At 40.3% G+C, this 72089-nt stretch overlaps 1 protein-coding gene across 1 annotated transcript; it reads left to right on the plus strand.

The window, feature by feature from the left end:
• The first annotated feature begins 4806 nt into the window (after nt 1-4806).
• On the plus strand, nt 4807-50589 carry TMPRSS12 (transmembrane serine protease 12). The gene is made up of 5 exons (XM_023211136.2): nt 4807-5034; nt 5700-5895; nt 20800-21068; nt 47964-48106; nt 49971-50589. Exons 1-5 carry the CDS (start codon nt 4848-4850, stop codon nt 50220-50222), a joined length of 1047 nt encoding a protein of 348 aa, XP_023066904.1. The 5' UTR covers nt 4807-4847; the 3' UTR covers nt 50223-50589.
• The last annotated feature ends 21500 nt before the right edge of the window (nt 50590-72089 follow it).

A 72089-nucleotide genomic window follows, 5' to 3' on the forward strand; every position in this document is an offset into this window, starting at 1 on the left:
TGCACTCCAGCCTGGGTGACAGAGTGAGACTCCGTCACACACACACGAAGAAAAAGCACCAGTGAAGACATGAGCAATGGGACCATTTATATGTTGCTAGTTGAAGAGTATGTATATGTGTATATATATGTGTGTATATGTATATATGGGTATGTGTATATGTATTTGTATATGTATAATAATTATTATTTTTAGGGACAGGGTCTCACTCTATCACCTAGGCTGGAGTACAGTGGCATAATCATGGTTCACTGCAGCCTTGAGCTCCTCCTAGGCTCAAGTGATCCTCCCACCTCAGCTTCCCAAGTAGCTGTGGTTACAGGTATGTGTCACCATGCCCAGCTAATTTTTAAAATTTTTTGTAGAGGTGAGGTCTTGCTATGTTGCCCAGGTTGGTCTTGAACTCCTGGCTTCATGCAATCCTCCCACCTCAGCCTCCCAAAGTGCTGGGATTGCAGGTGTGAGCCACCATGACTGGCTTGAAGAGAATATTGGTGAAACATTCTTGAAAACAATTTGGCATTATTTGGAAAAGATGATGGTATTCTTTATGATGCAGTAATCCTACCACTAGTATGTAGTCCAGAGAGACTCATGCTCATATGCATAATAGTATTAGTTGTAATAGAAAAAACCTGGAAACAATGCAAATGTCCATCAATAATAGATTCCAAAGTAGATAAATACATTGTGGCATATGCACATGATGGCGGGTGAAAGTAAATGAATTGCAGTTAGATAACCACAGAAATGAATGTAAAGAACTTAATGTGGAATAAAAAAAACAAAAACTAGCTGCAAAAGAAAATTTATCATATGATTCCATTTATATAAAGCTCATGTAATGATTAATCTTATGTGTCAACCTGATGGGGCTAAGGGATGTCCAGACGGCTGGTAATCACAACTTCTGGGAATATCTGTGAGGGTGTTTCCATAAGAGACGTGCATTGGAATCAGGAGAATGAGCAAAGAAGATTGTTCTCGCCACTGTAGGTGGGCATCATCGAATCTGTTGATGTCTCCAATAGAACAAAAAGGTGAAAGAAGGACAAATTCTTTCTCTTCTTGAGCTGGGACATCTTCTCTTGTCCTCAGACATCGACACTCCTGGGTCTCAGGCCTTCAGACTCAGACTGAATCACACTACCAGCTTTTCCTGTTTCTCCAGCTTGCAGATGGCAGACTGTGGGATTTCTCAGCCTCCGTAATTATGTGAGCCAATTCCCAAAATCTCTTTCTCTTTTTTTTTTTCCCCTCACTCTCCTGTTGGTTCTGTTTCTCTGGAGAACCCTGACTAATACAGTTCAAAAACATATAAAACTAAAAACTATATTGTTTAAAGCAGTGCTGTATAGTAGAACTCTTCACAACGGTGGAAATATTCTACAACTATGCTGTCCAGTACGGTAACAAGTGACATGTGGCTATTGAGCACTTAAAGTATGGCTAATGTGATTGAGGGGCTGAATTTTTATTTAATTTACATTTGAACTTAAATTGTCACATGTGGTGAGTGGCTACCATACTGTATGGCAAGGTTTATAATGAGAATAAGTGAAATAAATACAAAATCCAGAATATTGGTTACTTCTGAGAGAAAAATAAAGACAGAATGAGGGAGAGATACACAGGGGATTTCAAAAGCAAAAATAATCTTCTTTTTCTTAAATGGGTATTCTTCTACTGTTATTGTTTGAGCATATATTTTATAAATATCCTTTTATATGTATTACATATTTAATAAAACAAATGTAGTGAATGGGGTGGTGTATACATGGATGTTTGTACTGTTATTACTTAAATTCTGTGTAATAAAATAGTTTTATTTTAAAAATTGCTGGTACTCAGACATGCCCCAAGTGGGAGGATAAAGCCTCCGCAAAGCCCAGGCCCCAGGCCCTGGTACTAATGCCCTCATCCTCCATAACCATGGCTCTTAAGGTTTCACTTGGAAAGGAGAGGTAGGATGTTTTGTTTTGAGGCTCACTTAATTTTCTCTAAAAAATTTTAATGGGGTCAAGCCTCAGTGACTCATGCCTGCAATCCCCACACTTTGGGAGGCTGAGGTAGGTTGATCGCTTGACTCAGGAGTTCGAGACCTGCCTGGGCAACACAGTGAAACCCTATCTCTACAAAAAAATACACACACACACACAAAGCACACACCTGTAGTCCCAGCTACTTGGGATACTGAGGCAGGAGAATCACTTGAGCCTGGGAGGCAGAGGTTACAGTGAGCTGAGATCATGCCACTGCACTCTACTCCAGCCTCAGTGACACAGTGAGACTCAAAACAAACAAACAAAAAATTTAATGGGATGAAGCTGGTTAAGCTAAGAGAGCTTCTGTGGACAAGGTCTCTTTTTCTGAGAGGAGAAATAAAGTTCTGCTTCTATTCTTAAAAATTCACAAAAACCAACAAAATTTTTAAAACACAAAGACAGGAATAAAAACTGAAGAAGTGGGCCACGTGCAGTGGCTCACACCTGTAATCCCAACACTTTGGGAGGCTGAGTTGGATGAATTGCTTCAGGCCAGGAGTTTGAAACCAGCCTGGGCAATGTAGACCTTGTCTCTACTAAAAGAATTAAAAAAAAAAAGTTGAAGAAGTGGAAAGTAGAAACTGTAATTGTAAACAACTTCTTGGGTGAACTTTTGCTATAGAGGAAAGCAGCGGATATAAAGGCAATTGAAGATTTTTCAAAGGTAGGAGAAACCAGATACATTATCTGTTGCTGCATAACAAATTATCCCAAAATGGAGTGGCTTAAAACAACAACAATTTATCTTGTACTTTCTGTGGGTTAGAACTTTTGAGTGTAGTTTAGTTGGGTGTCTCTGACTTAAGGTCTCTCATGAGGTTGCAGTGAGGGTGTCAGCCAGCACTGTGGTCTCATCTGAAGGTATGATCAGGGGAAGATCTGCCTCTAAGCAGATCATGCGGTATTGCATGATTCAGCTGTTCGCGGCTGTTCAACTGAGGATTCAGTTCCTCAGGGCTCTTGCTGGCAGCCTCTCTACAGGTCCACAGGGCAGCTTACAACATGGCAGCAGCTTTACCTCAGAGCAACAGGGCTGGAGAGAGTGCTCAGGACAGAAGTCACAATCTTTTTATAACCTAATCTTGAAAGTGGTAGCCCATCACCTCTATAACTTTCTATTTACTAGAAGTGAATCACGAAATCCAGCCGACACTAAAGGAGAGGGAACTCACTAAGGATGTGAATACCAGGAGACAGGGTTCATTGGCGGGCATGTTGTAGGCTACCTAGCACACCAAAGGATATTTGTCTGTGGATAGGAGTGATCCCACCAAAGAGGGGAAATGACAGTGCAGGAGAGGAGAAAAGGCAGAGGAAATCCAGGAAGAAGACCTCTGCAGTTATTGATCCATGGCCTTTTTCATTTTATTTAGAGAGATGGGGTCTTGCTATGTTGCCCAGGCTGGAGTGCTGTGGCTATTCACAGGCACGATCTCACTACCAATCAACACAGGAATTTTGATCAACTGTATTTCCAGTCTGGGCCAGTCACCCCTCCTTAGGCAACCTGGTAGTTCCCCACTACCCGAAGGTCACCATATTGATGCCAAACTTAGTGCATTAACCAGTTGACATAGCATACTACAGCCCAGAACTCCTGGGCTCAAGCAATCCTCCTGCCTCAGCCTCCTGAGTAAATGGGACTACAGGCATGTGCCACTGTGCTCAGCCCACTGCCTGTGTCACTGCTATTTGATGACTTGGCTGCATATACTTGCTTTATAAGTCTGTTGAACCTCTATTATCTGTCATAGCAAGACCCATCATCCCTGTCATGTTGGCTATGGGTTTAAAAAAAGAAAAAAAAGTCATCTTGCCCTGTTTACAAAGGCATACACAATCTGACCACATCTCACACACACAAATACACACACCCCAACTGTGTTTCTCCCCCTTTCTAATATCACCTTCTACTAAAATACCTGGGGAACAAGGACTTCGTTTCTTTTCAGCCCACAGAGATCAGCTCATGCTGCAATTTGTTTCTCCAATATCACCTCCTCCACCCCGATTTCAGCACAGCTCTGAGCCTCTGCTCCCTTCCCCACATGTTACCATGTGTAAGCCCCAAACTAATATGCTCCTTCTATCTAATGCTGCCAACCACACCAGCCTCGGAAGGATGGTATGAGCAAGGCAATTGTGCTTTTATTGACCTCTAACTCTCCACCACCTCACCAGCTTCCCACAGCCCACACGGTCTTCTTATTACTGAAGGTGTTGGGTTAACAAAGGCAAAGTTCAGTATAGGTCAAGATAAGAAAGAGAACAAGTTACAACTGAACATTAGACGTCATTCTTAAAAACTTTGGGTTATGTTAAAGAAAAATTATTCAGTGATACTCATTAAAGTACAGGAAGGCAGACTTTATTCAGGACCATCCAGATAGGGATACGGACCATGGCAATGGGATTTTGTAGTGGGTAGAGGGACTGGGCTAAAATCCAAACAGAGCAGGAGCAAGAGAGAATTTACAGCCAATGAGCAGGCTAGAGGGGCCAGTGGATGGAAAATTACTAAGAGGGAGCATCAGGAGTAATGGGATTCCGGCTACCCGACCTAACAGGATTCTTGCTGGACAGGCCAGGGTGATCAGACATCACCAAGGGGATAGCGGTGGATGAGGAAGCCGATCAGACCTTGAGAGTGAGGGGTTCTTTCTTAACTGACCTACGCCTCGCCTTCCCACACCCCCCGGCCGCACTCGCGCCTCCCGGCCAGGCCGTGCTCCCGGCCGTGCGCCCCGCGTGCCCAGGGCGGGTGGGAAGAACCTGCCGCCATCTTGCTCACCAACCTCCAAAATGCAGCTGCGGCTCCTGAGCGTGGCGCTGTTGTTTGTGGGGAGCTCTCACTTACACTCAGACCACGACTCGCCCTCCAGAAGGCACAGCCTTGCACCCCCACTGGAACGGGCCGCTGGTTCCCGGCAGACGGAGGCCGCCCGCAAGAGGCTCGGGCGGCGGAGACAGGGAGGGGCGCATGCAAAGGGCAGTACCTGTTCGTGTTTGTCTCTGGGGGGCCTCTCGTACCTTTTCCCCACCGGTATAGTCTTTGAATTCGAGCTTCTCCTTTTCTGGTGTTCCAATGGCCTTTAACCAAAATTTTACATACCCAAGCAGTTTCTCAACAGGTTATAATAACAGTAGTTGTTATAGTAAAATGACACTTTGTATTGTGAATCTGTATTTTCTCCTCAAAACATTCTGGGTTTTATCATCCTCATTTTATATATGAATAAGTCAGGGGATAAAGAGTTAAAAGGGAATGCTATTAGGTGAGAAAAATTAGCCCAACAAGTGAAATGGTGAGCATGAGAATTTGCAGCTCTCGACTCACCGTGTCCAGGCTCTTTAACTGCTATTTCACACAGGGAAGAAGGTGATACGTGGCCCAAAAATTTTATTTTTGTATTTTTGGGGAATGGAGTTTTAAAATTAATGAATTGTGTTGACTTCATGTCTATTTGTAAGTAATCGATTATGGCATATTTGTCTTAACTGTCCAAGTTTCTTTCAAAATATGGGCATGTGTCAGGTATGTTAGCTTGCTTTATGTTTAACGTAGGAATTTAAAGGATTTCATTAATACGTTCAGCTTAGGAAGTAACACATAGTAGATGCTCAGTCCAAATAATATATCATTTTTATTTCTAGATTGTGGAACAGCACCGCTTAAGGATGTGTTGCAAGGGTCTCGGATTATAGGGGGCACAGAAGCTCAAGCTGGTGCGTGGCCATGGGTGGTGAGCCTGCAGATTAAATATGATCATACTCTTGCTCATGTATGTGGGGGAACCCTAGTGAGAGAGAGGTGGGTCCTCACAGCTGCCCACTGCACTAAAGACGCTAGGTATGTATTCAGAACACAACTATTTTATGTTCTTAGGGGATATTTTGAAGTGATAGAGGACCATTTAACTTCACCCATTTTCAGTTAAGCTAAGTTTACAAATAGCCATAATGCCTTATACATAGTACAGTGTATTTGTTGAAAGGACTCCTTTATTATTATTTTTATTATTATTATACTTCAAGTTCTGGGGTACATGTGCAGAATGTGCAGGTTTGTTACATAGAAGTATACATGTGCCATGGTGGTTTGCTGCACCCATCAACCCATCATCTACCTACATTAGATATTTCTCTTAATGCTATCCCTCCCCTAGCCCTGCACCCAGGAATCCTTTATTATTTATTTATTTATTTATTTATTTATTTTGAGATGGCGTGTCGCTCTGTCACCCAGGCTGGAGTACAGTGGTGCAATCTTGGCTCACTGCAACCTCCGCCTCCTGGGTTCATGCGATTCTTCTGCCTCAGCCTCCCGAGTAGCTGGAATTACAGGTGGCTGCCACCATGTCCGGGTAATTTTTGTATTTTTAGTAGAGATAGGGGTTTCACCATGTTGGCCAGGCTGGTCTTGAACTCTTAACCTCACGTGATCTGCCCGCCTCAGCCTCCCAAAGTTCTGGGATTACAGGTGTAAGCCACCATGCCTGATCATGGATCCTTTAAATTAGAGGCTGGTAAACTTTCCATAAAGGTAGTCAATATTTTACACTTTGAAGTTCATATGGTCTCTCTCACAATTGCATGAAAACCAGCACTGACAATAAGTAATTGAATGAGCATTGCTATAATCCAGTAAAACTTTCTGAACACTGAAATCTGAATTTCATATAAGTTTAACCTGTCATGAAATATTTTGGTTGATTCAGCCATTTAAAACTGTAGAGTAGGGCACGGTGGCTCACATCTGTTATCCCAATGCTTTGGGAAACCAAGACGGGAGAATCACTTGAGGCCAGGAGTTTGAGACCAGCCCAGGCAATATAGCGAGACCCTGTCCCTATATTTAAAAATTTTTTTAATGTAAAAAACATGCTTTATGGACTGTATGAAAATAAGAGACATGCCATATTTGGCCTTCACTATTAGACTCTTTGAAAAAGAGACTCTCTTTTGCTTCGCCTCCATTGACCCATAAAATTCATTTGCAGTCTGATTTTTGTGGCCAAATGCCATTAAAGATCCACCTCCATGCCAAATCCAGTGACTTCATCTCAGTTCCCATCCTTTTTGACCTCTACAGCCTTTGGCAATGTTGACCACATCCTCTTCTTGAAATTATCTCTTTTCTTGATTTCTAAGACACCACTCTACTTTTTTCTCCTGCTTCTTTGATGAGTCTTTGTCATCCTTTACATTGCAGTGTTTTCTAGAGTTTGCCCTCTGCCCTCTATCATTCTGTACTCTTTCCTAGAGATGTCTAATCTACCTGTTTCAGCAATCACCATATGCTGTCAACTCCTAGGTCTCTCCTGATGAGTCATATTTCCAGCTCCCTAGCATGCATATATATTGGAGTCACATTCTAAATAAGTCCAAAACAGAATTTACTTTCCTCTGATACTATTTCTTCTCTATTTTCTCAGTCAATAGCATCATCAACAGCTCCATTACCCAGAGAGTTATCTAATTTCTCCCACTTCACCTATCCAAGTAGTCCCCAAGGCCTATGAAGGCTCTCTGTGCAGTATCTTAAATTTGCTTCTTCTGTCCCTCAACCCTCCCTACTGATTAAAAGTAGATCCAGAATATCAGTCTCCATATTCCTAGCTTATGACTTATCATATTTATATTTACACTACTACTATGATAACTATCCTAATTAATATGAAATGGTCACTCATTGTGGCTTTTATTTCCATTTCCCAAATTACTAGTGATGTTAAGCATCTTTCTATGTGCTTATTGGCCATTTGTGTACCTTCTTTGGAGAAATGTCTATTCAAGTCCTTTGTCCATTTTTGAACTGGGCTTTTTGCTTTTTTTGTTGTTGAGTTGTAGGAGTTCTTTATGTATTCTGGATATTAATCTGTTGTCAGACACATTACTTGCAAATATTTTCTCCCATTCTGTGGGTCATCTTTTCACTCTCTTGATAGTGTCCTTTGATACACAAAAGCTTTTCATTTTGATGAAGTCAGATTTATCTATTTTTTCCTCTTTTGTTGCCTGTGTTTCTGGTGTAATATGTAAGAAATCATCATATCAAATCCAGTGTCACGAAGTTTTTCCCCTATGTTTTCTTCTAAGAGTTTTATAGCTTTAGCTCTTATATTTAGGTCTTTGATCCATTTTGAATCACTTTTTGCATAAGGTATCAGGTAAGGGTACAATTTCATTGTTTTACATGTGGCTATCAAGTTTTCCCAGCACTATCTGTCGAAAAGTTTGTCCTTTCCCCATTGGATGGTATTGGCACCTTCATTGAAAATCAATTGATCATATATGAGAGGGTGTGTTTCTGGGCTCTCAATTCTTCTCCACTGATGTATATATCTGTCCTTATGCTAGTATCACACACAGTTTGGATTAGTATGGCTCTGTAGTAAGTATTTTTTGTTGGTGGTGTTTTTGTTTGTTTTGTTTTTTAGACAGAGTCTTGCTTTGTCATCCAGGCTGGCATGCAGTGGCATGATCTCAGCTCACTGCGAACTCTACCTCCCAGGCTCAGGTGATCCTCCCACCTCAACCTCCTGAATAACTGGGACGACAGGTGTGCACCACCATGTCTGACTAATTTTTGTATTTTTTTGTAGAGATGGGGTTTCACTATGTTGCCCAGGCTGGTCTGAAACTCCTGGGCTCAAGTGATCTGCCCAGTTTGGCCTCCCAAAGTGGTGGGATTGCAGGTGTGAGCAACTGCATCCAGCCTGCAGTAAGTTTTGAAATCAGGAAGTGTGAGTCCTCCAACTATCTTCTTCTTTTTCAAGATTATTTTAGCTATTTGGAGTCTCTTAATATTCCATATGAATTTTAGGATGGGTTTTTCTATTTCTGAAAAAAAAGTCATTGGGATTTTGATAGGTATTGCATTCAGTCTAAAAACTCTAAAAACTCTTTAGAAGGTTTACAGTCTACAAAGCAATATGGGGAAATCCACATTTTCCCATATTGGGGAAAAGATCACTTTGGGTGGTTCTGTCATCCCTTTTTTTTTTTTTTTTTTTTTTTTTTTTTGAGAGGGAGTTTCGCTCTTGTTGCCTAGGCTAGAGTGCAACAAGAAGACATAAATAAATAAATGAAAATACATTCTGTGTCCATGGATTGGAGAACACTATTATTAAGATGACAGAACTTGCTGGGTGCGGTGGCTCACACCTGTAACCCCAGCACTTTGGGAGGCCGAGGTGGGTGGATCACAAGGTCAGGAGTTGGAGACCAGCCTGGCCACAAGGTGAAACCCCACCTCTACTAAAAATACAAGATATTAGCCAGGCGTGGTGGTGGGCGCCTGTGATCCCAGCTACTTGGGAGGCTGAGGCAGGATGATCACTTGAACCCGGGAGGCGGAGGTTGCAGTGAGATGAGATCGTGCCACTGAACTCCAGCCTGGGTGACAGAGTGAGACTTCATCTCAAAAAAAAAAGAATATTCTTCAACTAGATCAGCATGAAGGGGATGCTTAGGTCTGAGTTCTTTCACCAGTAATATGAGGTACTGGACTACTTGACCAAGTTTAGTTATTAGTGTCCAGTTTTTCGCACTAGTTACTGGAAGACAGGCTTGTCCTTTTTCATCAAGTTTATGGTGATAACTTTTTCAGTATTTTTTGCAGGTTTGGAAACTCTATTGGAAAGTTGATTTCTATTTTGAAGGCCCCTTGATCAAATAAAAGGTTGTCAGGAAAAAAGGAAAAATAAAAAGCCTTGCCAAGTCAATGAATGAGCTTTATCATGTTGGATGCTTGTTATTATAAAATACTTCATTCCACATTGGTAGATATCTTCAAGCTCCCTCATCAACTTCCTGCTGGCCACTGTGTTGGATTTGCCTTCCCCACTTCCCACCCAGAAATCAGTTTAGTCTCTAAGAACCAGTCGTGGTCTTGGCTCCTTTTCAAAGCACTGGATTCTGATGCACAGCCAGATTCATCATACGAGGAATGATATTGGGGGTGGAGCTGTTTATAGCTAGGTGTCTCTGAAGGCATTGTTTTTGTCGTCGTCGTTTTGTTTTTTGTCTGCCCTTTTTTCCCTTTCACTGAATGGCTTCCTTATAACACGAACTTATACATGATGCGTTATGGTCCTTCATTCTACCTCATAATCTTTCAGCTTCAGCCCCTATTGCTAACTGGCTTTCTCGTCAATTTTCATGATGAATTATCTGATTATCCCAGCCCAGCTTTTCAATCTAGGTGATACCACCATTGCTCAATGTATGAATAAACCTTTATTAGTGGCCTATCTCTTTCCCAGAGAGCTGTGGTCAGGGGACCTGGGTCATGTATTAAATGAGAGCACCTTGACAACAGAGTGGGCAGGGCACTCATCCTTGCACAAGATATGGATATGGGTATATAAGCACCAACGGGTATTTCTTCTTGTTTGAGAGAAGGGTCTTGCTCTGTCACCTAGGCTGGAGTGCAATAGCACAATCTTGGTTCACTGCAGTATCAATCTCTCAGGATAAATTGGTCCTCCCACCTCAGCCTCCCAAGTAGCTAGCACTACAAGCGTGTGCTATCATGCCTAATTTTTGTATTTTGTAGAGATGGCGTTTTGCTATATTGCCCAGGCTTGTCTCTAACTCCTAAGCTCAAGCTATTTTCCTACCTCAGCCTTCCAAAGGGCTGTGATTACAGGCATGAGGCACTGCATCCAGCCACCAATGGATATTTCTAGAAAAGGGAAAGAGGACATTGTTTGAATTATCTCTATGTAACTGGAACTGAGAAAGAACATATTGTGGTCCAGCAGCACTGATATGTATTAAAACTTAGAGGCTTTTTCGTACAGCCAGTCCTAACTCACATTAGTAGAAATGACCTTTTGGATCTATTTTTCTTTTCTCAGTTTTCTCACTCATGGCCTTATTTTCTTTTTAAAGTTAAGGCCTCATTTACATGCAGTAAAGTTTACCTTTTAAAAAAGTTCTACAACTTTTGACAGTGTAGGTAATCATGTAATTACTACAATCAAGATTTAGAACAGTTCCATAACCTTAAATCCTGTCATGACCCTTTGTAGCCAACCCCTGCCCCTGCATCCAACCCATGGCAGCCATTGATCTGTTGTCTATCCCTTACAGTTTTTCCATTTCCAGGATGTGATATAAACAGAGTCATGCAATATATAGGCATTTGAGCTTGACTTATTTACCTAGCAGAATGCATTTGAGATTCATCCATGCTGTTTTGTGTGTCAGATCATTCCTTTAAAAAAAATGACCGGAGGCTGAGGCAGGAGAATGGCGTAAACCCGGGAGGCGGAGTTTGCAGTGAGCTGAGATCCAGCCACTGCACTCCAGCCTGGGTGACAGAGCAAGACTCTGTCTCAAAAAAAAATAAATAAATAAAAAATAAAAATAAAAAAATGACAAAAATGATTTTATTAAGATATAACAACATGTAGTAAAATTCATTATTTTTAGTGTACAGTTCTGTGAATTGGACAAATGCATAGTCATGTGATTACCAATAGAAGGCACAGAACAAGTTTCTTCACCTCCAAAAACTCCCCCCAATACCCCTTTGAGGTAAACCCCCTCCCTCCTACATTGCCAGGCAACCACTGATCTGTTTTCTGTCTTTATAGTTTTGCTTTTTCCAGAGTGTCATATAAATGGAATCATATGGTATGGAGCCTTATGAGTTTGGTTTCACTTAGCATAATGCATTTGAGATTCATCCATGTTACTGTGTGTATCATTACTATTTGTTTTTATTGCTGAGTAGTATTGCATTGTATGATGATATAGTTTGAGTGTCCACTCCAAATCTCATGTTGGAATGTAATCCCCAGTATTGGAGGTGGGGCCTGGTAGGAGGTGACTGGATTGTGGGGGCAGATCCCCCATGAATGGCTTACAACCATTCCCTTGGTGATAAGTGAGTTCACATGAGATCTGTTTGTTTCATAGTGGGTAGCACCAGCTAGGTGCATTGGCTCACATCTGTAATCCCAGCACTTTGGGAGGCTGAAGTGGAAGGATCACTTAAGGCCAGGAGTTCAAGACCAGCCTGGTCAGCCAGGTGCGGTGGCTCACGCCTGTAATCCCAGCACTTTGGGAGGCTTGTAGTGAGCCAAGATCACGCCACTGCACTCCAGCCTGGGTGACAGAGCGAGACTCCGTCTCAAACAAAAAAACAAAAAACAAAAAACAAAAAACACCTGGGCAAAACAGTGAGACCCTGCCTCTACAAAAAAACTTTAAAAATTAGCCAGGTGTGGTGGCTTATGCCTGTGGTCCCAGCTACTAAGGATGCTGAAGTGAGAGAATTGCTTGAGTCTAGGGGGTTGACACTGCAGTACAGAGCCATGTTCACGCCACTGTACTTCAACCTGGGTGACAGAGCAAAAACCTAAAAATAGTGTGTAGCACTACTGCCACCAGTACACCCTGCCATGCCTCTGCCCCACCACTGCTGGCACATGTGCAGACCCCACTGCACTGCCACCACCAGTGCACACGCACATGGACCCAGCTGCACTGCTGCCCTGCTACTGCTGGCACATGCACACAAGCATGAACCCTGCTGCCACTGCCCAGACAAAGTGCTTTTGCCAGCATCCCTCATTGCAGCCTTGTTGCCAGTGGACCAGGAACACCTCGGGTCTTCCAGTGCAGCATGTGCCCGACTATGAGAGGCCAGAGTACAAAGCCATGAGCCTGTCCAAGTCCCCCATGATTAGAGCTCACAGCCCAGGAATGCTGAGCTGAGTCTTGTCCACCTAAAATCACTTAGAAATGATGCCAGTTGACTAAACCCAACTTATAACACAGTCAAACCCTCAAGGGCACCAAAGAATAAAAAAGCAAAAAGCTCCATCCAAAGGACAGCAACTTCAAAGATTAAAGGAATAACAGTCCACACAGATGAGAAAGAACCAGCGCAAGAACCCTGGCAACCCAAAAAGCCAGAGTTTCTTCCTATCTCCAAATGACCACAATAGCTCCCAAGCAATGGTTCTTAACCAGACTGAAATGGCTGGAATGAGAGACATAGAATTCAGAATCTGGATGGCAATGAAGAGAAACGAGATTCCGAAGAAATCTGAAACCCAATCCAAGGAATCTAAGAAATCCAGTAAAATAATACAAGAGCTGAAAGATGAATAGGCCAAGCTGAGAAAAATCTCAGAGCTGAAAGACTAGTTCTTCAAGTCAACTCAGACAGAAATAAAGAAAAAAGAATGAACAGAACTTCCAAGAAACACAGGATTATGTAAAGAGACCAAACCTACAACTCATTGACATCCCTGAAAGAGGGACAGAGAGCAAGCAACTTGGAAAACCTATTTGAGGACATTGTCCATAAAAATTTCTCCAGCCTTGCTGGAGAGATTGACATTCAAATTCAGGAAATTTAGAGAAGCCCTGTGAGATATTATACAAGAATACCATCCCCAAGACATATAGTCATTAGATTCTCCAAGGTTAATGTAAAAGAAAAAACATCAAGGCGACTAGAGAGAAAGGGCAGGTCACTTACAACGGGAATCCCCATCAGGCTAACAGCAGACCTTTCAGCAGAAACTCTACATGCCAGAAAAGATTGGGGGTCTATATTTAGCATCCTTAAAGAAAATAAATTCCAGCAGAGAATTTCATATCCAACCAAACTAAGCTTTGTAAGTGAAGGAGAAATAAGATCCTTTTCAGACAAGCAAATGCTAAGGGAATTAATTACCACCAGACCTGCCTTACAAGAGGGATCCTTAGGGATTACTAAACATGGAAATGAAAGACCATTACCAGTCACCACAAAAACACACTTAAGTACATAGACCATTGACACTATAAAGCAACTACACAATCAAGTCTATATAAACAAGCTAACAACACAACGACAGTATCAAATCTGCAAATATCAGTATTAACTTTTAATGTAAAAAGGCTAAACACCCCATTTAAAACGCACAGAGTGGCAAGTTGGATTAAAAAAAAACAGGACCCAACTGTACATTGTCTTTAAGAGAGACACATCTCACATGCAGTGACATCCACATGCTCAAAGTAGACGGATGGAACAAAATCTATCAAGTAAATGGAAAACAAAAAAGAGCGGGGGTTGCTATTCTTATTTTAGACAAAACAGACTTTATTTATTTATTTTTTTTGAGATGGAGTCTCACTCTATTGCCCAGGCTGGAGTGAAGTGGCATGATCTCGGCTCACTGCAACCTCTGCCACCCAGGTTCAAGCAATTCTCCTGCCTCAGCCTCCCAAGTAGCTGGAATTACAAGCGCCTGCCACCACACCTGGCTAATTTTTGTATTTGTAGTAGAGGCAGGGTTTCACCATCTTGGTCAGGCTGGTCTTGAACTCTTGACCTCGTGAACCATGCGCCTTGGCCTCCCAAAGTGCTGGAATTACAGGCATGAGCCACCACACCCAGTCTGACAAAATAGACTTTAAACCAAAATGACCAAAAAAGGACAAAGAAGAGCATTACATAATGATAAAGGGTTCAATTCAATAAGAAGACTTACCTATCCTAATACTGAAGGACCTAGATTCATAAAACAAGTTCTTGGGCCGGGCGCGGTGGCTCAAGCCTGTAATCCCAGCACTTTGGGAGGCCGAGACGGGCGGATCACGAGGTCAGGAGATCGAGACCATCCTGGCTAACACGGTGAAACCCCGTCTCTACTAAAAAAATACAAAAAAAACTAGCCAGGCGAGGTGGCGGGCCCCTGTAGTCCCAGCTACTCGGGAGGCTGAGGCAGGAGAATGGTATAAACCCGGGAGGCAGAGCTTGCAGTGAGCTGAGATCTGGCCACTGCACTCCAGCCTGGGCGACAGAGCGAGACTCCGTCTCAAAAAAAAAAAAAAACAAAAAAAAAACAAGTTCTTGGAGACCTATGAAGAGACTTAGATAACCATACAATAATAGTGGGAGACTTTAACACTCCACTGACAGTATTAGACAGATCACTGAGGCAGAACACTTAAAAAGATATTTGGGATCTAAACTTGATGCTTGACAAAATGGACCTAACAGACACTCCACCCAGAAACAACAGGATATACATTTTTTTCATCTCCACATAACACATACGCTAAAATAGACCATACACTCAGCCATAAGACAATTCTTAACACATTTTTAAAACCCAAAATCATACCATCCACACTCTTGGATCACAACATGATAAAAATAGAAATCAGTACCACCATCTCTCAAAACCATATAATTACATGGAAATTAAACAATCTTCTCTTGAATGATTTTTGGGTAAATGCTGAAATTAAGATAGAATTAAAGAAATTCTTTGAAACTAATGAAAACAAGGATACAACATACCCAAATCTCTGGCAAACAGCTAAAGCAATGTTAAGAGGAAAGTTTATGCTGCCAAATGCCCACACCATAATTAGAAAGATCTCAAACTAATAACCTAACATCACACCTAGAGGAATGAGAAAAATGAACAAACCAACCCCCAAGCTAGCAGAAGAAAAGAAGTAACCAAAGTCAGAGCTGAATTGAATGAAATTGTGACACAAAAAAAATACAAAAGATCAACGAAACCAAAACTTTTCTGAAAGAATAAATAAGATTGATAGACCACTAGCTAGACTAACAAAAAAGAAAGAAAGAAAGAAAAAATAAATAGAGAAGATCCAAATAAACAAAATCAGAAATGACAAAGGGGATAGTACCACCAACCCCACAGAAATATTAAATACCTTCGAAGACTATTATGAAAATCTGAATGCACACGACCTAGAAAACCTAGTGGATAAATTCCTGGAAACATACAACCTCAAAAAATAGAACCAGGAAGACATTGAAACCCTGAACAGACCAATAACAAGTTCCAACACTAAATCAGTAATAAAAAAAAAAACCTACCAACCAGAAAAAGTCCTGGACCAGAAGGATTCACAGCCACATTCTACCAGGTGTATAAAAGAGGTGATACCAGTCCTACCAAAACTATTCCAAAAATTGAGGAGGACTCCTCCCTAATTCATTCTACAAAGCCAGCATCATTTTGATAACTGAAACCTGCCAGAGACACGATCTAAAAAGAAAACTTCAGGCCAATATTCCTCGTAAACATAGATGCAGAAATATTCAACAAAATACTAGCAAACTGAATCCAGCAGCACATCAGAAACCAATCCACCATGATCAAGTAAGCTTTATTCCTGGGATGCAAAGTTGGTTCAACATATGCAGAACTGAACAAACTAAAAATAAAAACCACATGATCATCTCAATAGATACAGATAAGGCTTTTGATAAAATTCAAATCCCTTCATGTTAAAAACCCTCAACAAACTAGGCATTGAAGGAACATACCTCAAGATAATAAGAGCCATCTATGACAAACCCACAGCCAATATCATACTGAATGGGCAAAAGCTGGAAATGCCCTGGAGAACTGGAACAAGACAAGGATGCCCACTATCACCACTCTTATTCAACATAGTACTGGAAGTCCTAACCAGAGCAACTAGGCAAGAGAAAGAGATAAAAGGCATCCAAATAGGAAGAGAGGAAGTCAAACTATCTCTGTTTGTAGACAATATGATTCCATACCTAGAAAACCCTATAGTCTCTGCCCAAAGGCTCCCAGATCTGATAAACAACTTCAGCAAAATTTCAGGATAAAAAAAATCAATGTACAAAAATCAGCAGCATTTCTATACACCAATGAAATCCAAGCTGAGAGTCAAATCAAGAATGAATCCCATTCTCAATAGCCACAAAAAGATTAAAGTATCTAAGGATACATCTAACCAGGCATGTGAAAGCTCTCTACAAAAAAAATTATTAAACACTGCTGAAAGAAATCATAGATGACAAAAAAAAAAAAAAAAAGGAGAAACATTCCATGCTCATGGATAGGAAGAATCATAATTGTTTAAATGACCATACTGCCCAAAGCAATTTACAGATTCAACACTATTCCAATCAAATTACCAACAACATTTTACACAGAATTTTAAAAATTATTCTAAAATTCATATGGAACAAAAGAGAGCCCAAATAGCCAAAGGAATCCTAAGCATAAAGAACAAAGCTGGAGGCATCATACTGCCTGACTTCAAACTGTACTAGAAGGCTACAGTAACCAAAACAGCATGGTACTGGTACAAAAAGAGACACATAGACCAATAGAACAGGTTAGAGAACCCAGAAACAAAGCTGCTGGCAAGGACATCACGACAAAGACTCCAAAAGCAACTGCGACAAAAAAATTGATAAGTGGGATCTAATAAAACTAAAGAGCTTCTGCACAGTAAAAGAAACTATCAACAGAGTAAACAGACAACCTACAGAATATTTATAAACTATGCATTCAACAAAGGTCTAATATCTAGGATCTATAAGGAACTTAAACAAATTAGCAAGCAAAAACTAGACAACCCCATTTTAAAATGAGCAAAGGACATGAACAGACACTTCTCAAAAGACATGCATATGGCCAAGAAACATGAAAAAATGCTCAACATCAGAGAAATGCAAATCAAAACCACAATGAGACACTATCTCACACCATCAGAATGGCTATTATTAAAAAGTAAAAAAATAACAGATGCTGGCAAGACTATGGAGAAAGCAAATGCTTATACACTGCTGATGGGAATGGAAATTAGTTCAGTCCCTGTGGAAACCAGTATGGAGATTTCTCAAAGAACTTAAAACAGAGCTATTGTTTGACCCAGCAATCCCATTGCTGGATATACACCTAAAGAAATATAAATAATTCTACCATAAAGACACATGCATGCATATGTTTACTGCAGCAGTATTCACAATAGCAAAGACTGGAATCAACCTAGGTGCTCATCAATGATGGACTGGATAATGTGGTACGTATATACCATGGAATACTACGCAGTCATGAAAAAGAATGAAATCATCTCCTTTGTAGCAACATGGCTGGAACTAGAGGCAATTATCCTAAGTAAATTAATACGGGAACAGAAAACCAAATATTACATTGTTATCTCTCATAAGTGGGAGCCAAACATTGAGTACACGTGAACTTGAAGAAGGGAATAACAGACACTGGGGCCTACTTGAGGGTGGAGAAGGGGATTGAAAAACTACCTATTGGGTACTATGCTCATCACATGGGTAGTGAAATAATCTGCACACCAAACGCCTGCCACACACAGTTTACCTATGTAACAAACCAGTACATGTACCCCCAAACCTAAAATAAAAGGGAAAAGATATAAATAAAAGTGCTTGGCACCTCCCCACTTGCTATCTTGCTCCTTCTCATCATGCGATGCTCCTGTTCCCCTTTCCCCTTCCTTCATGATTGTAAGTTCCCTGAAGCCCTCACTACAAGCAATGCCAGCACCATGGTTCCTGTGCAGCCTGCAGAACTGTGAGCCAATTAAACCTCTTTTCTTTATAAATTACCCAGCCTCAAGTATTTCTTTATAACAAAGCAAGAGTGGCCAAATACATATGAACGTACCACTGTTTGTTAATCCATCTACTCTTAAAGGATATTTGTTTCCAGTTTGGTCAATTATGAGTAAAGCCACTATAAACATTTGTGTGAATCTAGGTTTTCATTTCACTTCTGTAAATACCCAAGAGTGAGACTACCTTGTCAAATGATAAGTGTATGTTCAGTTTTATATTTAAAAAAAAAAAAAAAACAAGTAGAACATTTTTGGTTTTTTGTTTTGTTTTGTTTTGTTTTTTGTTTTTGAGACAGGGTCTCACTCTGTTGCTCAGGCTTGAGAGCAGTGGCATAGTCATGGCTCACTGCAGCCTTAACCTCCTGGGCTGAATCAATCCTCCCACCTTTGCCTCTCAAGTAGGTAGGACTACAGGCATGTGCCATCACATCCGGCTAATTTTTGTATTTTTTATAGAGACAGGGTTTTGTCATGTTGCCCAGGGTGGGCTCAAACTCCTGGGCTCAAGCAATCTGCCTGTCTCGGCCTCTCAAAGTGTTGGGATTACAGGCGTGAGTCACCATGCCCGGCCTAGAACATATTTAATGTAAGAAAATGAGAAAATAGAAATGAGAAAAAATAAAAATCATTTATTGCATTTCCTAGAAATAATAGCTGTTTTTTGTTACATAGTCTTCTAGATTTTTCTAGCCATATATGCAAATTATTTTATATAACAGGCTTATATAGCTAAACTGTGAAATAGCCTTTTTCATTAAATTACATAACATAAGCATTTTTCCGTGTCAACATATCTATTTTGCTCCTGTATTCCACTTTGTAGATGTGCCAAAATTTCTGTGGTAAATATTTTTATAGCTAAATTTTTGTGTTCATCTTTTATTTCTTTGGGATAAATTCTAGGAAGTAGAATTGCAGAGTCAAATGTAATGCAGCTTTTTTAGGCTATTGATACATGTTGCCAAATTGCCCATCTATTTACACTTTCTGTCATGAGTAAGAGTACCCTTGTTCCTCTAACTGGTCTGCACTGAGTATTATCATCGAACACACACACACACACACACACACACACACGTGCGCACTCACATAAACATTGCCAATTTGAAGGATGAAAAGTTATCTGTAAGCAACAGTGTATAAAGTGAAAGTTCCTCCTTCCGAATTCGATTCCAGATGTTAACTACTGTTAACCTCTTGTGGTTTTAATTGTTTCACTTGTTTTGGGTTTGGTTTTTTGCTTGCTTGTTTGCTTGCTTTTTTAAGATGGCCAAGATCCATTAGTTGCTTCTTGTTTTTACCTTTAATATCATGCTTTATCAAATCCTTTCTTGTGTCAATGTTATATATTCATCTATATTTTTTTTCTGTTTTTTTGTTTGTTTGTTTGTTTGTTTTTGAGACGGAGTCTCACTCTGTTGCCCAGGCTAGAGTGCAGTGGCGCGATCTTGGCTCACTGCAAGCTCCACCTCCCGGGTTCACACCATTCTCCTGCCTCAGCCTCCCAAACAGCTGGGACTACAGGTGCCTGCCACCACGCCCAGCTAATTTTTATTTATTTATTTATTTTTTGTATTTTTAGTAGAGACGGGGTTTCACCATGTTAGCCAGGATGGTCTCAATCTCCTGACCTCGTGATCCACCCACCTCGGCTTCCCAAAGTGCTGGGATTACAGGTGTGAGTCACTGCACCTGGCTCTGGTTTAGTTTTTTCATTCACATAATAAGTTAATACCCAAATGTTTCATTCCAGTAAGCTTCAAAAAAATTATAAAACTAGAGGAAATATTTTAGTGAACTCCCATGTACCCATCACCCAGCTTCCTGTTATCAACTGATACCTGATCTTGTTTCACCTATACCCTCACCATTCTCCCTCCAATTATTTTGAAGCAAAACTCAGACATACCACTTTGGGTATCTCTGAAAGATAGGAACTCTTTATTAAAAAGATTTGTACATTTAAATATTTAATCCATTTGGAGTTTATTTTGGTGTTTAGTGTTATTTCAGGGATCTAATTTTATTTCTCTTTTCAAACAGCTAGTTGCCCCAGTACCACATACTGAATAATTCATTATTTTGTCCATTGGTAAAAAATGCTGCCTTAATAACATATTAAATTCTCATGTACTTGAATCTGTTTCTGAATTTTCTGTCCCATTGGTCTTTTTCTGCTTCCCTAGATCATGATATTTGTGTTATTTAATATTTCATGTCACATGAAACTGGAATTAAAGTTTTTTATTATTAATCTAACATGAGAAAAAAACTAGTGGGAGGTTAAGAATATGTACTTAGCTAAATAAAGATGTTTATAATAAGAATGTTTACTTTCTTTCAGCGATCCTTTAATGTGGAGAGCTGTGATTGGAACTAATAATATACATGGGCACCATCCTTATACCAAGAAGATAAAAATTAAAGCAATCATTATTCATCCAAACTTCATTTTGGAATCTTATGTAAATGATATTGCACTTTTTCACTTAAAAAAAGCAGTGAAGTATAATGACTATATTCAGCCTATTTGCCTACCTTTTGATGTTTTCCAAATCCTGGACGGAAACACAAAGTGTTTTATAAGTGGCTGGGGAAGAACAAAAGAAGAAGGTAATTATGGTCTGAATTTTACTGATACACATTTTCCTGATGATGTGCAGAGGAAGGTCAAATCTTTTATATACAGTCATGTGCCACATAGTGACCTTTAGGTTAATGACAGACCACACACACGATGGTGGTCTATAAGATTATTTTTCCATATTTTTACTGTACCTTTTTTTTTTTTTTCCAGACAGTCTCGTTCTGTTGCCCAGGATGGAGTGCAGTGGCACGATCTCGGCTCACTGCAGCCTCCACCTCCCAGGTTCAAGCCTCCACCTCCCAGGTTCACCTCCCTCCCAAGTAGCTGGGATTACAGTCATGTGCCACCATGCCCTGCTAATTTTTGTATTTTTAGTAGAGACAGGGTTTCTCCATGTTGGTCAGGCTGGTCTTGAACTCCCAACCTCAGGTGATCTGCCTACCTCAGCCTCCCAAAGTGCTGGGATTACAGGCATGAGCCACCACACCCAGCATTCAGCTAATTTTTCTATTTTTAGTAAAGACAGCATTTCACCATATTGGCCAGGCTGGTCTTGAACTCCTGGCCTCCTGTGATCCACCCATCTCAGCCTCCCAAAGTGTTGGGATTACAGGCATGCGCCACCAAGCCCGACCTACTGTACCTTTTCTGTGCTTAGGTATACAAATGCTTACTCCTGTATCACAGTTGTCTACAATATTGAGTACAGCTGAACAGGCGTGTAGCCTGGAGTAAAAGACTATGCCATATACCCTAGGTGTGCAGCAGACTATACCATCTAGGTTTATGTAAGTGCACTCTATCATGGTTGCACAACAACAAAATTGCCTAACGATGTATTTCTCAGAATGTTCTCCATCATTAAGTGATGCCTGACTGTGTTTCTATATATTATCTTTTTATCACTTTATGCCATGAGATTGAAAAGTATTATCGGTTCTTATAAAACACTGAAAACAACTTTTTGAGGGATCTGTTTTTCCTTGTGAGAGGGGAGAGAAAATTCTCTTCCAAAGCAGAAATAGAGACTTTCTCTGGTTGTACATGCCAAGATACTTGAACGTTAAGATAGAATGATAGTTCCAAGTGTTTCTATAGTTTGAACTCACAGATTATGAAGCCAGCTCTGCAGCAGGATTCTCTATCTTAAGTAATAAGCTTCAGGCTATGAGGAATCATATTTAGTTTCCTTTTAATTTAATGCCTTGTTTGGTATCAGGCAAGCTGATTGCAATATATTTTTTTGGTGTACATAGGGGCACTAAATGTTAACTGACTGAACTAATGGGAGGAATAAAAACATAGACGACATAGTCTCTTTGTCTTTGGTAATAAGAGCTACCATTTGGGAGCATTTACCAAGTTTCAGGTCTTGTTTTTGTTCTTGTTGTTATTTAAAACACTTTTTTTTTAGAGATGGTGGTCTCACTCTGTCACTCAGGCTGGAGTGCAATGGTGTAATTATAGCTCACTACAGCCTCAAGCTCCTGGGCTCAAGCAATTCTCCCGCTTCAGCCTCTCCATAGCTGGGACTCCAGGCACGTGCCAGCACACCCAGCTTTTTCAAATGTATTATGTATGTATATATATGTATGTTCATTTTTTTTTTTAAGAGACAGGGTCTTGCTCTGTCACCTAGGCTGGAGTGCAGTGGCACGATCATGGCTCACTGTAACCTTGACCTCCTGGTCTCAAGTAATCCTCCTGCCTCAACCTCCCAAGTAGGTGGGACTACAGGCATGTGCCACCATGCCCAGCTAATTGTTTCATTTTTTTGTAGAGACAGGGTCTTGCCATGTTTCCTAGACTGGTCTTGAACTCCTGGCCTTAAGAAATCCTCCTGCCTCAGCCTCCTAAAGTGCTGAGATTACAGGTATAAGCCATTGTGCCCAGTTTTTGTTTGTTTTTTTTTAAGAGACGGTCTTGCTGTGTTGCCCAGGCTGGTCTCAAACTCCTGGCCTCAAGCAATCCAGCTGCTTCAGTCTCCTGAGTAGCTGAGTTTATAGGCATGAGCACCATGCCTGTCCTGGGTCCTGTTTTAAATATACTACTTTATCTTATGCCCCCAATATTCCTAAGAGGGAGTTAATGTTATTTTTACCCCATTTAACAGACCAGTAATTGAGAATCTTAGAGGTTAAGAAGCTGGGACTCAAATCCAAGTCTCTTTTATTTTAAAGCCTGAATATTTGATAACTACATTAAACTGCTCTTGAGGAAATCATAGTCCAGTTAGGAATATATGAGGTTAAGTATAAGACTCCTGTTTTCTTCCTATTCCCCACAGGCCCTAGCCATTTAAATAATTGTGGATTATTTAGCTAGGAAGTAGATAAATGTATGAAAGACCTGCGAATTATTATTTTTCTTTTTTTCCATCTGTCAATACTTTTTAAGGAAGATAAGGAAAGCAACATGGTGTAAGGAAAGCAACGTGGTGTAGGGAAAGGAACACGGGCTTTAGAATCACAGACTTAATTCTGAGTCCCAGCCTGCCACCATGTGCTAGCTGAATGACCATGGGCATGTTATTGACTCTTTAATAACAATTACAACAACAATAATAGAAGCAACTACCATTTGTTTAGGGCCAGGTACTTACTAAAATGCTAAGCATTGCAATGCATTATCTCATTTAATACCCCCATTAACACTGTAGAAAATGCTATAAAATAAATGAGTAAAATAAAGCTTAAAGAGGTTAAATAAGTTGCTTGAACTAATAAAATAACTAAATGATAAAGTCAGAATTCAAGCCCATTTCTGCCTGTTGCAAATCTCACGTATTTCCACTATATTATTAATTATATATATATATATTTTTTCCTTTGAGAGGGAGTCTTGCTCTGTCTCCAGGGTAGAGTACAGTGGCACAGTCTCAGCTCACTGCAACCTTCGCCTCCTGGGTTCAAGCGATTCCCCTGCCTCAGCCTCCCGAGTAGCTGGGACTACAGTCACGTGCCACCACACCTGGCTAATTTTTTGTATTTTAGTAGAGACAGGGTTTCTCCACGTTGGCCAGGATGGTCTTGATCTCCTGACCTCGTGATCCGCCCACCTCAGCCTCCCAAAGTGCTGGGATTACAGGCATGAGCCAGGCGTGCCTGGCCTAATATATCATCTTTCACAATGTCATACCGTTCCATGATCTTTAAAGTGAGAGCAATGATACCCATCACAGAGTTGTTTTGAGAATTAAATTAGTTCTTCAGAACATGGTAGATTATAGGTACATACCAAGTTCCCCACTGAAAACTATTAAAGAGGAAGAATACATAGGTTAAGGACTCAGTGTGAAATAGAAACTTAGAGAGGGAACTGGAACACAGAAGTTAACTTTGATCTTGAGAGTATTTGCCAAAATGTTAACTTTTAATATTGATTTCAGTGGTCTCAAGGGGCTTGGAAGGAGATGGTTAAAGAACAAACTTGTCCAAGTTGGGAAGTAGGGAAGACACCACAAAGCTGGAGTCTGTCCCATGGCTATATTTTAAAAATGAGTCACACTCATGACCCAGCATATAATTTTTTTCTTTTTCTTCTTCTTCTTTTTTTTTTTTTTTTAGACAGAGTCTTGCTCTGTCACGCAGGCTGGAGGGTGGTGACGCAATCTCAGGTCACTGCATCCTCTGCCTCCTGGATTCAAACAATTCTTGTGCCTCAGCCTCTCAAGTAGCTGGGATTACAGGGGTGCACCACCACACCCAGTTAATTTTTGTATTTTTATTGCAGACGGAATTTTGCCATGTTGGTCAGACTGGTCTCAAAACTCCTGGCCTCAAGTGATTTGCCCACTTTGGCCTCCCAAAGTGCTGGGACTACAGGTGTGAGCCACTGCACCCACTTGTTCTTATATATATAGTATACTTCAAATGTGATCTATGTAGGTTAAAAAAAAGGAGGGGGAAAATACACATGGCTACATTAATCAAAAGAAAGCTGGATTACACCTGTAATCCTAGCACTTTGAGGGGCTGAGGTGGGAGGATTGCTTGAGGCCAGGAGTTCAAGACCAGCCTGAGCAACATAGGGAGAACTCATCTCTACAAAAATAAAAACAAAAAATTAGCCAGGTACGGTAGTGCACGTCTGTAGTCCCAGCTATGCGGGAGGATCACTTGAGCCCAGGAGTTTGAGGTTATGGTGAGCTATGATGGCACCGCTGCACTCCAGCCTAGGTAACAGAGTAAGACCCTGTATCCAGACAAAAAAAGAAGCTGGAATGGAAAAAAGAGAAAGTAGGAATGGCTATATAAATATCAGATAAAGTAGACTTTAGAGCAAAGAAGATTACAAGATGGTGAGACACATTACGTAATAATAAAAGGGTCAGTCCACCAAGAAGACATAGCAATGCTAAACATGTATACACCAAAAAACAGACATACAGTTTCTTAAAAACATACATGTGAACATACACTTACCACATGAGCCAAGAATTATACCCCTAGACATTTATCCCAGAGAAATACAAATGTACACACAAAAAACCTATTTACAGATGTTCATGAAAGCTTTATTTGTAAAAGCCAAAAACTAAAAACAACCAAAATGTCCTTCAATAGGAGAATGCTTAAATAAACTAGTATAGCCTTACCATAGAATACGACTAAGCAGTTAAAAGGTATGAACTATTGATACATGCAACAAGTTAGATGGACAAGGGCATTATGTTGAGTGAAAAGAAGCCAATTTTAAAATGTCATATACTATGATTCCAAGTATATAACAATGAAATGACAAAATTAAGTAGACAGAGAATAGATTAATAGTTGCTAGGGTTAAGAAGGTTAGGTAGCAAGAAGGAGATTTTTGTCCTGATGGAATAACTCCATACCCTGTTTTTTTGTGATAGTTTCATGAATCTACACACACATTGTATTAATGTCAGTCTCCAGTTTTTTTCTTTTTTTTTGAGACGGAGTCTCGTTCTGTTGCCCAGTCTGGAGTGCAGTGGGACAATCTTAGCTCACTGCAGGCTCCACCTGCCGAGTTCATGCCATTTTCCTGCCTTGGCCTCTGGAGTTGCTGGGACTACAGGTGCCCGCCACCACACCTGGCTATTTTTTTTTTTTTTTTGTATTTTTAGTAGAGACAGGGTTTCACCTTGTTAGCCAGGATGGTCTCGACCTCCTGACCTCATGATCCGCCCACCTCAGCCTCCCAAAGTCCTGGGATTACAGGCATAAGCCACCGTGCCTGGCCATCAGTCTCCAGATTTTGATATTGTATTTCAGTGACAGAGATGTAACCGTTGTAGGAAATTGCATAAAAAGTACACTTGGCCGGGCGCGGTGGCTCAAGCCTGTAATCCCAGCACTTTGGGAGGCCGAGACGGGCGGATCACGAGGTCAGGAGATCGAGACCATCCTGGCTAACACGGTGAAACCCTGTCTCTACTAAAAATACAAAAAACTAGCTGGGCGAGGTGGCGGGCGCCTGTAGTCCCAGCTACTCCGGAGGCTGAGGCAAGAGAATGGCATAAACCCGGGAGGCGGAGCTTGCAGTGAGCTGAGATCCGGCCACTGCACTCCAGCTTGGGCGACAGAGCAAGACTCCGTCTCAAAAAAAAAAAAAAAAAAAAAAAGTACACTTGACTTCTCGGTGCTATCTTTGCAACTTCCAATAACTCCAGAATTATTTTAAAATAAAAAGCTTTTTAAATGAACCACATGTAACCAACACATCCTCACCTCCTATCGCCATCCCCATGTTTACTAGGAAAACTGCGTAATGGAAGGGGGAAAACCTAGAAATTTCCTCTCCCCCAAATGTATAACTATAAATACCACTCACATGGATTTGCTATCCAGAGTAACACTGAGTAGACTGCAAAACTTCAAGCTGAGAATTTAGTTTAAAACAGATTCTAGCTTAGTAACATCCCAAGATTTGATCCTGACAAAATCAAATGCAAATTATTTATATAGAAACCCAACTTCATCTAAGGCCTCAAAGAATATAACCAGATAAAGTTTCAATGAAATTGAATGGATTACAATAAAAAGATCACAAATCATTAATATATTTAACATACATATCTAATATAATTAAATATAATAACTGAAATTAATTCAATGGGCTAAAGTTTAGAAGCACTTAAGATCCCACAGATTAAAATCAACCAAATATCAATTCAAAGATCACCAAACACATAAGGAAACAAACCATTAATAGTGAAAGATAACAGAAACAACAAACATATTATGCCTCCCAAGGACTTCAGATTTTTAGGTATAGAATAAAAAAAGTATGTAACTTGTTTAAAGAAGTAAAAGGTAGAATTAAAAATGAGCAATAGACTATTTAGAGGGACTAGGTACATTTAAAGGAGAATCAGAATCTTTAAAAATGAAAAAAGTAATTGCTAACATTTAAAATTCATTGGCTAGGCAGGGCACGATGGCTCACACCTGTAATCCCAGTACTTTGGGAAGCTGAGGCAGGTGGATCACCTGAGATCAGGAATTTGAGACCAGCCTGGCCAACATGGTGAAACCCCATCTCTACTAAAAATACAAAAAATTAGCCAGGTGTGGTAGTGGGTGCCTGTAATCCCAGCTACTCGGGAGGCTGAGGCAGAAGAATCACTTGAACCCAGGAGGCAGAGGTTGTAGTGAGCCAAGATTGCACCTTTGCACTCCAGCGTGGGTAACAAGAGCAAGACTCTGTCTCAAAAACAAACAAACAAACAAAAAAAAACCTCACTGGATAAACTAGATATTGTATTAGACACAGCTAAAGAGAGGATTTGTGAACCAGAAGATATAGCTGAAGGAACTTCCTAGACTGTAGCACAGAGGGAAAAAAAGAGAAAATCATGAAATAAGGTATAAGAAAGATAGAATGAGAAAATCTAATAGACATCTAATGAGAGTGCCAGAGAGGAAGGAATAAAGGGGATAGAGGAGAGGCAATATTCAATGGATTTGGGTTGAAATTTCTTAAAAACTGATGAAAGACATGAATCCAGATAAAATATTAATAAGCACAATATTAGCCAAAACAAAACACAATCCCCTTTCATACATTATACTGAAGTTGAACAACAACAACAAAAAAAGAAGATCTGAAATGTAACCAGAGATAAAAGCAAAATCCTTATAATAGAATTACAGATTAGTTTTCAGAAAACTTCTCAATAGCAATAATGGAAGCCAAAAGACACACTCTCCTGTTGCCATGTGAAGATGTGCTTGTCTCCCCTTTGCCTTCTGCCATGATTGTAGGTTTCTTGAGGCCTACTCTCAAGAAACATGGCTTGAGTACAGACTGCAGAATTGATTATTCAGATTATCATGGTGGATGGGAGGCAGAACTAGATTGCAGCTCCAATGTGGAGCTTCTGTACAGACTGCAGGGCTGATTATTCAGATCATCATGGCAGACGGGAGGCAGAACTAGATTGCAGCTCTAACTTGGATGGACAGAGCAGCATGTGGAGGCTGGCATCATTAATTTTAGCTCCAGAATGACTACAGGAATAAACCAAGAATCCCAAGACAACCACAGACGCCTCTGAAGGAAGCAGACTGCTCCTGCAGGACCTGGGAGACACCTCAAATACTCTGAGAGGTGGGTAGCCTGGGGCAAGTTCTTAGCCCTGCTCACCCACTGTCTGGAAACAGACTTGGTGCTGTTGAGGGGCATGGTGGGAGTAAGACTGGCCCTTCGGACTGTGTGGGAGCTGGATGAGTCCTGTGATTGCCGGCTTCCCCCTACTTCCCAGACAACCTGCATGACTCAGCAGAGGCAGCCATAATCACTCTCAGTATACAACTCCATTGACCTGGGAATCTCACCCCCATCCCCCACAGCGGCCTCAGGAAGACCCACCCAAGGAGAATCTGAGCTCAGATATGCCTAGCCCTGCCCCATCTGATGGTCCTTCCCTACCCACCCTGGTTGCTGAAGACAAAGGGCATATACTTTTGGGCGTTCTAGGGCCCTGCCCACAACTTGTTCCTCTCTATAATACCACAGCTGATGCTCTCTGGAAAGCACCACCTCCCAGCAGGAGGTCAACCAGCAAAAAAATAGGACATTAAACCACCAAAGCTAAGAACCTTTACAGAGTCTATTTCAACTCCCTGCCATCTCCACTGGAACAGGTGCTGGTACTCATGGCTGAGAGACCCATAGATGGTTCACATCACGGGACTCTGTGCAGACAGCCCCCAGTACCAGCCCAGAGCCTGGTAGACTAGGCTAGGTGGCTAGACCCAGAAGAAAGATAACAATCACTGCAGCTCGGTTCTCAGGAAGCCACATCCATAGGAAAGGGTGGGCGAGAGTACTACATCAAAGGAACACTCAATGGGATAAAAGAATGTAAACAACAGCCTTCAGCCCTAGACTTTCCCTCTGACAGAGCCTACCCAAATAAGAAGGAACCTTGGATTTCCTTGCATTGGGCTTCGCCTTTCTCTGATGCCTCCCAGATTAGCTTAATAACTAACTTCCTGAATTATTTTACTCCAGCCTGGGCAACAAAGTGAGACTTCATCACAAAAGAAAAAGAAAAAAGAAAAGAAAAAAAAAGACAAAGAGGAACATTCTATAATGGTAAAAGGCCTTGTCCAACAGGAAAATATCACAATCTTAAACATATATGCACCTAACACTGGAGTTCCCACATTTATAAAACAATTACTAATAGACCTAAGAAATGAGATAAACAGCAACAGTGGACCTCAATATTCCACTGACAGCACTAGACAAGTCATCAAGACAGAAAGTCAACAAAGAAACAATGGATTTAAACTATGCCTTGGAACAAATAGACTTAACAGACAGATACAGAACATAGCATCCAACAACTGCAGAATACACATTATATTCAACACTGCATGGAACTTTCTCCAAAATAGACCATCTGATAGGCCACATAATGAGCCTCAATAAATTTAAGAAAATTGAAATTATATCAAGAACTCTCTTGGACCACAGTGGAATAAAACTGGAAATCAGCTCCAAAAGGAACTTTCAAAACCATGAAAATATATGGAAATTAAATAACTTGCTCCTGAATAATCACTGGGTCAAAAACAAAATCAAGATGGAAATTTAAAAAGTCTTCAAACTGAATGACAATAATGATGCAACCTATCAAAACCTCTGAAATACAGCAAAGGTGGTTCTAAGAGGAAAGTTCATAACCCTAAATGCCTACATCAAAAAGACTGAAAGGACACAAACTGACATTCTAAGGTCATACCTCAAGGAACTAGAGAAACAAGAAAAAAAAAAAAAAACCCAAATCCAGCAGAAGAAAGGAAATAACCAAGGTCAGAGCAGAACTAAATGAAATTGAAACAAAAAGAATACAAAAGATAAATGAAACAAAAAGTTGGTTCATTGAAAACATAAATAAAATTGATAGGCCATTAGCAAGATTAACCAAGAAAAGAAGAGAGAAAATCCAAATAACCTCAATAAGAAACGTAAGAGGAGATATTACAACTGACACCACAGAAATATAAAAGATCATTCAGTGCTACCATGAACACCTTTACACACATAAACTAGAAAACCTAGAAGAGGTGGATAAATTCCTGGAAAAATACAACCCTCCTAGCTTAAACCAAGAAGAAATAGATACCCTGAACAGACCAATAACAAGCAGCCAGATTAAAATGGTAATTTAAAAATTACCAACCATAAAAATCCAAGATCAGATGGATTCACGGCAGAATTCTACCAGACATTCAAAGAAAAATTGCTACCAATCCTTTTGACACTATTCCACAAGATAAAGAGAGAGCCCTCCCTAATTCTTTCTATGAAGCCAGCATCACCCTAATACCAAAACCAGGAAAGGACATAACCAAAAAAGAAAACTACAGACCACTATTCCTGATTAACATAGATGCTAAAACCCTTAACAAAATACTAGCTAACAAAATCCAACAACATATCCAAAAGACAATCCACCTGCTGGACACAGTGGCTCACACCTGTAATCGCAGTACTTTGGGAGGCCAAGGTGGGCAGATCACCTGAGGTCAGGAGTTTGAGACCAGCCTGGCTAACTTGGTGAAACCCTGTCTCTACTAAAATTAGAAAACTTAGCTGGGCATGGTGGCAGGCACCTGTAGTCCCAGCTACTTGGGAGGCAGAGGCAGGAGAACTGCTTGAACCCAGGAGGCAGAGGTTGCAGTGAGCTGAGATCGTGCCACTGCACTCCAGCCTGGGTGACAGAGGGAGACTCCCAGCTACTCAGGGCGCTAAGGCAGGAGAATCGCTTGAACCCAGGAGGCGGAGGTTGCAGTGAGCCAAGATTGTGCCACTGCACTGCAGCCTGGGCGACAGAGGGAGATTCCATCTCAAAAAAAAAAAAAAGATAATCCATCATGATCAAGTGGGTTTCACACCAGGGATGCAGGGATGGTTTAACATACACAAGTCAATAAATGTGATACACTACATGCACAGAATTAAAAACAAAAATCACATGATCTTCTCAATAGATGCAGAAAAGGCATTTGGCAAAATCCAGCATCCCTTTATGATTAAAACTCTCAGCAAAATCAGCATACAAGGGATATACCTCAATGTAATAAAAGCCATCTATGACAAACCCACAACCAACACAATACTGAATGGGGAAAAGTTGAAAGCATTCCCTCTGAGAACTGGAACAAGACAAGGATGCCCACTCTCACCTCTCCTCTTCAACATAGTACTGGAAGTCCTAGCCTGAGCAATCAGACAAGAGAAAAAAATAAAGAGCCTCCAAATCAGTACAGAGGAAGTCAAAGTGTCACTGTTTGCTGACAATATGATCATTTTGAAAACCCTAAAGACTCCTCCAGAAAGCTCCTAGAACTGATAAAAGAATACAGCAAGGCCGGGCATGGTGGCTCACGCCTGTAATTCCAGTACTTTAGGAGGCCGAGGCAGGCAGATCATGAGGTCAGGAGATTGAGACCATCCTGGCTAACATGGTGAAACCCCGTCTCCGCTAAAAAATACAAAAAATTAGCCGGGCATGGTGGCAGGTGCCTGTAGTCCCAGCTACTCGGGAGGCTGAGGCAGGAGAATGGTGTGAGCCCAGGAGGCAGAGATTGCAGTGAGCCGAGATTGTGTCACTGAGCTCCAGCCTGGGCGACAGAATGAGACTCCCTCTCAAAAAACAAAAAACAAAACAAAACAAAAAAATTCAGCAAAGTTTCCGGATGCAAGATTAATGTACACAAATCAGTAGCTCTCCTATATACTAACAGCAGAGAATCAAATCAAGAACTCAACCCTTTTTATGATAGTTGCAAAAAAATGAAATACTTAGGAATATACCTAACAAAGGAGGCAAAAGACCTCTACAGGGAAAACTACAAAACACTACTCAAAGAAATCATAGATGACACAAACAAATGGAAACACATCCCATGCTTATGGATGGGTAGAGTCAATATTGTGAAAATGACCATACAGTCAAAAGCAATCTACAAATTCAATGCAATCCCCATCAAAATACCACCATCATTCTTTACAGAATTATAAAAAACAATTCTAAAATTCATATGGAACCAAAAAAGAGCCCGTATAGCCACAGCAAGACTAAGCAAACAGAACAAATCTGGAGGCATCATACGACCTGATTTCAAACTATGCTATAAATCCATTGTCACCAAAACAGCATGGTACTGGTATAAAAATAGGCACATAGACCAATGGAACAGAATAGAGAACCCAGAAATAAACCCAAATACTTACAACCAACTGATCTTCAACAAAGCCAACAAAAACATAAAATAGGGAAAAGACACCCTTTTCAACAAATGGTGCTGGAATAATTGGCTAGCCACACGTAGGAAAATGAAACTGGATTCTTGTTGCCTGCTTTATACAAAAATCAACTCAAGATGGATTAAGGACTTAAATCTAAGACCTGAAAGTATAAAAATTCTAGAAGACAACACTGGAAAAACCCTTCTAGACATTGGCTTAGGCAAGGATTTCATGACTAAGAACCCAAAAGCAAATGCAATAAAAACAAAGATAAATAGCTGGGACTTAATTAAAGAGCGTTTGCATGGCAAAAGGAACAGTCAGCAGAGTAAACAGACAACCCACAGGGTGGGAGAAAATCTTCACAATCTATACATCTGACAAAGGACTAATATCCAGAATCTGCCACAAACTCAGACAAATTAGCAAGAAAAAAAAAATCCCATCAAAAAGTGGGTTAAGGACATGAATAGGCAATTCTCAAAAGAAGATATATAAATGGCCAAAGAACATGTAAAAATGCTCAACATCACTAATGATCAGGGAAATGCAAATCAAAACCACAATGCAATACCACCTTACTCCTTCAAGAATGGCCATAGTCAAAAAATTTTAAAAAAAACAAAAACAAAAAACAGTAGATGTTGGCATGGATGCAGTAATCAGGGAATGCTTCCACACTGCTGATGGGAATGTGAACTAGCACAGCCACTATGGAAAACAGTGTGGAGATTCCTTACAGAACTAAAAGTAGAACTGCCATTTGATCCAGCAATCCCACTACTAGGTATCTACCCAGAGGAAAAGAAGTCATGATACAAAAAAGAAACTTGCACGCACATATTTATAGCAGCACAATTAGCAATTGCAGAATCGTGGAACCAACCCAAATGCCCATCAATCAACTAGTGGATAAAGAAACTGTATATATATATACACACACACACACATATATATATATATGAGGGAATACTACTCAGCCATAAAAAGGAATGAATTAACAGCATTCGCAGCGACCTGGATGAGATTGGAGACTATTATTCTAAGTGAAGTAATTCAGGAATGGAAAACCAAACATATATTCTCACTGATATGTGGGAGCTAAGCTATGATGATGCAAAGGCATATGAATGATACAATGGACTTTGGGGATTCAGGGGAAAGGGTGGGAGGGAGGCGAGGGATAAAAGTCTACAAATAGGGTGCAGTGTATACTGCTCAGGTGATGGTTGCACCAAAATCTCACAAATCACCACTAAAGAATTTATTCTTGTAACCAAACACCACCTGTACCCCAATAAGCTGTGGAAAAATAAATAAAATAGAAAAGAAAGTCAAAAGACAATGAAATATCTTCAAAATGCTGAGAGAAAATAACTATGAGCCTACAATTGTATATCCAGCAAAAGTATCATTCAAGAATATCTGTGAGCAAAAAGTGAATTTACTACCAAACAGTCTTTCACCAACGAAGTAAAAGAAATATCAGAAAGAAAGTAAATGATGCTAAAAGGGAGGTATAAGATGTAAGAAGAAACAGAAAAAGACATGGATAATATATAGGTAAATGTAAATAAACAGTGTCTGTACACAACAGTTGTTCTCACTTGGGCATAATTTTGCCCCCAGGGAACATTTGGTAACATATTTGGAGAAAATTTTTGGATGTTAAAACTAGGCAAGGGATAAATTTGCTACTGGTATCTGCCTAACATCCTTCAATGCACAGTATAGTTCTCCCATCTCCCAAACAAAGAATTGTTTGGCCCAAAATGTCAGTAGTGGCAAGACAGAAACCTTGGAATTATTAAAAATAATGTCTAAGTTGTGGGGGGAAGGCAGGTATTTCAGGAGGGGTGATCAGAGTCAAAGTGGTTTCAGTTCCCTGTATTATTCAGGAGAAGTATTTAAATACTGATTAACATTATATTTGTTACACATAAATGGTCAAATTTTAGTAACAATAATAAATTCCTAAAAGGAAAAAAATTACGATAACTGGCTCAAGAAGAAACGAATATCTGAATAGACTTGTAACAAGTACATAAATATAATTAGTAGCCGGGCGCGGTGGCTCAAGCCTATAATCCCAGCACTTTGGGAGGCCGAGGCGGGTGGATCACGAGGGCAGGAGATCGAGACCATCTTGGCTAACATGGTGAAACCCCGTCTCTACTAAAAACACAAAAAAACTGCTGGGCAAGGTGGCGGGCGCCTATAGTCCCAGCTACTGGGAGGCTGAGGCGGGAGAATGGCGTAAACTGCACTCCAGCCTGGGCAACACAGCAAGACTCTGTCTCAAATAAATAAATAAATAAATAAATAAATAAATAAATAAATAAAATTAGCAATTTAAAGTCTTCCCATTTAAAAAAAACCCAAGCCCAGTTGACTTCACAGGTGAATTATATAAAATATTTAAGGAAGAGATAGTTCTAATATTACACACTCAGAAAATAGAGGAGAAGGGAGTATTTCCCAGGTAGTTATGTAAGCCTAGTATTATTATCGTGACACCAAACCAAAGACATTACAAGAAAACTACAGAGAAACAGCTTTCATGAATATAGACTCAAAAATCATCAACAAAATGTTAGCAAACTGAATACAGCAACATATAAAAAAGGATTATGTACACTACCTAGTGGAATTTCTTCCAAAAATGCAAGGTTGGTTTTACATCTGAAAATCAATAAAATAAAGCCTATATTAAAAAAGATAAAAATGACAAGATCACTGCGAATGATGTGGAAAATGTATTTGATAAACTCCAACACCAGTCTAAGTTTAAAAATTCTCAAAAGAAATCGCAATAAGAAGTCCTAGCCATAGCAATCAGGCAAGAGAAAGAAATAAAAGGTACCCAAATAGGAAAAGAAGCCAAACTATCTGTCTTCACTGATAGTATGATTCTAGAAAACCCTAAAGACTCCACCTAAAGGTTCCTGGAACTGATAAATGACTTCAGTAAAGTTCCAGGATACAAAATAAATGTACGAAAATCAGTAGCATTTCTATACATCAATAACATTCAAGTTGAGAGCCAAATCAAGAATGCGGTATCATTTACAATAACCACACATGCCAAACAAAAAACAAAAAACAAACAAGCAACAACAACAACAACAAAAAAAAAACCTCATAGGAATACATCTAACCAAGGAGGCGAAAGATCTCTCTAAGAAGAACTGCAAAACACTGCTGAAAGAAATCATAGATGACACAGAAAAATGGGAATACATTCCATGTTCATAGGAAAAATCAATATCATTAAAACGTCCATACTGCCCAAATCAATCTGTAGATTCAGTGATATTCCTATCAAGCTACCAATGTCATTTTTTCACAGGACTAGAAAAAACTATTCTAAAATGTATATGGAAACCAAAAAGAGCCCAAATAGCCAAGGCAATCTTAAGCAAAAAGAACAAAGCTGGAAACATCACATTACCCAACTTTAAACTATACTATAAGACTACAGTAACACTGGGCATGGTGACTCTTGCCTATAATCCCAACACTTTGGGAGGCCGAGGTGGGCAGATCACTTGTGGTCAGGAGTTTGAGACCAGCCTGGCCAATATGGTTCCAACCCCATCTCTAAAAATACAAAAATTAGCAGGGCATGGTGGTGCACAGCTCCAATCCCAGCTACTTGGGAGGCTGAGGCAGGAGAATCGCTTGAACCTGGGAGGGGAGGTTGCAGTGAGCTGAGATCATGCCACTGTATTTGAGCCTGGGCGACAGAGCAAGACTCCATCTCAAAAAAAAAAAGACTACAGTAACTAAAACAGCATCGTATTGTTACAAAAACAGACACATAGACCAATAGAACAGAATAGACATCCCAGAAATAAAGCCACACACCATCTGATCTTTAACAAAGTCAATGGGGAAAGAACTCCCTGTACAATAAATGGTGCTGGGATAGCTGGCTAGCCATATGCAGAAGAATGAAACCAGACCTCTATCCTATCACCATATGCAAAAATTAACTCAAAATGGGTTAAAGATTCAAACGTAAGACCTCAAGCTATAAGAATCCTAGAAGAAAACCCAAGAAATGCCATTCTGGACATTGACCTTGGGAAAGAGTTTATGACTAGGTCCTCAAAAGCAACTGCAACAAAAATAAAAATTGACAAGTGGGAACTAATTAAACTGAAAATTTTCTGCACAGCAATAGAAACTATCAACAGAGAAAACAGACAACCTACAGAATGAGAGAAAATACTTGCAAGCTATGTATCCTACAAAGGTCTAATATCCGGAATCTGTAAGGAACTTAAACAATTGAACAGGCCAAAAACCAATTAATCCCATTAAAAAATGGGCAAAAGACATGAACGGATACTTCTCAAAAGACATACAAGCAGCCAACAACATATGAAAAAATGTTCAACATCACTAATCATCAGAGAAATGCAAATCAAAACCACAATGAGATACTATCTCACACCAGTCAGAATGGCTGTTGTTAAAAAGCCAAAAACACATGCTGCCAAGGCTTCCGAGAGAAAGGAATGCTTACACACTACTGGTGGGAATAGAAATTAGTTCCGCCTCTGTGGAAAGCAGTTTGGAGATTTCTCAAAGAATTTAAACCAGAATCACCACTGGACCCAGCAATCCTATTACTGTGTATATATCCAAAGGAATATAAATCATTCTACCAAGAAGACGCATGCACTCCTGTGTTCATCGCAGCACTATTTGCAATAGCAAAGACATGGAATCAACCAAGGTGCCCATCAACAATAGACTGGATAAAGAAAGTGTGGTACATATGCACCATAGAATACTATACAGCCATAAAAAAAAGCAGAATCATGTCCTTTGCAGCAGCGTGAATGGAGTTGGAAGCCATTATCCTAAGTGAATTAACACAGGAACAGAAAACCAAATACTGCACGTTCTCACTTACAAGTGGGAGGTAAATAGTGGGTACTCATGAACATAAAGGTGGTCACAAAAGACACCAGGGACTACTAGAAGAGGATGGGAGGGAGGGGGCCAAGGGCCAAAAAACTAATCTGGGGGTACTATGCTCAGTATATGTATTCAATTATGCCCTGGGTGACAAGATCAATAGTACCCAAAATCTCAGTATCAGGCATATATCTAGGTAACACGTATCTCCTGAATCTAAAATAAAAGTTGAAATTATTTTTTTAAAAACAGAAATAGCAATAGAAGGAAGCTTAAACTGATGAAGAGCATCTATAAAGAATAAGCTAACCATCCTACTTAATGGTAAAATAATGAACGCTTTCCCTGTAAAATCAGGAACACAGCAAGGATTTTAGCCAGTGCAAGAGGCAAGAAAAAGACATTAAAGGCACACAAATTGGAAATCAAAAAGGGAAACTTTATTCACAGATGACATGATTCTGTAAATGTAGAAATGCTTAAGGAATCTACAAAACAATCTAGTAAAACAAGTTCATTGAGGTTACAGGAAAAATCAGTCATACATCTATACTCACAATAAACTATCTGAAAACAAAATTTAAGAACACAATTCTATTCATAATAGCATTTATTTATTTATTTTTATTTTTTGAGACAGAGTCTCACTCTTTCACCCAGGCTGGAGTGCAATGGTGCAATCTCAGCTCAGTGCAATCTCCACCTCCCAGGTTTAAGTGATTCTCATGCCTCAGCCTCCCGAGTAGCTGGGATTACAGGTATGCGCCACCATGCCCGGCTAAGTTTTGTATTTTTAGTAGAGAGGGGATTTCACCATATTGGCCAGGCTGGTCTCAAACTCCTGGCCTCAAATGATCCGCCTGCCTCAGCCTCCCAAAGTGCTGGGATTACAGACATTAGCCACCGCACCCAGCTGATAATAGCATTTAAAATAATGAATAATTAGGAACAGATTTAACAAAAGATGTATAAGATTTGTACAATGAAAACTACAAAAACGTTACTTAGAGAAATTAAAGAAGACCTAAAATAAATGGAGACTCATACTACATTCATGGGTGAGAAGGCTCAATGTTGTTAATAAGGCAATTATTCACAGATTGGCCTATAAAATGCCAGTTGGATTTTTCATGCAAACTAACAAGCCAATCCTAAAATGTATATGGAAAGGCAAGGGATCTAGAATAGCCAAAATTGTTTTGGGGAAAAAAAAAAACCGAAGGAGTTACACTATCTGATTTCAAAACATATTATATAACTACAGCAATAACACATTGGTGTAAAGACAGACCTGTAGAGGCTGGGAGTGGTGGTTCATGCCTGTAATCCCAGCATTTTGGGAGACCAAGGCAGGAGAATCGCCTGAGCCCAGGAATTTAAAGACCAGCCTATGCAATACGGTGAGCCCCGATCTCTGCAAAAATAAAAATAAACCAGGTGTGGTGGTGTGCAGCCACAGTCCCAGCTACTTGGAGGGTTGAGGCAGGAAGATCACTTGAGCCCAAGAGTTTGAGGCTTCAGTGAGTCGTGATCATGCCACTGCACTCCAGTCTTGGGTAACACGAGACCATCTCTAAAAAAAACGTAATGTTTAAAAGATGGACTGTAGATTAATGGAACACAACACAGAGGGGAAAAAAACCTCTTGTATTTATGGCCAATTGATTTTCACAACAGTGCCAAGACAATATGATGGAAAACAATCTTTTCAACAAACTATGCTAGGACAACCGGATATCCTTACGCCACCAAAAAAAAAAAAAACCTCGGAGTTTTGCTCCATACTGTATTAAATAGTGGTACAATCTGAACGTTTGTGTCCATCCAAAATTCATATGTTGAAATCCTAACTCCCAAGGTGATGCTATTAGGAGGTAGGGCCTTATGAGAGGGCAGAGCTCTCATCAGCGAGATTGGCGCCCTTATAAAAGAGGTGCCAAAGAACTGCCTTGCCCTTCCATCACGTAAGGATACAGCTGGAAGTCACAATTTATGAACCAGAAAATGGCCCTAATCAGACACCGATTCTGCCAGTGCCTTGATCTTCAATTTCAGCATCCAGAACTGTGAGAAATAAATTCCTGTTGTTTATTAAGCAACTGTTTATAAGCAGTCTATGATATGTTTTAGGAGCACAAAGAGACTTAGAGAAATAATTAACTCAAAAGGATCACAGACCTAAGTATAAGAGCTACAGTGGTAAGACTTCTAGAGAAAAAGCAAAGAGAAAAGTCTTTGAGTCGTTGGGTTAGGCAGTGATTTCTTACGACACTAAAAGCACAACCATTAATAAAAATAAAAATGATAAATTGGACTTCATCAAAATTTAAACATATATCCTCTTCAAAAGCTACCATTAAGAAAATCAATGGAAAAAGAGCTGCAAATATCTCCAGCAGTGTATAAAACATGATAATACATCATAACCAACTGGCTTTTTGCCAGGAATGTAAATGCTAATTTGACATATTATTATCATTCTGAAAACCCTTTCCTTATTAAGTTTTTGTTGCATGCATTTTCATTTCAATATGAAATTAATAATTTTATTGGACTCCCTGAACCAAAATGATGTAAAGTAAAATATGTGGTTTATTAAGAAGGGTCAGACTAGAAAATAAGGTTGGAAGTAGTCGTGTGAATTGTTATCATTAACGAGAATTTGTAAAGAAAAATTTGTTTTAAGGCTAGGCAAAGTGGCTAACGCCTGTAATCCCTAAACTATGGGAGTCTGAGGCAGGTGGATCGCTTGAGCTCAGGAGTTTGAGACCAGCCTGGGCAACATGGTAAAACTCCGTCTCTAAAAAAATACCAAAAAATGAGCAGGGCATGGTGGCATAGGCCTGTAGTCCCGGCTACTCAGGAGACTGAAGTGGGAGGATCGTTTGAGGCCCATGAGGTTGAGCTGTGATTGTGTCACTGCACTCCAGCCTGAGCAACAAAACAAGAGCCTGCGTCAAAAAAATAAAAAATAAGTTGGATAAAGATTTGAAAAGGTAAGTCACCATAGTGTTTGCAGAAACAAAAAAGATTTGAAAACATGTTTCACCAAGGTAGATATACAAATGGCTAATAGTACATGAAAAACTGTTAACACTGGCTGGGTACAGTGGCTCACACCTGTAATCTCAGTGCTTTGGGAGGCCAAGGTGAAAGGATCACTTGCAGCCAGGAGTTTGAGACCAGCCTGAACAACAAAGCAAGATCTCGTTGCTATAAAAATTAGCTAGGGGCCGGGCGCGGTGGCTCACGCCTGTAATCCCAGCACTTTGGGAGGCCGAGACGGGCGGATCACGAGGTCGGGAGATCGAGACCATCCTGGCTTACATGGTGAAACCCCATCTCTACTAAAAAATACAAAAAAACTAGCCGGGCGAGGTGGCCGGCGCCTGTAGTCCCAGCTACTCGGGAGGCTGAGGCAGGAGAATGGCGTGAACCCGGGAGGCGGAGCTTGCAGTGAGCTGAGATCCGACCACTGCACTCCAGCCTGGGCGACAGAGCGAGACTCCGTCTCAAAAAAAAAAAAAATAATAATAATAATAATAATAATTAGCTAGGCACAGTGGTACGTGCCTGTAGTCCCAGCTACTTGAGAGGCTAACACAGGAGGGTCACTTGAGCCTAGGAGCTCAAGGCTGCAGTGAGCTATGATCACTGTACTGCACTCCAGCATGGGTGACACAGCAAGACCTCATTTCAAATATATATTTATGTTAATATCCTTGAAACCTCAATGAGATGCCACTATGCAACTACTAGAATGATTATAATCCAAAAGACTAACAAATCAAGTGTTAGCAAGGATGTGGAGAAACTGGAACCCTTATACATTGCTGAGGAGAATGTAAAATGGTAAAGCCACTTAGGAAAACAGTTTGACAGTTCCTTGAAAAGTTAAATATGCACTTACTGTGTTAAGCATAGTTACCATATGACCTAGCAATTCCATTCCTGGATATCTACCAAAGACAAATGAAAACATGTCCACACAAAAACTTAAGAATGCTCATCATAGGCCAGGTGCGGTGGCTCAAGCCTGTAATCTCAGCACTTTGGGAGGCCAAGACGGGCAGATCACAAGGTCAGGAGATCGAGACCATCCTGGCTAACCCAGTAAAACCCCATCTCTACTAAAAAATTACAAAAAACTAGCCGGGCGAGGTGGCGGGCGCCTATAGTCCCAGTTACTCAGGAGGCTGAGGCAGGAGAATGGCGTGAACCCGAAAGGCGGAGCTTGCAGTGAGCTGAGATCCGGCCACTGTACTCCAGTTTGGGTGACAGATCGAGACGCCATCTGAAAAAAAAAAGAATGCTCATCATAGCATAACTAATAACTCACCAAACTGGAAACAATCCAAAGTCCACCAACTAGTGAATGGATATACAAAATATGATATATCTGTTCAACAAAACACTATCCAACAACAAAAAGGAAGAAAACTATCCTGCAAAATAGATGAACCTTGAAAACATTGGTATACGGCTAAATGAAGGAAGCTGTATACAAAAAGACTACAAATATATGATTCCATTTATACAAAATTTCAAGAAAAGGCAAACCTATAGAGACAGAAATCAGTCTTTTTTTTTTTTTTTTTTTGAGACAAGGGTTTTTCTCTTGTTGACCAGGCTGGAGTGCAATGGCGCGATCTCAGCTCACCACAACCTCCTTCTCCCAGGTTCAAGCGATTCTCCTGCCTCAGCCTCCCGAGTAGCTGGGATTACAAGCATGCACCACCATGCCTGGCTAATTTTTTGTATTTTTAGTAGAGACGGGGTTTCTCCATGTTGGTCAGGCTGGTCTCGAACTGCTGACCTCAGGTAATCTGCCCGCCTCAGCCTCCCAAAGTGCTGGGACTATAGGAGTAAGCCACTGTGCCCAGCCAGTCATTTCTTAAAGGTGGGGCTGGCACTGGGAACTGATTACAAGTGAGCATAGGAGGACTCTGTGAGGTGAAGGAAATACTCTAAAATTGGATTGTGGTGCTAGTATAAATTTACCAGAAATCATTCAACTGCATTGGTACATACAATTACATGTTATGTAAATTAAACTCTGATAAAGCTGTAAAAAAATGACAAAAGGGTAAGCTTTTTAACATCACACATTTGGAGAATTCAAAACTACTAAATGACTCATGTCAAAGAGGAAATCATAATAATTTTAAATACTTAGAATTGAACAATAATGTATATGGTACATAGTAAAACTTGACAGCTGCAGATAGAGGTAAAACATAAAATTTAAAGTTTTAGAAATATATATATTTTTAATTTGAGACTGGGTGTGGTGGCTCAGGCCTGTAATCCCAGCACTTTGGGAGGCCGAGATGGGTGGATCACGAGGACAGGAATTCGAGATCAGCCTGGCCAACATGGTGAAACCCCATCTCTACTAAAAATACAAAAAATTAGGTGGGCGTGGTGGCACGAGCCTGTAATCCTAGCTACTTGGGAGGCTGGAGCAGGAGAATCACTTGAACCCGGGAGGTGGAGGTTGCAGTGAGCCAAGATCACGCCACTGCACTCCAGCCTGGGCAACAGGCTGAGATTCCACCTCAAAAAATATATATGTATATAGTTTGAATCATATGGAAGAGCAAATATTTGACCTAGTATTGAAGAATAAAGTCTGAACACTGTGAATTCAAAGTCTAACTTTTTAAAAATTTAAATAAACATTGCAGTGGCCAAGCACAGTGGTTCACACCTGTAATCCCAACACTCTGGGAGGCCAATGTGGGAGAATTGCTTGGGCCCAGGAGTTCAACATCAGCCTGGGCAACAGAGCAAGACCCCATCTCTCTCTAAAAAAAAAAAAAAAAAAAAGAATATTACAGCCAGGCATGGTGGTGCATGTCTGTAGTCTCAGCTACTATGAAGGGGTCTTGAAGGGAGACTAAAAAAAGACAGAACATTCTAAACCCATAGAAAGCAGAAATAAAGAAATAAAGGGAAGCACAGCAATTAATGAATAGAAAATAGAAAAGAGAAAACCAACAAGCCAAAATCCAGTTTTCTGAAAAAACAACAAACCACTGGTAAGACTGACGGCAAAAGGAAAGAAGGCACAAAAACGAATTAATATTATGAACTAACATATAGCACAGTACTTTTTAAAATGTTATATTGTAAATTTTAGTAATTAGACAAAATGAATAAATTCCTTTGTAAACAACCAAAACTGAAATTAACAAATTGACTAAATATGAAAATGGTAACTAGCCCAAAATAATACATTGACTAAATATGAAAATGGTAACTAACCAAAACTGACCAAACAAGAAATGGAAATCTTCTATAGTCCTATAAAGTGTAAAGGAATTGAATTAGTAATTAGGTTTTTTCAAAAATAAAAAACCAGAACTCAGAACAAAAGAGCCCACATTGCCAAGACAATCCTAAGCCAACAGAGCAAAGCTGGAGACATCATGCTACCTGACTTCAAACTATACTACAAGGCTACAGTAACCAAAATAGCATGGTACTGGTACCAAAACAGAGATATAGATCAATGGAACAGAACAGAGCCCTCAAATATAATACTACATATCTACAACCATCTGATCTTTGACAAACCTGACAAAAATAAGAAATGGGGAAAGGATTCCCTATTTAATAAACGGTGCTGGGAAAACTGGCTAGCCGTATTTAGAAAGTTGAAACTGGATCCCTTCCTTACACCTTATACAAAAATTAATTCAAGATGGATTAAAGACTTAAATGTTAGATCTAAAACCATAAAAACCCTAGAAGAAAACCTAGGCAATACCATTCAGGACATAGGCATGGGCAAGGACTTTATGTCTAAAACACCAAAAGCAATGGCAGCAAAAGTCAAAACTGACAAATGGGATCTAATTAAACTAAAGAGCTTCTGCACAGCAAAAGAAACTACCATCAGAGTGAACAGGTAACCTAGAGAATGGGAGAAAATCTTTGCAATCTACTCATCTGACAAAGGGCTAATATCCAGAATCTACGAAGAACTCAAACAAATTTACAAGGAAAAAAAAAAAACCATCAAAAAGTGGGCAAAGGATATAAACAGACACTTCTCAAAAGAAGACATTTATGCAGCCGACACATGAAAAAATGCTCATCATCACTGACCATCAGAGAAATGCAAATCAAAACCACAATGAGATACCATCTCACACCAGTTACAATGGCGATCATTAAAAAGTCAGGAAACAACAGGTGCTGCAGAGGATGTGGAGAAATAGGAAGACTTTTACACTGTTGGTGGGACTGTAACCTAGTTCAACCACTGTGGAAGACAGTGTGGCAATTCCTCAAGGATCTATAACTAGAAATACCATTTGACCCAGCCATCCCATTACTGGGTGTATACTCAAAGGATTATAAGTCATGCTGCTATAAAGACACACACACACGTATGTTTATTGTGGCACTATTCACAATAGCAAAGACTTGGAACCAACCCAAATGTCCATCAATGATAGACTGGATTAAGAACATGTGGCACATATACACCATGGAATACTATGCAGCCATAAAAAGGATGAGTTCATGTCCTTTGTAGGGACATGGATGAAGCTGGAAACTATCACTCAGCAAACTATCACAAGGACAAAAAAACCAAACACCGCATGTTCTCACTCATAGGTGGGAATTGAACAATGAGAACAGTTGGACACAGGAAGGGGAACATCACATACTGGGGCCTGTCATGGGGTGGGGAGAGGGGGGACAGATAGCATTAGGAGATATATCTGATGTAAATGATGAGTTAATGGGTGCAGCACACTAACATGACACATGTGTACATATGTAACAAACCTGCATGTTGTGCACATGTACCCGAGAACTTAAAGTATAATAAAAAAAAAAAAATACCAGAGTAAGATTATTTAAATTCTATACATGTGCTTCCAAAGAATACAAAAGGAAGGAATATACTCCAGCTCAGTGTATGAGAATAATCCTATTATTGATTCCAAAATCAAGTAATCATAGTAAGAGAAAGCCCAATGTTATAAATGCAGGCATTCCAAACAAATTGTTAGTAATAACACACTACATCTATAAAGTATATTATAGATAGAATTGATGGTCAGGTACAATGGCTCACATCTGTCATCTCAGCACTCTGGGAGGCCAAATTAGGAGGCCAGGAGTTCAAGACCAACTTGAGCAACATACTGAGACACTGTTTCTACAAAAAAACTAAAAAATTATCTGAGCATAGTGGTGCACATCTGTAGTCCTAGCTACTCAAGAGGCTGAGGCAGAAGGATCACATGAGCCCAGGAGACTGAGGCTGTGGCAACCTATGATTGTGCCACTACACTAGGCACCAGCCTAGGCAACAGAGCAGGACCCTGGTTCAAAAAAATAATAGAATTAATCATAACCAAATTAGGTTTATCTCAGGAATCCAAGGGTGGTTTAAAATTAGAAGTCAGCCAGCTGTGGTGGTTCACACCTGTAATTCCAACACTTTGAGAGGCCGAGGCAGGAGAATTGCGTGGGCACAGGCGTTCAAGAATGGCCTGGGCAATATAGTAAGACCTCAACTCTACAAAAAATTAAAAAATTAGCTGGCATGGTGGTGCGCGCCTGTAGTCCCAGCTACTTGGAAAGCTGAGGAGGGAGGATTACTTGAACCCGAGAATCAGAGGTTGCAGTGAGTACGTCACTGCACTCCAGCCTGGGTAACATAGCAAGACTCTGTCTCAAAAAATAAATAAATAATAATGAAATAAAATAAAATTAGAAGTCTCAGCTGGGTGCAGTGGCTCATGCTTGCAATCTCAGCCCTTTGGGAGGCCAAGGTGGGAGGATCACTTAAAGCCAGGAGTTTGAGACCAGCCTGGGCAACACAGCAAGACCCTATCCCTACCAAAAATAACAATTAGCTGGGCATGGTGGCACATGCCCGTAGTCCCAGCCACTTGGGAGGTTGAGGCGGAAGGATTGCTTGAACCCAGGAGTTTGAGGTTGCAGTGAGCTAATTGTGCCACTGCACTCTGCGGCCCAGGCAACAGGGAGAGACCCTGTCTCAAAAATAATAATTTAAATAAAATTAGAGGTCTCTTGATGCAATTCATCACAGATTGGTTAAAGGATAAAAAAATGTTATCTGAATAAATGCAGTAGAAGCATTGTTAGAAACTCTTAACAGTCTAGACATAGAAGGGAATTTCCTTAACCTAATTAAGGTTATTGACCTCTAAACTACTGCAAACATCATTACAGTAAAACATTCCTTTAAAGTTAGGTACAATTTCTCCACTTGTATTCAATATTGTAGAAGTCCTACCAAGTGTGTTAATACTAGAAAAAGATGTGCACACAACTTACAAAGGAAATAACAAAATATTCATTAGTCACAGATGATGTAATTAAAATAGGCTCTAAAATCCATTGGAATTAACAGAGTTTAGTAATACAGCCAGTATAGGACCATATACAAAATCTATTCCATTTCCATACACTAGCAGTAATTTTAAAACAGCTTCCCAAAGTGCTGGGATGACACACAAGGATGACTGTAACTAAAAAGTTAGACAATAACAAGCCTTGATGAGGATGTGAAGAGTTTGGAACCCTCATACTTTGCTAGTGGGAATACACAAAGGCACATCTGACCAGGCATGGTGGCTCACACCTGTAATCCTAGTACTTTGGGAGGCCAAGGTGGGTGGATCGCTTGAAGTCAGGAGTTCGAGAACAGCCTGGTCAACATGGTGAAACCGCATCTCTACTAAAACTACAAAAATTAGCTGGGCATAATGGTGAGTGCTCAGGAGTCTGAGGCAGGAGGATCGCTTGAACCTGGGAGGCAGAGTTTGCAGTGAGCCGAGATCACGCCTCTGCACCACAGCCTGGGCGACAGAGCGAGATGCCATCTCAAAAATTAAAAAAAAAAAAAAATTAGCCAGGTGTGGTGTTGCACACCTGTAATCCCAGTTACTTGGGAGGCTGAGGCACAGGAGTGGCTGGAACCCAGGAGGCAGAGGTTGCAGTGAGCCGAGATCACATCACTGCATTCCAGCCTGGGCAATAGATCAAGACCCTGTCTCAAAAACAAACAAACATTTAGGTAAACATTCTTCTACAATCTTCCTAGGCATACATACATATTCATACACATATATATGAATATATTTTTACATAATTATTGAATCAGTCACTTTGGAAAGAAAACTTATAAAATGTTGGTTATAAAACACCAACATTTAAATCACTGTAAAAATGTCTGTGCTCCAAGATAACTTACTGGTATTTTTTAACAGGTAACGTTACAAATATTTTACAAGACGCAGAAGTGCATTATATTTCTCGAGAGATGTGTAATTCTGAGAGGAGTTATGGGGGAATAATTCCCAACACTTCATTTTGTGCAGGTGATGAAGATGGAGCTTTTGATACTTGCAGGGTAAGACCAAGTAATTTTCCTTTAAAATATTTTCTGAAGCCAGAAGGGAACTTGTCAAACAAGGCCTTTGATAATTTTCTGGTGGTCTTAATTATCAGGCCTAAAAATACTAAATTATTTTTTCTCCTTTTTAACTATTTCAACAATCCAAATCCTCTTGGTTCCTGATTCCATGGTTTCTACTATCATTGGGGTCAACCTTAGGCAGAATTTACCTTGAATCCTTTTTTTAAATCATTAACTTTGAGATATAATTCACCTACTTAAAAGTGTACAGCTCTTTTTTTTTTTTTTTTAAATAGTCTCACTTTGTCACCCATGCTGGAGTGCAGTGACACAATCTCTGTTCACTGCAACCTTTGCCTCCCAGGTTCAAGCGATTCTCATTCCTCAGCCTCCTAGGTAACTGGAATGACAGGCGCACATCACCATGCCTGGCTATTTGTTTTCGTATTTTCAGTAAGATGGGGCTTCACCTTGTTGACCAGGCTGGTCCCGAACTCCTGACCTCAAGTGATCTGCCCACCTTGGCCTCCCAAAGTGCTGGGATTACAGGCGTGAGCCACTGCGCCCAGCCTGTTACTGTCTTTTTTATTATAATACATCCTTGTGGGTGTGAAGTGCTATCTCATAGTGGTTTTAATTTGCATTTCCTTAATGACTAACGATGTTGAGCATTTTTGCATGTATTTATTAGCCATTCATATGGCTTCTTTACAGAATGTCTATTTGGATCCCTTCCTCATTTTTAAATTGAGTTGTCTTTTTATCACTGAGTTATAAGCCTTTTTCATATATTCTGATACAAGTCCCTTACCAGATACACAATGTACGAAATTTTTCTCCCATTCTGTAGACTGTTTTTTCACTTTTCTGAGGTTATCATTTGCAGCACAAATGTTAATTTTTTAAAGAAGTACAATTGATCCATTTTTTGTTTTGTCTCATGCTTTTTTACTCTTCCTTTATTCCTCTTTTCTTATTTCCAAATCTACTAGTCCTTCACTCCTGAGTACCCCACGCTCTCACCTTTTCCTACTCATTCTCATTTCTGCAATCTAAAGTTTCTCTTTCCTGTGTCCTTTTCCTTAAAAATCTTGCTGAGTAAAATAGTAAAGAATCCATTCTAATTGGATTGCATTCCTAGGCCAAACATCCTCCTCATCAAAAAATAATTATTCAATGCCTGCCTTGTATAGAGAATTGGAAACAGCTATCTCAGTGTCCTTGTTGTTTTGAGTGCATTAACAGGCCTTAGTAACAGTGTTGGGTGCATTCATAATTTTGTATAGACTATGAAAGTGACCTGTCATTTATAATACTACTGAGAGGCTTTGCCATTTATGCTTATTTTGCTGCACTAGCCATTGTCAACACTTAGAAACTTGTCATCTCTTGCAAGATGCCAGTTTACTCCTCTCCCTGGCAAGCAAACCACACACATGCCTAAAAGAATCCTTCATACATCTTAGAGTTATACTTTCCACACACAATATTAAGCAAGAGAATATTCTAATAATAGACAGTTTTTACAATATTTTGCACACTTCCTAAATTATATTTCCCCTGAGTAATTGTATTTAAAAATCCAAACAATTTGATTTATAGTATTCTGGCTCAAAAGTGGGCAGATGAGATGTTTATCTACCAGCTGTATGGTTCCTCCAAATACCTGGGCAAAACTGAATTCCTCCTGTTTGAGTTGGAAGATTAAGTTCAAAATCTATGATCTTTATCAGTTGGGGGTATATTGAAAACATGTATTTATATAAATGTATGTTTGATATAAATAATTTATTCCAGAATTACTGTTGCTTGAAGAATACTAGAAGTAACAAACACTATTTTGGGACTTTTTTGACAGGGTGACAGTGGTGGACCATTAATGTGCTACTTACCAGAATATAAAAGATTTTTTGTAATGGGAATTACCAGTTACGGACATGGCTGTGGTCGAAGAGGTTTTCCTGGTATCTATATTGGGCCATCCTTCTACCAAAAGTGGCTGACAGAGCACTTCTTCCACGCAAGCACTCAAGGCATACTTACTATAAATATTTTACATGGCCAGATCCTTATAGCTTTATGTTTTGTCATCTTACTAGCAACAACATAAAGACATTCTGAAGGCTTTCATATCTTTATTTTGCATTGTGTCCCTTTCTATGTTCTACATAATGAAAATCATTTATTCTTTTAGCAATTAATTGCCTACATAGAGTTCTCATGTCAACATCTTATGGGCTATAACTATTGTGACAGATATACCACTGTAATTTTGGCACTGAATCACATGCTTCCTTGAAATATCTTGATTATTTTATAATCATAATTCTGTATCTGGAATACTCATAGAGTTTGTACAAAATATTCAGTTAAACATATATTTTATGTGTATAAATGCCAAATAATAGTTTATAATTAAAATGAAAGCTGTTATTTGGTCAATCAAAATTCTTTCCTTCTTAGATTTTATTCTAAAACATGTTTGTATGATTTTTTTTGAATTATAATCTTGGTTCCAATTCTCAAAGTATATTTAGAGAAACAAGTATTTACCTGTTATTTAAATCCTAATTAAAACCATTTATTTAATAAATATCAGCACTTCATTTCCTCTGCCAACAGAGAACTATGGTATACACACCCCCAAATAATTTACTTTTTATTTAGAAATTTATGACTTTTTTCCAGCATTATAACCTACTTTCTAAACTTTATTTTCTTGAAGCCCACGCTAAAATTGTGTATCCCATCAGGCCTCTGAATTAACTGTGAGAAGCAACTAGAAAGCGTGCCAGGTAAAAGAGGGACACCAACCTGGGATAAACTTTGTGATTACTAATGTATAAAATGAATTAAAAGAAACAAAAGAAAATGAGGGCCAGGCATGGTGGCTCTCACCTGTAATCCCAGCACTTTGGGAGGCCGAGGTGGGCAGATCACTTGAGGTCAGGAGTTCAAGACCAGCTTGGCCAACATGGTAAAACCCTGTCTCTACTAATAATGCAAAAATTAGCTAGGTGTGGTGGTACATGCCTGTAATCCCAGCTACTTGGGAGGCTGAGGCACGAGAATTGCTTGAACCTGGGAGGTGGAGGTTGCAGTGAACCGAGATCACGCCATTGCAGCTTGAGCGACAGAACTGGACTCTGTCTCATACACATACAAAAAAAAAAATGAAACAAAAGAAAAGGGTGATTGAATTATATGTACTATTAGTCGACTCTCATTTCCCTTGAACTAAGGAGAATGCATTAGCAAAGGAGAAATAGTTATTTTCTTATCCTTCTTTTTACATTCAACCCATCTAAAACCAAGTGTTCTTTGTAGTTGTTTTGTGTCAACCTAATTTCAGGATTTAAATGAAATTAAGCATGAATATCCCATGTATTAATTTCCTTCATTATTGGTTTGACACTGGGATCATTGTTTATTGGTTTAATATTGGGTTAATATTGTTTAATATTAACATTTAATATTGAGTTAATATTGTTAATATTGGGGTATTGTTTATTGGCTTAATATTGGGGTCATCTATCCCACTCAAGGAATAGATGACTATGCTTTTTATAGACTTAAGCAACACTGATGGAATGTTGGTTGTTTTTTCTTGAAAGAGCTCCTAGCTTATCCATCAACAAGGTCTCATAGATGGTAATGCTTATATAGCAATTAACATGGTGCACCAGTCTTTTCCTATTTATACTACCTGAATATCACTCAGATTCTCTTGATAGCTCTGAATGTTAATAAAAAGAAATTTTTCTAAAAGATACTGCCAGTATTAGAAGAGAAACCTTTGCTTTTCACTTTAAAGGCATCTTCTCATTACTCTTTAGGTTTACATTTCTTATCTATGTATTTGTTTTGGAGGTGGAGTCTCTCCATTGCCCAGGCTAGAGTGCAATGGCATAATCATTGCTCCCTGAAGCTTCAATCTCCTGGGTTCAAGCAACTCTCCCACCCCAGCCTCCTGCTTAATGAGACTACAGGCGCACCCCACCACATCCACCCCAGCCTCCTGCATAGCTGAGACTACAGGCGCACTCCACCACATCCACCCCAGCCTCCTGCATAGCTGAGAATACAGGTGCACCCCACCACATCCAACTGTTTTGTAGTTTTTGTAGAGACAGGGTTTTATCATGTTGCCTAGGCCGGTCTTGAACTCCTGGACTCAAGTGATCTGCCCACCTCAGCCACCCAGAGTACTGGGATTACAGGGGTGAGCCACCACTCCCAGCCTCGGTTTACAATTCTATTCTTTTTTTTTTTTTTTTCCTCCTTTTAATTCTAATCTCATGACAGCTTAGGTTACATTTCTGGTTTTTTTTAATTTATTTTTTAATTTTTATTTATTTATTTTTTATTTTTGAGACGGAGTCTCGCTCTGTCGCCCAGGCTGGAGTGCAGTGGCCGGATCTCAGCTCACTGCAAGCTCCGCCTTTCGGGTTCACGCCGTTCTCCTGCCTCAGCCTCCTGAGTAGCTGGGACTACAGGCGCCCGCCACCTCGCCCGGCTAGTTTTTTGTATTTTTTAGTAGAGACGGGATTTCAACGTGTTAGCCAGGATGGTCTCTATCTCCTGACCTCGTGATCCATCAGTCTCGGCCTCCCAAAGTGCTGGGATTACAGGCTTGAGCCACCACGCCTGGCGGCAAGGTTACATTTCTGATCAGGTGAGACCTGTTATCTGCTATTTATCTTTTTGCCCAGCTTAGTTTACTATGTCAGCCAGCTGGAATCCAATTATAAAGTTTCTCTCTATCACAAGAAACTATCAGAGTGTAAACTTTGGAAATCTAAGATAGACTTTGTTTCAACTTTTGTTTTAATATTGTGTCTTTTTTTTTTTTTTTTTTTTTTTTTATAAGAGGCTCTGTCACTCAGGCTGCCTAGAGTGCTGTGGCATGATCATAGCTCACTCCTGGGCTCAAGCAATCCTCTGGCCTCAGCCTCCCAAGTAGCTAGGACTATAGGGCCCAGACCACCATGCTCAACTAATATTTAAATTTTTCATAGAGATGGAGTCTCACTATATTGACCAGGCTGGTCTTAAACTCCTGGCCTCCAGCCATCCTCCCACCTCAGCCTCCCAAGGTTCTGGAATAACACACGTGCACCAACTTGCCTGGCCTTTGTTTCCATTTTTACTCTGTTATTTAGTATCTATAAAAGTTTAGATGATTATTAATACCATTTACAACATTGTTGTGATGATTACAAAAGTTGAGTATATGATGTTCTTAACATTTGAAAGATGCAGTAACTGGTTTCTATTATTATATTAATATCCCATCCATCATTCACACACTCTTTCTCATTACATAGATCATTATCCTATTGGATGTCTCATATATCATCCCTCAAAATTACTGAAACAAAGGATCCTTTTCTGCTTGTAAATTCACATTTTAAAATATGCTATTTTTTAAAAATAATTTTTATAATTCCCCAAATATGATATCCTTATTATTTAAACTGAGAAAGGGCCAAGCATGGTGGCTCATGCCTATAATCCCAGCACTTTGGGAGGCCAAGGCAAGCAGACAGCTTGCGCCCAGGAGTTTGAGACTCCTGGGTGAAACCTCGTCTCTACAAAAAATGCAAAAATTAGTCAGGCATGGTGGCATGTGCCTATAGTCCTATCTACCTGGGAGGCTGAGGTAGGAGAATTACCTGAGCCCAGGAGGTCAAGGCTGCAGTGAGCCGTGATCACACCACTACGCTCCAGCCTGGGCAATAGAGTGAGAAACTGTCTCAAAAATAAATACATACATACACACATAAATACATAAATAAAATTGAGAAAGCACAGACAAGTAGAAAGAAAATGATCAGCTGAGCGTGGTGGCTCACACCTGTAATCCTTGGGAGGCTGAGGTGGGGGCAGATTGCTTGAGCCCAGGAGTTCGAGACCAGCCTGGGAAACATGGCAAAATCCCATCTCTAGAAAAAGAATGTAAAAATTAGCCGGGTGTGGTGGTATGCCTGTAGTCCCAGTTACTGGGGAGGCGAAGGTGGGAGGAGGCTTGAGCCCAGGAGGTAGACGTTGCAGTGAGCTGGGATCATGCCACTGCACTCCAGCCTGGGTGACAGAGTCAGACCCTGTCTCAGAAAAGAAATGAAAAGAAAATCATCCATAACCCTATTATGTAAAGACAGCTGCCATGAAATCCTACCTTTTTAAGTTAATATAATGGGTATTTTTACAAACTTTTATTAAACATTATTTTACCCCAACTATTTTGAAAAATTTCAAACCTATTGAAAGTTGAAAAATAGTACTATGATTACATGTATATACTTTACCTTTTCCCCCCAAATATTAACATTTTGCCCTGTTTACACTCATGCTCTCTCTCCAAACACAAACACACACAGACTTACACAGACATATTATACACACAGAAACTCACTCTCTTTTGTTTTCTGGTTGAAAAATTTGAAAGTAAATTGCTGGCATCATGTTACTTCATCTCTAATACTTCAGCATGTATCCTGTAAGAACAATAACCTAATCACAACACCATGATTACACCAAATAAATTTAACACAGATTTGTTCTTTTTTTTTTTTTTTTTTGAGACGGAGTCTCGCTGTGTCGCCCAGGCTGGAGTGCAGTGGTGTGATCTCGGCTCACTGCAAGCTCCGTCTCCAGGGTTCATGCCATTCTCCCGCCTCAGCCTCCGAGTAGCTGGGACTACAGGCACCCACCACCACGCCCGGCTAATTTTTTGTATTTTTAGTAGAGACGGGGTTTCACCGTGTTAGCCAGGATGGTCTCGATCTCCTGACCTCGTGATCCGCCCGCCTCGGCCTCCCAAAGTGCTGGGATTACAGGCTTGAGCCACCGCGCCTGGCGAGTCTCGCTCTTTCCCCCAGGCTGGAGTCCAGTGGCGCGATCTTGGCTCACTGCAACCTCCGCTCCTGGGTTCACGCCATTCTCCTGCCTCAGCCTCCTGAGTAACTGGCGTCTGCCACCACGACCGGCTAATTTTGTTTGTATTTTTAGTAGAGATGGGGTTTCACTGTGTTAGCCAGGATGGTCTCGATCTCCTAACCTCGTGATCTGCCCACCTTGGCCTCCCAAAGTGCTGGGATTACAGGCATGAGCCACCACGCCCAGTCAGATTTGCTCTATTTTATAAATTGTACACTCATTTCTTTGGTTTATTAATCTATTGCATAGATATTCCATTATTTTATATTGTTTCATTCTGATTATAAAAGTACAGTATATGTTCACTGTAAAGAAAAAGCACAACTATCACAGAAACTATTTGGGCTGCTATAACAAAATATAACAACCTGGCGGCTTATAAACAACAGAAATTTATTTCTCACAGTTCTGGAAGCTGGGCAAGGCGCCAGCTGTTTCGGTATCTTCTGAGGTCCCACTTCCACCTTCACAGAAGGCGTCTTCAAAGTGTCCTCACATGGCAGAAGGGGCCAGACCACTCTCTGGGGCCACTGTATAAAGCAACACTAATCCCATTCAGGAGGGCTCCATTCTCATAATCAAATCACCTCCCAAAGGCCCCGCCTCCTAGCAGCATTACATTGATGATTAGCTTTCCAACATGAATTTCAGGCGGCCACAAACATTCAAATCATCATACTCTTTAAGTAAAATTTTAGGAATTAAGTCAAAACCACAGACTGAACATGTTCTAACCACATTCCTGTTCCACATTCCTAAGATGAGAGTAATTATATTTATTTTAAAATAAGTAATAGTATTTCCTAAATCTGTCCACTGGAAAGGCCTAGATGCAATGAACACCCAATAATAACATGTACCCTAGCACCCAGATTTTAGTCTCTCAACATCATTCCCCTATAAAAGGATCCAAGGCTCCTTAGAGATATGAATGATTTCAGGTCTGGGGCAGGAAATATATGGGATAAATCTCAGATAAATCTTTGATAACATGGAAGTTATCAAAGACTAGATAGTCAAACTGCTTTAAAAATATTGAAAACAGTCACTAGAAGGGAGGGGAAACAAATTACATATTATGATATAATGATATTATTGATTGACTTCTCATCAGACACAATGGCAACTAGAAAAAATCTGAGTGACCAGGCGCCGTGGCTCACGCCTGTAATCCCAGCACTTTGGGAGGCCGAGGCGGGCGGATCACAAGGTCAAGAGTTTGAGACCAGCCTGACCAACATGGTGAAACCCTGTCTCTACTAAAAATACAAAAATTAGCCAAGCGTGGTGGAGGGTGCCTGTAATCCCAGCTACTCGGGAGGCTGAGGCAGGAGAATGGCTTGAACCCAGGAGGCAGAGGTTGCAGTGAGCCCAGATTGCGCCACTGCAGTCCACACTGGGTGACAAAGCAAGACTCTGTCTCAAAAAAAAAAAAAAAAAAACCTCTGAGTGACATATTCAAAGTGCTAAAAGAGAAAAAAACAATTGTTAACACAAAACTCTGTATCCAAAAAAATTACTCTCCAAAAAAATCAAGGTGAACAAAGACATTTTCAGATAAATGAAAACTGAGAGAATTAATTGCCAGCAGACCTGCATTATACAAAATGCCGAAGGAAGTTTTTCAGACTGAAGGGAAAGGACACAGGGTGGCAACTTGCATCTACAGGAAGGAATATGACATGAGAAATCTTAGTGGGTAAATATAAAGGACTCTATTTCTTTTCTTCTCTTAAATTATTTAAAATACCTATGACTAAAGTAAAAATTATGACACTATATTGTTGAGTTATAACATCTGTAGATGTAAAACGTATAACAAGGATAGAATAAATGGAATTATATTATTTCAAGGTTCTGTTATGTAAAATAATTTCTTATTAATGATTAGATAATAAATTCAGATGTATGTTGTAACCTCTAGCAATCAGTAAAAATAAATAAAATGTAGCTGAAGACCAAGTATTTGATAGCACAACAGGGTGACTATAGTCAAAATAATTTAATTGTATATTTTACAATAACTAAAGGAATACAACTGGATTGTTTATAACACAAAGGATAAATGCTTGAGAGGATGGATACCCCATTTTCCACAATGCAAGTCTGTATCAAAGTATCTCATGTACTCCATAAACATATATACCTACTGTGTACTCACAAAAATTACAAAGGATGTAGTTAAAACACCAACTGAGATATTAAAATGGCCGGGCGCGGTGGCTCAAGCCTGTAATCCCAGCACTTTGGGAGGCCGAGACGGGTGGATCACGAGGTCAGGAGATCGAGACCATCCTGGCTAACACCGTGAAACCCCGTCTCTACTAAAAAATACAAAAAACTAGCCGGGCGAGGTGGCGGGCGCCTGTAGTCCCAGCTACATGGGAGGCTGAGGCAGGAGAATGGCGTAAACCTGGGAGGCGGAGCTTGCAGTGAGCTGAGATCGGGCCACTGCACTCCAGCCTGGGTGATAGAGCGAGACTCCGTCTCAAAAAAAAAAAAAAAAAAAGAGATATTAAAATGAAATGCTACAAATAATATCAAAAATAAGCACAAAAGGGAAATAAAAGCAGATGAGTCAAACAGAAAAGCAAATAGCAAAATAAAGGCTTAAATCTAAGCATGTGAATAATCAAATTAAATATAATGGATCAAACATTTCCAAAAAGGTGGTAATTAACACCCACATCATAGCAACAAAAGTAAATACAGATTAATCAAACTACATCAAAATTAAACACTTCTGTTCATCAAAGGATACATTCAACAAAGTGAAAACCTACAAAATGGGAGAAAATATTTGCAAGTAATATATTTGATAAAGGGTGAATATACAAAATATATATATTTAAAAGTTCTACAACAATAAAAAAACTGAGTTTAAAATAAACAAAAACCAAAATAGACATTTCTCCAAATAAAATGTACAAATGGCTAGTAAGCACAAAAACAGGTGTTCAATATCATTAACCACCAGGAAAATGAAAATCAAAACCACAATGAGAATATAACCTCACATCCATTAGGATGGCTAATAATATCAAAGAAACAAAATAACAAACGCTAATGATGATGTGGGGAAATTGGAACTCTTATGCACTGTTGGTTGGAATGCAAAGTGGTACAGCTGCTGTGGAAAACTGCATGGCAGTTCCCAGAAAAATTAAAAATAGAATTACCATATGATCCAGCAATTCCACTTCTTTTGACACACAGCCAAAATAATTGAAAGCAGCATCTCAAAGAGATATTTGCACACCAACATTCATGGCAGCATTATTCACAATAGCCAAAAGATGGACACAACCCAAGTGTCCAACAATGGATTAATGGACAAACAAAACATGGGATATATGGACAATGGAATATTATTCAGCCTTAAAAAGAAAATCCTGTCACATGCTACAAACTGGATGAATCTTGAGGGCATTATATTAAATTAAATAAGCCAGTCACAAATGAACAAATATAGTATGACTCTACTTATATGAGGATCTGGCAAAGTCAAATTCATAGAGATAGAAAGCACGGTAGTTGTCAGGTGCTGGGGTGGGTGGGAATGGGGAATTATTGTTTAATAGATACAGAGTTTCAGTTTTGTAAGGTGAAGGAGTTCTGTGAATGAATGGTTAGTATGATGATGTGAATGTACTTAATGTCACTGAACTGTACACTAAAAATGGTTAAGATGGTAAATTTTATGTTATGTGCCTTTTACTACATTATTTTTAAAGTTTTTTTTAATCCAGTAATTACCAGATGATATAAAAAACAAGAACCAGATCACGCACAGTGATTCACTCCTGTAATCCCAGCATTTTGGGAGGCCAAGGCAGCTGGATCATTTAAAGTCGGGAGTTTGAGACCTGACTGGCCAACATGGTGAAACCTTGTCTCTACTAAAAATACAAAAATTAGCTGGGTGTGATGGTGTACACCTGTAATCCCAGCTACCCAGGAGGCTGAGGCACAAGAATCCAGGAGGTGGAGGATGCAGTGGGCCGAGATCGCACCATTGCACTCCAGCCTGGGCAACAGAGTGAGACTCTGTCTCAAAAACAAAAAACACAAACCAATCATATATGCTGTCTACAAGACACATTTTAAACATAAAAACACAAATAGGTTGAATTTTAAAAGTTGGAAAGTGTAAGCATAAGAAAGTATAAAGAGTGGCTAAGTGCATATCAGACAAAATAGACTTCAGGACACAGAAGATCACTAAAGACAAAGAGGGACACTTCATAATAATAAAAAGATGGCCGGGCGCGGTGGCTCACGCCTGTAATCCCAGCACTTTGGGAGGCCGAGACGGGTGGATCACGAGGTCAGGAGATCGAGACCATCCTGGCTAATCCGGTGAAACCCCGTCTCTACTAAAAAGTACAAAAAACTAGCTGGGTAAGGTGGCGGGCGCCTGTAGTCCCAGCTTCATGGGAGGCTGAGGCAGGAGAATGGCGTAAACCTGGGAGGCAGAGCTTGCAGTGAGCTGAGATCCGGCCACTGCACTCCAGCCTGGGCAACAGAGCAAGACTCCATCTCAAAAATAATAATAATAATAATAATACAAAGATGAATATATCAGGCAACTATGAACATATAAATATACTCATGCCTACTAACAGAGCCTCGAAATACACAAAGCAAAAATGGAAATAACTCAAAGGAGAAACAAACTCACACTCTATAAATAATTATCGATATGTCACCTCTCTCAATAACTGATAAATTAATAGGGATACAGAAGATCTGAATGACACTATCAATTACCTTAACCTAATTCACATTTAATTCATACTGCACACACAAACAACAGATATACAACTGGCCCAAAAGGTGCACAAAAAGATGCTCAACACCATTCACTTTAGAGGAATCAATATATAAAAATTACATCCAGGTGAAATTCAGGTTACAAATATGAGATAAACACAAAATAACAATATACTTCTGGCTTAACAACTAAATCACATTTAACAACCTCTTGTTAAAAATCTTACTCTATATATCTTTTTAAGAGCCAGGGTCTTGCTATGTTGTCCAGACTGGTCTTGAACTCCCACCCTCAGGCAATCCTCCAGCCTTGGATTCCCAAAGTGCTGGGATTGCAGGCATGAGCCACCATGCCTGGCCCTAACAACTTCTGAATAGAATTACTTTCAAGTTTGAGCCCAGGAGTTTGAGACCAACCTGGGCAACATAGTGAGAGACCATCTCCATTAAAAAAAAAAAGAAAGAAAAGAAGAAAAAAAAATTAAAGAAAAAGAATTACTTTCAAGAGTACATGGACCATGTCCCAAAAAAGACTACTCTGCACCATAAAACAAGTCTCAATTTCAAATGACTAAAACCTTACACAGCATGTTCTGTGATGAACACAGAATTAAACTAAACATACACAGTATATTCTGTGATGAAAACAGAATTAAAATTAAATTAAAATATCTATCAGTAGATACTTATGAAACCCCAAATACTTAACTTTTTTTTTTTTTTTTTTTTTGAGACGGAGTCTCGCTCTGTCGCCCAGGCGGGAGTGCAGTGGCCAGATCTCAGCTCACTGCAAGCTCCGCCTCCCGGGTTTACGCCATTCTCCTGCCTCAGCCTCCCATGAAGCTGGGACTACAGGCGCCCGCCACCTCGCCTAGCTAGTTTTTTTTTTTTTGTATTTTTTAGTAGAGACGGGGTTTCACCGTGTTAGCCAGGGTGGTCTCGATCTCCTGACCTCGTGATCCACCCGTCTCGGCCTCCCAAAGTGCTGGGATTACAGGCTTGAGCCACCGCGCCCGGCCACTTAAACAACTTCTAAGTAGCCTGTAAGTCAAATAAAAAAAATCACAAGAGAATTCAGAAAATATTTTAAATTGAATGAAAATGAAAATACAACACATCAAACTATCCACCTAAAACAGTGCTGTAAGAAATTTGTAGCTTCAAATTCTTACCTTAAAACAGAGGAAAAGGATAATATTAATAATCATAGCTTTCACTTCAATAAGGTAAAAGAAGACCAAATTAAACTCAATGAAAATAGAAGGAAAAAAATAATAAAATAGAAGGACAAACACTCAAGGAAAATCAATGACACCAAGTCTAGTTCTAGATCAATAAAACTGGCCAGGCGCCGTAGCTCACGCCTGTAATCCTAGCCCTTTGGGAGGCTGAGGCTCATAGATCCCTTGAGCCCAGAAGTTTGAGACTAGCCCTGGCAATGTGGTAAAACCCCATCTCTACAAAAAATACAAAAATTAGCCAGGTATGGTGGTGAATGCCTCTGGTCCCAGCTATTTGGGAGGCTGAGGTGGGAGAATCACCTGATCCCAGGAGGTCAAGGCTGTAGTAAGCCATGATTGTGCCACTGAACTCTAGCCCAGGTGACAGAAAAAAAAAAAAATCAATAAAATTGATAAACCAGCTAAACTGACAGAAAAAAGAGGCAAGCTATCAATATCAGTATTTAAGAGGGGACACTCTGCATATCCCGCAGACGTTAAAAGAAGAATAAGAGACTGTTATGAACAACTCTATGTCAGTAAATGCAACAGCGCAGAATCAATGGGTGGCAAATTCCTGAAACACCAATTACTAAAACAGACATGAAAAGAAATTTTTTAAAAAAATCTTAATATTCCTATATTTACTAAAGTAGCTAAACTTGTAATTAAAAACATTCTCGGGCTGGGCATGGTGGCTCATGTCTATAATCCCAGCACCCTGGGAGGATGAGGCAGGAGGATCACTTGAGCCCAGGAATTGGAGACCAGCCGGGGCAACATAGCAAAAACCCATCTTTTAAAAAATGCAGAAAACATTAGCTGGGCATGGTGGTTAGCACCTGTAGTCCCAACTACTCCGGAGACTGAGGTAGGGGAATTGCTTGAGCCCCAGAGGTCAAGGCTGCAGTGAGCCATGATCATGCCACTGCACTGCTGCCTGGGTGACAGAGTGAGACCCTATCCAAAAAAAAATTAAATATAATTTAAAAATCTCATACCAAAAACTGTAGGCCAAGAGTACTACATTGGTGAATTTCTTAAAGGAACAAATAGTAACAATCCTACACAAATACCTTAAGAAAAAAAAGAAGAGAACACTTCCTGGCATATTTTATGAGACCAGCATTACTCAGATACCAAACCAAAAATGTTAGAAAAAAGAAGAAAACTACAGGCCAACATCTCTCATGAACATAAATGTAAAAATCCTTAACAAAATATTAACAATCAAATGTAACAATAAAATGATAAACCATCATTTGCAAGTAGGTTTATTCATTGATATGTAAGATTGATATAATACTCAAAAATCAGCTTTGTGAATACACAACCACCACTGAATTGTATGCTTTGTAAATAGGATTAATTTTATGGTATGTGAATTTTGCCTCAATTTAAAAAATCAATCATTACAATAAGAGAATAGAGGGAGAAAATATGATCATCCTAATAAATACAGAAAAATTTTACATAAAATTCAAATACCCATTCATTATAAAAACTGAGAAAATAGGAATAGAAGGGAAATTACTATATAACAAAGGGTATCTATAAAATAACTGTAGGCTGGGCACAGTGGCTCATGCCTGTAATCCCAGCATTTTGGGATGCCGAGGCAGTGGATCAGCTGAGGTCAGGAGTTTGAGACCAGCCTGGCCAACATGGTAAAACCCCATCTCTACTAAAAATACAAAAATTAGCTGGGTGTGGTGGCAGGCGCCTGTAGTCCCAGTTACCTGGGATGCTGAGGCAGGAGAAATCCTTGAACTCAGGAGGCAAAGGTTGTAGTTAGCCGAGATCGCACCACTGCATTCCAGCCTGGGAAACAGAGCAAGACTCTGTCTCAAAAAAAATACAAATAAACCCTAAAGTTAACTTCCTGCTTAACAGTAAAAAAGCAGAAGATTCTCCTTCTAAGATCAGGAACAAGGCAAGTAGATTTTCTCTCACTACTTCTATTCAATGGTGACTAGAGATCCTATGCAGAGCAATAAGGCAAGAAAATTAAAGACCAGGCACACATATTGGAAAAGAAGATGTAAAACAGTCTTTAACAGATAGCATGATCATTTGCATTAAAAATTCTAAGGAATCTACAAAAAAGCTACTAAAATTAATATTATAAATGAATGTAACAAAGTTAAGGGATACAGCATCAATATACAAACATCAATATACAAAGGTTGAGCATCTCTCATCTGAAAATCTAAATCCAAAATGCCCTAATACCTGAAACTTTTTAAGTGTCAACATGATGATCAAAGGTCACACTCAAAGGAAATGCTCATTAGAACATTTCAGATTTTGGATTGTCAGATTGAGGATGCTTGACTGGTATGTATATCAAATATTCCAGAATCTGAGAAAAAAATTCTAAAATCCAAAACACTTCTGGTCCCAAGCATTTCAAATAAAGAACACTGAACCTGTACTAGCCATAAACAAATAGAAATTATACTTTAAATTCTGTTTACCACAGCACTAAAAATATGAATTAGCAATAAATTTCACAAAATATGTACAAAACCTGCAAACTGAAAGCTACATTAGAAACTTGTAGAACTTGCTAAGAAAAACAAAAGAAGACCTAAATAAATACAGAGACATACCATATTTATGGATTGAAAGACTGTTACTCAGAGCTCTCCATATTGATCTATAGATTCAATGTAATCACATCAAATCCCAGCAGGTTTTTTGGCAAAGAGTAAGAAGCTATCTCTAGAATTTGTATAAAAACACGAAGTACCTTGAATACCCAGATTGATTTGGAGAAAGAAGAATAAAGTTGGAGAACTTAAAGCATCTGATTTCAAGATTTGCTCTAAAGTCATAATAATCAAAACAGTGTGGTACTGGCATACAGAAAGACTTAAAGATCAATAAGACAGAATAGAAATCCCAGAAATGAACCCACAGATATGTGATCAATTGATTGTGAAAAAAAGGGCCAGGATAATTCAATAAGGAAAGGACAGTTCTTTCAACAAATTTGTGCTAGAACAAATAAATACCTGTAAGGGAAAATAATAGCCTTGTCCTTTAACTCACACCCTATGTAAGAAATAACTTGAATTAGGCTAGGGACGGTGGCTCACACCTGTTATCCCAACATTTTGGGAGTCCAAGGTGGGTGGATCACTTGAGGTCAGAAGTTCAAGACCAGCCTGGCCAACAGGGTGAAACCCCATCTATACTAAAAATACAAAAATTAGACAGGTGTGGTAGCGTGCGCCTGTAATCCCAGCTACTCAGGAGGCTGAGGCAGGAGAATTGTGTGAACTGGGAGGCAGAGGTTGCAGTGAGCTAAGATCATGCCACTGCACTCCAGCCTGGGTGACCCAGCAAGACGCTGTCTCAAAAAAAAAAAAAAAAAAAACTTGAAGTGAATAAGTGAATCACAGACCTAAACAAAAAAGCTAAAACTATACATCTTACAAAAGAAAATACAGGAGAAACTGCAACCCTGAAATACACAGAGATTTCTTCAGCCAAAAAAAAAAAAAAAAAAAATCCTGGACCCAAAGAAAAAAATTATAATTTGGCCTTCATCAAAAGAAAATGAAAAGGCAAGCCACGTACTAGGAGTAAATATCATCTATATATACATAAACACACATATATACACATACACATTTATATGGATCTCATAAATAACATATACATAAAATAGGTAAAGAACACTTTCAACTTAATAATACAGAGACAACCCAATTAAGAAATACACTAAAGGCCAGGCACAGTGGCTCACATCTGCAATCCCAGCACTTCGGGAGACTGAGGTAGGAAGATGCTTGAAGCTAGGAATCTGAGACCAGCTTGGGCAACATAGTGAGACCTCATCTCTACAAAAAAATGTTTAAAGTTAGCCAGGTGTGGTGGTAAACACCTGTAGTTCTAGCTACTCAGGAGGCTGAGGCAGGAAGATCACTTGAGTCCAGGAGGTTGAAGCTACAGAGAGCCAAGACTGCGACACCATACTCCAGGCCTGGGCAACAGTGTAAGATCTTATCTCTAAAACAAATTAAATTTAATTTAAATTTTAAAAAGAAAAGAAAAGATGAATGAAATATGTAAATAGATATTGCACAAAAAAGATATACAATTGGTCAAAAAGCGCACAAAAACCTGCTCAACACCATTCAATTTAGAGGAATTGACATGTTAAAATTACATCTAGATGGTGAAATTCAGGTTACAAATATAAGTATGAAATAACAATGTATTTCTGGTTTTCTGGAAAACACCACAGTTGTGACAGACACTTACCACCTTGGTCAAATAAAAAGAGAAGATGGGCAGAAGAGCCATAGAGGTAAGCAAAGATTAAACAGTTCAAATAAGCCTCAGCTCTTTTTTTTTTTTTTTTTTTTTTTAATACAGGCTATTTCCAAAAGCCTTAGCTCTTTTAAGAACTAAAAATAGGAAATGTGTAGTAAATATTTCTGAAATACAGCGATTTCAGTACATCAACAGACAATCATCACTGAATTCATGCATTCAAAGAAACGTGTTGGTTTTGATCACTAAACACTGGATTCAAATTAAGTTATAGGGGCTCGGCGACATAAGCAAGGTGGCAGAATAGGAGGTCCCCAGCTCTGGTTTCCCTTACAGAAAAAGTAATTAGCAAATATCTAAATATCTATGTTCAAGGACACATCTGTGAGCATCCTGGGCAACATAGCAAGACCTCATCTCCACGACAAAAAAAAATTTTTAGTCAGGTGCGGTGACATGTGCCTGTGGTCCCAGCTACTCAGGAGGCTGAAATGGGAAGATTGCTTGAACCTGGGAGATCAAGACTGCAAGGAACCACAATTGTACCATTGCACTCCAGCCTGGGTGACAGAGGAAGATCCTGTCTTAAAAATAAATAAATAAATAAAAAATAAAATCTCTGTGCAAATCCCAGAACCTGGGGGTGAGACTTAATCACCCTCTGGGAACATAAAAATTAAGAAAAGCCACATTTTTAAATGTCATAAGAAAGCCATTTCACTTCCACCACATCACCTCTCCCCTGGAAAAGCACAGCACCATACCAAGAGGTATCTCCTGGGCCTACAGTTTCTCCAAGGAACAAAAGAGCCTGAGGCAGACATCCAGCTTCCGAAGTGTTCAGAGGTACTTCCCAGGAGGACCACTTCTGTCTTGTCTCATGGGAGACACTGGGGATATTAACAGGGCTAAACTACCTGGGGTCAGGTAGGAACAAAGAAGTGGAGTGATGCCCTTCTAGTGGCCTTGCATGAACATTAAGCCCAGACAGCAGCTCCACCCACCTGCTCAGCTGATCTAGCAGCCCCATCTGGCTAGTGAGCAGAGTCAGCAATTCTGCCAACCTGAAGTCTCTAGCCAGAGGTCTAGCTCAGCTGTAGAGCTCAATCTGTGGCCCCCACCTGATTGTAGACCACATCTTGTGGCCCTGCATGATTAAAGAGCCCAGCCAGAGACCCTGTCTCACAGTGCACCACAGCCTGACATCACACCCCACCACAGAGGATAGCCAGTGGCCCTGCCTGATCATGGAGCTCAGCTTGCTGTCCCGCCCAACGGCAGGGCGAAGTCAGCAGCCCCACCCAAACAGGGAGGATGACCAGCAACCCTACCCTACCAGATAGCACAGCTAACAACCATGTCCAATTGCAGAGTCCATCTTGCAACCAGACCCTCTGTGAGGTACATCCTGAGACCCCACCCAATCTGGAGCTTGGTTAGCAATTCAGATCCATGGTGGAACACAGTCAGCAACTCCACCCAGGTGGGAAACCCAGCCAATGACCCCCTCGAACTGCAGAGCCCAGCTGGCAGCCTTGCCCATTTGGAGAGTCCAGCTAGCAGCATCACTCCTGCTGGAAAGTGCAACCTGCGATCCCACTAGACTAGAGGCAATGATGGAGCCCAGACAGTAGCCCCGTATGACCTCAGAGAATGGGCAACATTCAGTAGCAAGTCCCAAGTGTTACCAGGGGGTCCTTGCTCCCAGAGCTCCCAAGATGGTGGCAAGCCTCATGTTCTCTGACCTGGGGTTCTTGGCTTCACAGATTCCAAGGAATGGAATCTGGGGCCATGCAGTGAATGTTACAGCTCTGTTAGAAGCCGTGGGTCACGGAAGAGAACCATGGAACCCAGTGACTAGTGTTCAGCTCAATTAGGATGAACCCAGGCACTTAGCTGTGCAGAAACAACGCCAAACCTTTAGCCCAATCAGGAATGGCAATGGGCGCCTGGCTGGATCAGTAGCACAGCAGACACCCTGCCAGATCCGGAGGAATGGAAGTCAGCCGTGGGTCTGTGATGGTGACAAATAGCAGTGGTGGACGGCGAGTGAATGCTCAGCTTGAGCTGTAACAAACATGGACCAGAAGAGAGTACAGTTGCAAGATTTAAAGAGTGAAAACAGAGCTCCCCTACAAAGGGAAGGGACCCAAAGAGGGTAAGCTGTTGCCCTCTCGAATGCCTGGGTTTATGTCCTGATCATTGTCCCTCTCGCTGTGCTCTCAGGCAAGACGATTGGCTATTTCTTTACCTCTTGTTTTTGCCTAATTAGCTTTTTAGTGAGCTCTCTTTACTGCCTGATTGGTCGGGTATGAGCTAAGTTGTAAGCCCCATGTTTAAAGGTGGATGCGATCACTTTCCCAGCTAGGCTTAGGGATTCCTAGTCACCCTAGAAAATCCAGCTAGTCCTATCTCTCAGGAGTACCTGCAGATGCTACCAACTGACCCATCCAGAACCCCAAACTGGACTGACTGAAAAAGTGTTTCCCTGCCAAAGCAAACCTGTAGAGGCAAGAGAGGTGACTACTTCCTCAAAAATACAGACAGCAACACAAGGATATAAGAATCAATAAGAATCACAAAGAATCAGAGAAACATGACACCACCCAAAGTAAACTAATAAAGTTCCAATCACTAACCCTAAAGAAATGGAGATCTATGAAATGGCTGACAAAGAATTCAGAATAATCCTCTTAAACAAGTTCAGTGAACTACAAGAAAACAGAGATAGACAACTAAACAAAATAAGGAAAATACTTGGAGAAAATAAGACATTCAACAAAGAAGTAAAAACAAAAAAAGAAAACCTAGAGCTGAAGAAAAATTTAATAGAGATCTTCAACAGCAGACTCAAACAAGCAGAAGAAAGAACCTGTGAACCCTAGGGCAAGTCATTTGAAATTATCCAATCAGAGGAACAAGAAACAAACAAACAAAAAAAAAAATGAAGAAAGTCTACGAAACATATGGTCATCAAGTGAACCAAAATACAAATTATAGAGGTACCAGCAGAAGAGATAGAGAAAGTGGTAGAAAGTCTACTTAAAGAAATAATTGCTGAAAACTTACCAAATTTAGGGAGAGAAATGGACATCTAGATAGAGGAAGACAAAGCTTCCCAAAAAGGTTCAATTAAAAGAGGTCTAGGCCAGGTGAGGTGGCTCACGCCTGGAATCCCGACACTTTGGGAGGCCAAAGTGGCTAGATCATAAGGTCAGGAGTTTAAGACCAGCCTGGCCAGCATGGTGAAACCCCATCTCTACTAAAAATACAAAAAGTAGCTGGGCATGGTGGCATGCACCTGTGGTCTCAGCTACTCAGGAGGCTGAGACATGAGAATCACTTGAACCCAGGAAGCGGAGGTTGCAGGAGCTGAGACCACTCAATTGCACTCCCAGCCTGGGTGACAGAGATTCTGTCTCAAAAAAAAAAAAAAAAAAAAAAAAAATTATACTAACACACACTATAAATTGTCAAAAGTCAAAGATAAAAAGTGAATTTTAAAAAATGTCGCCAGGCATGATGGTGCATGTGCCTGTAGTCTTATCTACTCAGGAGACTGGGGCAGGAGAATTGCTTGAGCCTGGGAGATTGAGGCTGCAGCGAGCTATGATTGTGCTTTCCCATAAAACCTTCGCATAAAATGTAAAAATGGCAACCCTCTTCCAGGTCCCATCTCCACAACACAGAGCTCTCATCTTTGATTAAACTTTTGCCCAACCTCACCCTTGGTGTCTGCACTCCTTAACTTTCTTGGTGGTGAAACAAAGGACTCGGACTCCAGGTACTACCTCAGGCAATGAGAGACTGGTACATTGTGATGCACTGGCAAGACTATCACATTTTGGTTCCTTGGCTAGGAGATATCAGAAGGGTGAGTAGGAGCAGACCTCCAAACTCTTTACTTTCATTTCTGAAGCTTCTTGTTCTCAGTCTTTTTTTTTTTTTTTTTTCTTCAGGACCAAACAAGACACTGGGCCCCTGCCAGCCAGTTAAAAGATTTTTCAGTGGCTGTCAGCCTTATAAGACTCAGGGGACAGGCTTGCTGGAGAGTGAATCCTGCATTGCCATCGGGTGTTGGGAATGTTGGCTCTGTTCTGATCTAGTTTCCTTTCACAGAGGACTTTGCCATCGCATGGGGCTAGAAGGAGGTCCTGGGGCAACTGAAGTTTTTGGAGTGAGGCTACTCCTTGGTGTTACCTGAAGTCCCCTAGAATAACTTCAGCTTCTGGAGCTATTGGTTATTCTGGAAAAACCAACTTCATCAATAGTGTCCACACCAGGACTTCCAGACTTTTCTATATCATTTTCTTCCTTTCCTTTTCATGGCTATCATGTCTCCTATCCCTTCTTTGCATGCTATGTTAAGGGAGTTTTTACAGCCTAGGGAGATAATCTTCTTGAGTAAAGTTAGCAAGTGCCTTAGTAACCAGGAATGTAACTTTAAAAATTGCTGCTTCTGTGATTTCCTTGAGATGGGGGGATTTCAAGATTTCAGTCTAAACTTTCACCTAGTAAGGGCATTTTTGACCCCCAGTAATAGGCATTCATAGCACTGTATGGGAGGATATCCCACCCCAAGTGAATACCCTCCTCTCCATTTGGGTTTTCTAAGAGCTCAGCATTGATAAACTAATTTTCTTCTGCTGGGTAACATATTATAGGGGTAGCCTATTAAGACCCAGACATCTCTTTCTAACCTCTGCATGGAAAGAATCTGGAGTCAGAGTTTTTACCTAACATTTCAAACCCTACAGCACCACCAAATGGGATGGGATTTTTCATGGGGAGCCTTGTCAGTTCTTTGCCCAAAAACTCTGGTTCCCCGATTCCTTTCATTGTTACATCCCTCTGTCAGTGCTCAGGCCTCATGCTCTATTTGTAGACAGTAAAACTCTCCTGTCAACAGGTGGGAGGGAGCCACCCTTGCAAGACAGATTTTAGCCTCAGTGCTATCCCCATCAGATATTCTTACATTCTTTTGAGGCATCTGTTCTGCATCCAGCTATGTTGGCATCCAAGAAAGGGGTCTTATGTTTAAAAGTCAACTGGTCCCATTCTCTAGGAATTCATAACTTTGCCTGAGTAGTAATAAGGCGATGTAAGGGTAGGGTTAAAACATACTCCATTAAAGGGTCTTGCCCAAATTCAACTACTGCATAATCTCTCCCCAGCCCCTGGGGTAATCTGGAAGCCCTAATGGCCAAGTGGGTCTAAGAAACCAGCAGTGTGGACAGCTAGGGCCTCACCCAGATAAACATGACCATTCCTGCTGACTAGCTTCTCCAGATCCATGGGTGGTACCTATGATGGTTGCCGGGACCCAGAGGAGATGGGAGGAAAGAGAAGGGGGATACCCCTTCTATCTTTCTCTCCACACAGGGTCACTCTGAAAGGAGGAGGGAGACTAAGGGACACATTCTCCCCTCTGTTTCCAGATGGGTAATAACCCATCTTTAGCCTGCGCTTCCCTTGAGTACAGCCTGGATCAGTGGAATTCCTCTGACCCTCAGACTCTAAAAATAGAGCCTCATATTCTTTTGTACTCAGGCATGGCCATCTCACCAAGTGCAGAACTGGGGGAGGCCTGATCTCTACAGGAAAGTGCTTTTTTTTTGGCCGGGGGGGGAAGCGGAGTCTCTCTCTGTCACCCAGGCTGGAGTACAATGGTGCAATCTGAGCTCACGGCAACCTCTGCCTCCCAGGTTCAAGTGATTCTCCTGAATAGCTGGGATTACTGGTGCCTGCTGCCATGCCCAGTGAATTTTTGAATTTTTGTAGAGACAGAGTTTCACCCTGTTGGTCAGGCTGGTCTTGAAATCCTGACTGCAGGTGATCTGCCTGCCTTGGCCTCCCAAAGTGCTGGGATTACAGGCATGAGCCACTGCGCCTGGCTGCTCATTTCAATACTATCCAACAACTAGATATTTTCTGCAGGCAGGAGGACAAACGGTCTGAGGTCCCCTATGTGTAAACTTTTTACCAGTTTAGCTTTTGACTTCTCTCCGCCTATCCAAACCAGTAAAAGGAATAATAAGGATCACTGTTTACATTCTCTGTAAAGCTTTGATTAATGAAAAAGGATTTGTGAGGTTGGTCTTAAGCTGTAGCCAATCTGGTGTGCTTTGCATGTCTTTCTGTATGGTTCTGTTAGAAAGAGGACTACCTTAGGATGGAATGCGGCCCTAGGGCTCCATAAGCCCGCTGTTCAAGCCTGCCTGGTAAACTGGTCAGGAATAAACTTTGCTGTAGGCCTCCATCTTGTTTTACATCCTTGGAAGTGTGACCTGTAACCAACCATGTGGCAGTACTTTGTTTTAATCTCCACCATTTTACAACGATGGCCTGAGTTCAATCCTGGCTTGGAGAATGAGTACCTTTGGGTTCATGTCTGTATGACTTTTGCCACTTGCTGATTCTCTTCCCCTCCATTAACAACTACTAGCTTCCCTTCTTAAATCTTCCTTTCTCTGAGTTGCCTTTAAAGGTTCTAGATTTTGTAAAAGTGTGGCCACCCAGTAGGTTCACCTTGTCCACTGCCTCTAAAGAACGGATTTATTGGGATGGGGGAATTGAAATGGAGAGGGGTGATTCATGTGGGGCTGGCTGTGCGGGAGACCACAGTTTTGTTATTGCTCTGGTCAGTCTCCCCAAGCATTCGGGGAGCAGAGTTTTTGAGGACAGCTTGGTGGGTGGGGAAGGCCAGTGAGCCGGGATTGCTTAGGTTAGAGATGAAATCACAGGGAGTCAAGGCTGTCCTC

Source organism: Piliocolobus tephrosceles, chromosome 10, assembly GCF_002776525.5.
Source record: "Piliocolobus tephrosceles isolate RC106 chromosome 10, ASM277652v3, whole genome shotgun sequence".
Classification (NCBI taxonomy): Eukaryota; Metazoa; Chordata; class Mammalia; order Primates; family Cercopithecidae; genus Piliocolobus; species Piliocolobus tephrosceles.

Excerpts from the sequence above, each read along its gene's own strand:
- TMPRSS12 (XM_023211136.2), top strand. The coding sequence starts at position 4,848 with ATGCAGCTGCGGCTCCTGAGCGTGGCGCTGTTGTTTGTGGGGAGCTCT. Across the intron at positions 5,896-20,799 it reads CACTGCACTAAAGACGCTAG|CGATCCTTTAATGTGGAGAG; the intron begins GTATGTATTCAG and ends ACTTTCTTTCAG. Across the intron at positions 48,107-49,970 it reads GAGCTTTTGATACTTGCAGG|GGTGACAGTGGTGGACCATT; the intron begins GTAAGACCAAGT and ends CTTTTTTGACAG.